The 51,331-nt window shown below is 41.6% G+C and overlaps 4 protein-coding genes across 4 annotated transcripts; 2 read left to right on the top strand and 2 right to left on the bottom strand.

Moving 5' to 3' along the window:
* Nucleotides 1–6,311: 6,311 nt before the first annotated feature.
* tlcd4b (TLC domain containing 4b) lies at nucleotides 6,312–19,095 on the top strand. The gene is made up of 7 exons (XM_048245748.1): nucleotides 6,312–6,663; nucleotides 9,363–9,521; nucleotides 10,708–10,797; nucleotides 14,588–14,646; nucleotides 14,747–14,841; nucleotides 15,082–15,155; nucleotides 15,398–19,095. The coding sequence occupies exons 2-7, from the start codon at nucleotides 9,376–9,378 to the stop codon at nucleotides 15,738–15,740; spliced, it is 807 nt and encodes a 268-aa protein (XP_048101705.1). The 5' UTR covers nucleotides 6,312–6,663; nucleotides 9,363–9,375; the 3' UTR covers nucleotides 15,741–19,095.
* Nucleotides 19,096–22,524: 3,429 nt separating this feature from the next.
* LOC125296856 (calponin-1-like) lies at nucleotides 22,525–27,600 on the top strand. Its single transcript, XM_048246967.1, has 7 exons — nucleotides 22,525–22,752; nucleotides 24,969–25,090; nucleotides 25,329–25,395; nucleotides 25,850–25,987; nucleotides 26,260–26,376; nucleotides 26,484–26,630; nucleotides 26,921–27,600. Exons 1-7 carry the CDS (start codon nucleotides 22,693–22,695, stop codon nucleotides 27,152–27,154), a joined length of 885 nt encoding a protein of 294 aa, XP_048102924.1. The 5' UTR covers nucleotides 22,525–22,692; the 3' UTR covers nucleotides 27,155–27,600.
* Nucleotides 27,601–28,414: 814 nt separating this feature from the next.
* Nucleotides 28,415–30,650, bottom strand: elof1 (elongation factor 1). The gene is made up of 4 exons (XM_048246968.1): nucleotides 30,391–30,650; nucleotides 29,706–29,841; nucleotides 29,536–29,606; nucleotides 28,415–29,050 (listed from the first exon to the last, which is right to left on the bottom strand). The coding sequence occupies exons 2-4, from the start codon at nucleotides 29,819–29,821 to the stop codon at nucleotides 28,986–28,988; spliced, it is 252 nt and encodes an 83-aa protein (XP_048102925.1). The 5' UTR covers nucleotides 29,822–29,841; nucleotides 30,391–30,650; the 3' UTR covers nucleotides 28,415–28,985.
* Nucleotides 30,651–33,890: 3,240 nt separating this feature from the next.
* Nucleotides 33,891–51,091, bottom strand: LOC125296855 (envoplakin-like). Its single transcript, XM_048246966.1, is given in 22 exon segments — nucleotides 33,891–34,724; nucleotides 34,727–37,685; nucleotides 37,801–37,893; nucleotides 37,979–38,077; nucleotides 38,324–38,407; nucleotides 38,546–38,696; nucleotides 38,799–38,992; nucleotides 39,083–39,221; nucleotides 39,342–39,520; nucleotides 39,607–39,862; nucleotides 40,192–40,346; nucleotides 40,484–40,630; nucleotides 40,854–40,964; nucleotides 41,049–41,144; nucleotides 41,918–42,025; nucleotides 42,197–42,358; nucleotides 42,615–42,650; nucleotides 42,739–42,849; nucleotides 43,449–43,572; nucleotides 44,087–44,241; nucleotides 44,411–44,510; nucleotides 50,965–51,091. Coding segments are annotated over 22 exon segments (6,015 nt in total). The 5' UTR covers nucleotides 51,009–51,091; the 3' UTR covers nucleotides 33,891–34,212.
* Between the last annotated feature and the right edge of the window lie 240 nt (nucleotides 51,092–51,331).

Genomic DNA, 51,331 nt, shown 5'->3' with positions numbered 1-51,331 from the left:
CACGTAATGTGCTGATAACTCTAATTTCCTCCTCCATGGGTCACTCCATGGTAATTACCTTGTAATGCTTTCTTCCCGATAAACACAGTGGATGTGTGGCGGGTGCCTTTGTGTGAGTGTTACTCTCTCTGTCTCTTTCTTTGTGTGTGTGTGTGTGTGTACGTCTGTACGTGTCTGTTTGTGTGTGTACATGCCTGTGTGTCTGTGTGTGTGTGTGTGTGTGTGTGTGTGTGTGTGTGTGTGTGTGTGTGTGTGTGTGCGTGTGTGTGTACGTGTCTGTTTGTCTGTGTACGTTCCTGTGTGTGTGTGTGTTTCTGTGTGTGCTTGTGTGGCTGGGGGGTAGGGCACAGGAAATCACTGTGTAATAACAGCGCTCCTCATTATCCGTTGGTCCTTATCTGGCCGGCCGTCTCGTATGAGACGTGGCAGAAGAGTAAGTGCGCTGAACAGAAGGGCCAGAGGAGCGCCATGGAGATCATGACTGTTATTGCAATGATTACGGCTATTTGTCACCGTGCCGAGCGAGAACGCGTCACATTTGCACCTTTTGCACGCGCTGCAAAATGTAGATATTCACTGCCTGCCTCCCATATGTGTGTGTCTCTGTGTGTATGTGTGTGTATGTGAGTGTGTCTGTATGTGTGTGTTGTGTGTGCAAATGCTTTCAGAATAAATAAATAGATAAAAGATATAAATAAATAAGTAAAGTAACGATCACATGCATAGCTCTGGGTGCTTGGCAACTGAATCCTGTGGTTGCCAGGGCAACAGTTGCTGCAGAATGTGAGGTGATTGGCAACTGTGACAACGAGGAGGGAATGACTTTTGACCCTTCTGCTGACGAGGGGAGGAGGGGTGGTACAAGCAAGGGGTGGTGTGGGGGTTTAGGGTGGATGAGAGAGGAGCAAGAGAAAGACAAATAGTGATTTAAATATTCATTTTCTAGCAACCTCCTCTCACCTTCTCTCACTCAGCTCTGCACTCTCTCTTTCTCTCTCTCTCTCTCACTCCCCCTTTCCTCTATCTTAAGCAAACAAAGAATCACATACATGCACATACTCACACTTGGCTCTCCTTGCAGTTCTCTCTACAGGCGCTCGCGCCGTGTCTCACTCAAACACACAGCTGAACACACACCCCACGGACCAGTGCATCGCCTCTGCTACACATCCCCCCTGAGCGGTAGGGGGGGGGAGTCATGCTGAGGTTGTCGAGTTCACTTCTTTAACAGACCTGTCCACTCCCTGTCTCCCCATCTCTGTCTGTCTCCATTTCTCTCTCCCTCCCTTTCTCTCTCTCTCTGTCCTCCTCTCTGCCTCTCTGCATGGCTAAACTAATAAGTATGTGATTAATGGGTCTCTAATTGCTCTCTAATCTCTGTTAATTAGCAGTGAGATTCCTTGGTGGCTGAAGGCAGCAACGATCCAGGGGTCCTCATTCAGAAAGTACTTGACAGGAGGAGATGGAGATGGACAGACAGAGAAAGAAAAATGAGAATGAGAGATGGAGGGATGGATGGAGAGATATAGATACTAAACCTGTTGGTGGAAGAGCGGGCTGCATGATGTATTTGTTTTTCATTCATATAGGGATGTCTAGAATGTATCTGTATGCACATTGTTCGGATATGTAGTTTCTTGTTTGGATAACCTGAAATTACATTACATTACATTACATTACATTTGGCTGACGCTTTTTAACCAAAGCGACTAACAACATGGTAAACAGTAAGTTTTTAGAACAATTCTCACAATTTTAGGACAGTTTAAAAAAAACATTAGAGTACAATGTAATGTTGATGAATGAAATGTAATAGTACTTAATGATCCCTATCAATATACTATGAGCACTGGAAACTTATTAGATATCAGATAACACTTTAAAATTGCTTATGCGATACAATAATCTTTAAGCCTTACTAATGTTAAAAATGCTTTTACCTTTAACATCATCCCTGTGTTAAATATAATGTAACAAAAAAAAGCCGGTCAGCAAAGAAACCTCTAGAACAAATGATAGGCATCAGCATTTGACTGTACGTGTGTGCATGTGTGTGTATGTTTTTCCTTTCTACTGAGGAGCTATAAGCCAGGCAGAATCAGTGCAGTCTCTGGGTAACCCTCTGTGACAGGTGAGCCCTGTCGGCCGTGGGACGCAGGCCGGCTTCCGTCACCGCCACAGATGCGACGGCAGCGACACGAGTCAAAACAAAGACGACCCGCATCACTCCACGGCCCACCTGTCACACGGTCACAGCCCTCAGCTCACTGAGCCAGGTGTTACTAAGGGGAGTGGACCTGATCACACCGTGGTCATATTATGATGTGTGTGTGTCACTCAGAAGCATGATATGAGGATTGTGTGTGTGTGTGTGTGTGTGTGTGTGTGTCACTCAGAACCATGATAAAACAATTGTGTGTGTGTGTGTGTGTGTCACTCAGAACCATGATATAACGATTGTGTGTGTGTGTGTGTGTGTGTATGGCCACATGTGTTCTTCTCATATTAATGTAAGTTCTTTTGACACAGGTGATGTCTGTATGTGTCTGTGAGATATTTTTTTTTAACAAATGTAAGGCAATAATGTGATAAATTAGAGTGAAAATAAATATATATAAGAGTGTGTATGTGTGTGTGTGTACACGAGCGTGTGTGGGCCTACGCTGGGACTACAAGCACATGTAGTTTCATTTTTCTCCCAAGCAGAGTAGGATTTATTGCACGTTGTGTAGGTGTTCATTTAGATTGTTTGTCAGGCTGTTTGTTTATGGCACCACACGATGCACACAGTTCTATCACACCCCCTCTCCCCTGTTCACACGCCTCCACAAGCACGAGCCCTGCAGAATTAAACAGCATTGACTCCTCATTTAAATACAGCACACCAAGTGTATGTAAAGCACTGCATCGCACTGCTGCACAATCAACCGTGTAAGATGATCAGCGTATAACAGATTGTGATGACAGTTGGACCTGCCTGATACAATTAAATTATAAAGCTACACTGTTGAATATGTGTGTGCATGTGTGTTTGTGCCTGTTTGTGTGTAATCTGTTTCCCACTTGTATGTATATCTATTTGTGTGACTGCTTAGTGGTGTGTGATGGGGAAGTTAGCTGCAGTCATAGATCACATAGGTACCAAATTTAAATACAGATGTCAGTTCATTTATTGCTGTGGAAACTTGTGATCAACACTGCCACCTTGTGGCCGTACATTGGAAAAATCCTGCTGTTTCACTCCGACGCCCATCAGCTGGCAGAATGACACTGGCAGATACAAGACTAAATGTATTTTGATTTCCTTTCAGTGCCAGGATACTCTGAACTGTAGTTTCAATTGTGCTGTTATAAATATGGACCATGTTATGTATTCCACATCCTCCTCCGCAAAGTGTTTTTTTTTCCAGCCAGCTGTGACTGACATTTCCGTTTCTGTTAAATGAGTGCAAGCAGTTTCTGTCAATGTTGATGTTAATTTTTGGCAAATTGACATTTGCAACAGTTGTGCCATTTCCACATTAGCATTCTATGCCTTTCTTTCAATTGACACCATCTATTCAGGCTACATTACTCATGCTAGCTACATTACTCAACCCACCAAAAATGAATGTACTGTACAGATTTTACTTGTCTGCACTAGTTATGGTGAGATTAGTTTCTGTCACTACATTTGCACAAAAAAAAAAGATTTTAGCACTATTTTTAACACTGACAATGTTATGTATGACCACAAGACATCGACTGTATCATCGATTTCTTATAGATTTACAACGCTGCAGAATGTCACATGCCTCAATTGGGTTGAGTCAACTCATTACAGGACAGATGATGGGGCTGGGTTGCTCCTCTATGCTCATCTTCCTCCTCAGTCTTCCACCAGACTTCTTTTGAATTGATTCTTGCTCAATTGGTTCACGTGCCTGTAGAGAAGATACTTACTGACTAATACATACACAGCATCTAAAAGTGTTCATGTTTTTATTGAATATTTGATGATGATAAATGTAGCATTAGACATCACAATTAGCCTAATAGTTTTACAAGAGTTAGGTTCAGCAACAAAATTGTGTACTAAGCTCCCATCTGAAAGTCATCTGTATGACAAATTTATTGGTCAACAACAGTCATGAATAATGAAAATGACTTGTGCAAATCCTCTCACAATCTGATTTCAGATAATTGATTATGATCAGCAGGTGCATGAGTTAAAATACAAAAATCTACTTCTTGGATGACCTTAATTTGTTCCACTCTCTGGAGCATTCCCACAGGACCAATCTTTATGGTCCTTGAATTGCACATCTACATGAAAAGTAGGCCACGAAAACAGAATCTAAATGCAAGACAGTAATTAAATGGCAATTAATTGTTAAATTGTGGATATAGCAAAAATCTACTGAGATGTTTACAGATGAGATGTCTTATGATAAGCTGTGCAGACTCAGCCACATCTTCCTGCTGCTGGGTCTCAGCTGAAGCTGCCATTAGAGCGCTCTCCTGTCTGTGCCGGAGCCCCTGAGGAGGGAATATACTCTTAAAATGACTGCTATCAGTGTTACCTGGATGGATATAAGATGTGGGAATAAGGTAATGTCTTCTGGATGAGACTGAAAGTTGTAGCCTGAAAGCCAGCCTGATAAAAATTTGAGGCTATAAAAGTTTGACTGTATTCACTAAATCAGAAAATTTTGAAATTACAAATTTGACAAAGTATAATAAAATCACGTTTGTCACTAATAAAATCACGTGTACATTTGATTGTCACTGTACATTTTAAGCCGTAACTCACATTATGGGCCCTAATTCAAATGATGGGCAAAATGCAAAGTCAGTATATGAGCAAAGTTCCTGTGCATGAATTAACAGCATCATGAGACGTGACAACTTTTAGCTGACCCACCTATGTTTGTGCTTAGGATCTTTCCTAAGTTTTTATTCGACTTTAGGCTTTGCACTTAGCCCAGCATTTAAATTAGGACCCTATAAGTGTGCTGACTTCTAATGACATTTCTGAAATGCTTTTACATGTTCATACATTGTCATGTTCATATATGTATTACAAGATGAGAAGGAAAAAAACTTTTTCTTTTGATCTCATGTTTCTGTCCCAATCACTTAAGCTTTGACATTTTCAAAGAAATAAAAGAATTACAAAATGTCAGAGAGAGAGAGGCGTAAATTGCAGTGATGTCATAACAAATTAATTGATTCCATGTATTTGTTATGTTGTGGATGGAAAGTAATCATGAAGGCATTAGTGAAATATGGTTGACTACAATAACCATATTTGTAGGCTAGGTGCACCTTTGATTAGATCAAAACATTTGTTTTATTTTAAAGTATGTCCCCTCCTCAATACAGCAAAATTAGGAAATTACAGCTAGGCCTACATCAGTTGTTTTCACCTGTAGTTTTTTACAACTGTTTTGATAGGATATAGGCCTACCACTCAGTTCATAATGGTGTTCATCTGCCTATAGCCAAGGCCTCTAAATAAAATGTAAAAAAAAAACACTGGCTTAATGTAACAGCCATTGACACACATAGGCCTTAGGTATGAGCTACACCAGGCGCGTAACTGAAGCGTTCCGTTCGCGACGCGTAAATCCATTTTAGATGAATGGTCTATTTTTTTCGAACGTACCTGTACGCCCCACTGTCACGTCTGGTGTAGCTACTTCCATTGATTATAATGGAAGCTAATTGTTGCAGCAGACGCAACGCGAACGGAACGCTTCAGTTACGCGCCTGGTGTAGCTCTAAGGTAGCATGATTTAAGGATCAAGTGAAGTGGACTTTCATCTTTATTTAAATGCTGCCTTTAAAAGGCTTTTGAGAATCAATGCAGCATTGTTCTCAGAACTGCGTTATGTCTTAAGGATAAGTTTCTTAGCCTAGCCTACTTCAGGTCTCAGAGTGCTCTTCCTTCAGATCATATGAGTGCTCTTCCTGATTCACATTGTAATTTATATGGCTTTTTTCATTCTGTCGCCTAAACCTAACCTCGTTATTTAACAAACCGCGATTTCAGGTCTGACTAGTTGCACAACATAATGGAATGTAGACGAGCCTGGATCATCTCATTCACTTAAGAAGTCAGCATGATCTCCACACAGTCGAAGAGAGTGGTCCAATTATCTTTACAACAACAATTCGAGATTATTTTGAACAAAATTATCAAGTGTTTATAGATTGCTCATTGTGGGCCTCAGCTCTGTTCCTATTCTTTTGCTTGCTTGCCCATACATAACGGACTGTTCCACTTCACACTTCGGCCTTTTTGTTGGAAGAAGGTGTGGCTTAAAGGAGGGGTGTGCGTCTGAGGCGTGGCGATTAGCCTGGTTGTTAGCGTCACTGGTTAGTGGAAGCTGTCAATACCCAAATAAAACGGGTTAGAAATTTCATACAGTATGGTTTTCGAACTGATTTAAAGCTGCTAACTCGGAGTAAGTCACCATCATTTTACTGGAAGTCAATTAACAACCTCCTTATGGTTTTTTCAACGTAACAGAGCCAAACAGTGTAGTCCCTGTAAAGTCTGCTAGTGGGTTGCTGCTTGTTAGCATACTTGCTAGCGAAGTTCATAAAGTAACTGAAGAAGAAGACGGCAGCAGAACAGAGGCAAGAGCTGCTCACAGTGACTTATGCGACTGCTATTAGGTAAGCAACAATCATCTGCCTCTCCAGTACAATGTTTTGCGGTATTCGAATGGAAGCAAGTAACGTTAACCGCTAGCCTTTGTGATTCCCATAACCACTGTTATGAATCTTGTGACCGCAATATGACTGTGTGGCTGTATATTGAGAAGTAGCGTTGGCACTTTGTGAGGTTAGTTTGGTCGCTGACGTCCTCACAATAGGCACGGAATCCTATCTCTTACACAGTCTTCTGCGACTCGTATAGTGAGCATACATTATTGTAACCATGAGCCCTAGAGCAAAAAGACTTGGATTTCATCAAACTGGCTGTCGAAAACCGTCTGCATTATCACGCGCTCCCGAAAACAAGGGAGGCCAACCAGTCTATGTGCAGTAGGCTACTAACGTTGCCATTGGTCTGGTCCCTGCCCTCGTATTGTTGTAAGACTTGGATCCTGACCTCCCTGTTGTGACTACGTTTTCTACATTTATATAAGGGTCTTAACGTTACAAGTGTCTCAAAATGATAACAGTCTGTGCTTTGCAGGAAAGCAGGAATAATGCTAGTTCTAATACCCAAAGGACTGTCATTATGGGGAATGAGTAAGCAACTTTAAATTAGAGAAACCGTCAGCCTTCAACTGTTATGTACATTTTGGAACGGGGTCTAACTTATGCGTGTCATAGCTAGCTGACTGCACACGAAGAACAGCCCGTCTTGAGGAAGCACTCTGAAACTTTCGAAATTGCCGTCTTCAGCAAATAAAAACCAGCACGAGTTACATGTTTTTTTCATTGTGTAGGCTATGCTATGTTTATAGTGTCATTTTAAGAGATTATGCCAGTGAAGTGGAATTATATGGTTTTAATACTGCAGCCTGCCTACAAGTAGGTCAATGGAACTGTCAAGATGCGTCCAATTCCTGAAATTCGTCCAGCGCGGAACTGCCTATCTAAATTTGGGGGGAATTAGAAATGGATAGTGTCAGAATGGAGGCGTTGTATCACTCTCTGGAGATAACAATTTGGCTACAAAGATGACTTTGAATAATCGGCTAATGTTACATAGCCATATGACCTGGTGAAGGAGACAAGTTTGCTGAGATTTTGTACTTATGGTAATGGTAGATTTGGTACTTCTCTAATGGTAGCTTGGAAGCAGTATGTAGTCATGACAGAGGGGTTTAAGGGGTATAAATAGCTGTACTGTATAGTTGTTACTCTGGGACAAAGGTTACACTGAAATGATTAAGGGAAGAATGACGTTGCTTTGTCTCCACTGCCAGTCATTTAATCGGTGATCCCCTCTTTAATCAATTGTGCCATTGTTTCACACAGTTAGTCCTTAGCTAAATAATGATTTTGAAATCCAGTGTAAGGAGAACAGGCTGTTGCTCCATAGGTATGCTAAGCCAGTATTGCGCAGCCTGAGTCGACGTAGACCCCTAGTCAGGACCCCAAGACAAGTCTGAAAGTGGACACAAGTCTCCATGGCCAGTGTTTTGAAATGTGACACAGGAAGCATACCCCAGCAGGGGTGACTCAGAATCCCTCCTGAACCTGAGTCATGTACAACAACATGGAAGATGGCAGCTTCTTGGTCAGTGAGGTATGGAAGCTGATTTTGCTGACATGACAGAATGCAGCCACAGTTGGTTTTGATGTCTCAAACATCACCTCTTATATTCAGCAGTCATTTTCACTCTGGTGGTAGGAATGCTGTTGTTGTTATTTTTGTTGTGGTGGTAGACACATGGGGGTATAACACAGCTCAGGCCTGCGTGTCATTGCCACACCAGGGGAGAGCATGTGGTCGAGCATTTACCCCTTTGTCATGAGGTGGCAAAAATACACACTATACTGTTGCACACGCACTCTTCAGACAAACAACAGCACATCCCGAACACTTCCCATATATCTGTCCATAACTAATTATTTCTCCCTCTCGCTCTCTCTCACACCCACTCACAAACTGGCCTCGAGTCCCTCTCGCCTTTTCTTCCATCCTTCTCTCTTTCTACTGCTGCTGTATTGCACAGCCTCTCACTCACTAAATCCCCATAATTACAGACCTTTTTTTGATTTAGGCAAGAAATACTGTGTAATCCTCTTTCCAACTATTTTCTGTGAATGCTTCTCTTCCTTTCATGGCTTTTCTACACCCAAGTCCCTAAGCCCAGAAAAACAACACTGGCTTTTTTTTCCCGTTGCTCTGAGCATTGTATCATAATACAATATTCCTTTACCTGAGGTGAAGAACTACACACGTTTTTAAAGAGTCTAACACAGTAGCTTAGTTTTGGGTTGCGCTGGAGAAAGACTGTAGAGCGGACATATCCAGGCTCACCACAGTGTTACAGTAAGGAATACAGAAGGTCTGTGGGACCTCTCCTGTCCATGGAGAAGCCTTAGGTGTTGCTAAGATTCTGTGTTTCTTGTAGTACCCTGTCTGTAGTGTAGGTAATCTGTATACACACTAAATATTGCTCCATGTGCACTGTAATGAATCCGAGATCTCGACCATGCCCTGTGTTTGCTTTGTATGTCGTGCCACCGCCACAATGATAACTCACGCCCCTCTCCCTCTCTCTCTCTCTCTGTCTATCCTTCTTTCTCTCTCTCTCTCTCTCTCTCTCTCTCTCTCTCTCTCTCTCTCTCTCTCTCCCTTGCTCATACACTTGCCGTGGCTGTCACTCTTGCTCTCTCTTTCTGTCCCCTAGTGTCGGGTGAGAGATGGAGATGAGAGAGTTAACGGTGATGGCTGGGAGCTTTGTGGGCTTCCAGCTGCTGTACTCCGTGGTGAGTCCTCTCCTCTCATCGGTGCTCACCAAAGGCTACGGACGACTCCCACCCACCAAACTCAACGAGTGGAACTCCAGGTAAAAAACTGCACTGGTCCAGCTCCTAACAAAACAACACACACACACACACATACCAACACAGGGTATGTAATCCATCCAGTCCATCCATATGAAATCCACATTTAACTCCAACCCTCCAGATTAATCCACAACTATTTTGGGTCTTGCACTGCGTACTCTGTAGGCCCTCCAGAGTTGTCGAATAATTTTGATGAGCTTTGGCTCAAGGGTCATTGCTCTGGTGTTGCGAAACGACCCCCACTAGTACAGTCCATCCCATATCTGCCCAGTGACATCAGTGCTCTTGACTTCTAGTAACCCTCTCCACCTCACTCTCCTGCACAGCTATTTGCACAGATAATCAGGGTCTATCTTCAAAGTGGGTGAAAGTGGCCTTCAATGGTAAGTGATGGACTGTGACTGAAGTCTGTGTGTGCAAACCTGCCATGCACCTGTTATGTAACAGCTATATGAACCGCTACTGCTAAGTTGGAAATGGCTTCTGCAGATGTTGGCCGATTCAAAACTCTAATCTGATATAGCTGGCAAGTTGCCAGCTAGATTAAGTGTTGACTTTTGGCAGTTTGATCAGGTTGATGTCATCAACACCTGGTTTGTTTATTTTATGTTAAGTAAAGCTACTGTAACCTTGTCTCTCCAAATAGTACAGCAATAATCATAAGCTACATAAATAATATGGGCATTGCTGATGCCTACCCATACCCTGATACACGTGTATAATGTGGTGGAAACTGTAAAGTTAGCAGAAGGTAGTGTTGCTGTTAGGTGCTAGGCTGTCTGCCAAGTAAGAGATTGTGGCGTATGTGTGAGTGTGTGTCTGACAGACACAGATCATTTGAGGCCATACTTCTGCTTCTGATGATAAAGTGTTTGAAAGGTTCAACTTCCTTAGACAGACTACCATGACTCAAATTCATATGCAGCAAGACATGCCCTCCCTAGTTAATCCTTTGCATTTACTTAAGCAGAGTAGCAATGTGGAATTCTGTGATTTGATAACAATGAACACCAATGCAAATACATCAGTTCCTGTTGTTTACTAATGTCAGACAATTCACTACCCCCTTCTCTCTCTCTCACTCACTCACACACACACACACACACACACACACACACACACACAGACACAGATGGCAAGCACAGGCACAGGAATTGATGGACCTCTTTCTGTTTTTGTCCTCAGGACGGTGTCCACAGTCCATGCCCTTATTGTGGGTCTGTTCTGCCTCTATATCCTGCGCTATGATGATGCTGTTAATGCAGACCCCGTTTGGTAAGAACCCTGCATCCCACATCTCAAATCTCTTTTTCCAAGAGAAGTCATCTTCCCTGTGCAAGTCATCATGATGTCTACACATCCTTCAGCCTGAAATGTCTTGTCTCATTGGGAACATTTTGAAGATTTCCCTTTTCAATGTTTCTTGTCTGTCTTTTTTTCTCTCTCTTTTTTTTGACTGCTGCCTTTCCAATCTGCATCTCTGATTCCTGCACAAAAAGACTGGTAACTCCCTCCCTCATGTCTTTTTCCCTGTTCTTTCTCCCTCCCTCCCTCCCTCCATTCTCCTCATCCTTTCATTTTTCCAGAGCTCTTGACTAGCATGTGCTTAGTGAGAAGCCAGTCAATATATCTTTTTATATCCCCTACTCTCCAGTCTCATTGGCCTTCTTTAGTGGTCAAGGCTGCTCTGTCATCTTCTTACTTTTGTCTGTCTTTGTATCTGTCCCTTTCTCTTTCTCTCTTTCTTTCTTTCTTTCTTTCTTTCTCTCTCTCCCTCTCCCTGTCTGTCGGTATATTAGACTCCCTGTCTCCCTATGTTTCTTTTCCTCTCTCACCCTCTGATCAGATAGGGCTTGGTTCTGCCAACAAGGCCGCTTTTCATTGGAAACAGTCACCCAGTCTCTAGGGAAACACACACACACACTCACTCTATCTCTCACTTGCACACACATTCTATCTCTTTCCTCACACACGCACACACACAAATGTGCACACACAGGCACATTCTCACTGGCACACTCACACTCCCAGCTCCCCACATCTGATCAGTTCCTCAGAGCCATTGTCCCTCTGTCTCCCTGGGCCAGTGTTGCTGATGAAGCGAGAAGGGGACTGAAAGAAGGAAAGATGGAGGCAGCGTCAGGGGGTGGAGGGATTGGGGGCACCGGTGCTGGTGGGGGGGGACTACTCCCTTTCTCTTTTAAATTCTCCCCCCTCCTCCTCCATGTCCACCAGGCTTGTCTAGCAGCAGCCTTTGTCAGCTGCCCTTACTTGCCTTTTCTCTTTTCTGTCTCTGAGTCTCTAGTCCCCCCTCTCGTTCACTCCTCACAGGCTGTTCTCACTGTCTGTCTGTTGTATTGTCTGTTTGTCTGTGCTTGTCCGTCTGTCTCCCATTGCCATACGTGTTACTCATTCTCATTCAGCCACAATTAGGGCGAAACAAACTAGAAATGTGCAACATGAAATAATTCGGTGGACAGAACAAATTATATCCTATGCAAATAATTTATAAAAGTAATTTGTTTTGTATTTATAACTTTCTCACATGCTGTCATTCAACTTAATGGACTGCTCAAAATTACCACACAGTCACACATTCTGTCTCTCAATCTTTGTGCTGTGTTTTCTGTGCTATTTCTTTCACATGGTTTGTCCCACCTCCTTTTTCTCTTTCTGTTCCCTTCATTAGCAGAACTGCTACTCTTCCGTGTTTCTTCAGGAGCAGCTAGCTTAGAGGTTTTTTTTTTTCCCTGCTATAGTTTTCTACTCTGAAACTAGGGCTGCACAATTATCGCATCGCCAATCACAATATGAGCCAACGCAATTATCTAATCGCAAAAGCTAATTTAATTTAAAGCTCCGTTAATTTTGTCACATTTAGGACTTTAATAAAAAAAAAATGTCATCATCCTTTATTAGTGCCCCTGAGTGGTGAGCTTCACAGTCAATCAGGAGTGCTGATTACCACGCATAGGGCACGCTCACCAATCAGGAGCGGCACAACTTGGAGACATTTGGAATATTGAACTCAATTCATCGACATTCAGAAATCATATCGTATCAAATCACAATCGCAAGTAAATCAGTAAAACAAATCACAATTAGATCATTGCCCCAAATCATACAGCCCTAACTAAAATACTAATATTTTGGGGTTTTTTTTCCCCAATCTGACAGCAATGCCATATCAAAAATACTGTAGCCACTCATACTACTAGATCACTCATCGGTGCATGTTTTTCCAGTGGTCCTTTGCCCTCCTGTAATCTCACATGTTTCAACCGATTCATGATGGTTCAACTGCAGTCTGAAGTAACCAGATAAGTTTATCTTGAGCAGGCCATATGAGGTTTTAACAAAATTAAAAGACACTCATGCATCACTCTGAGATTTTGTAAAGGTCTTATCTCAGTTGGGTGTGTCAAACTTCAGTGTGTGCATGTGTTCTAGAAAGTATTTGGTAATAGTGATCTCTGCACCCACAGCCAATGTGAAATAGATTTACGGTCATCGTTTCTATTTTTTAGTATTCGGGTGGAATTCAGGGTGTTGACGGCAGGGCGTAGGGCCCTAATAATATCAGGATCTGAGATTTCCTCCCCCATTTGGAACTGAGCTGCACAAATGCCGATTATATCCGGGTAGCTATTTCCCTACACTAATAAAAGCCATGTCCGCAGTCCTAATAATATGATCTGCATGGGTGCTAATTTGATTCAGTTCTGGCTCCCCAAAGGCTTCAAGTTTCAGCACTAACAGAAACCGTTCTACTGACTGAACTGGTAGATAGGTAAGCAGATGGGTGTTGGTACAGTATGTCCATCAGGTCAGCTGAGTTTCTCAGTAGACAAAGTTCATGTTGGAAAGGTTGCGAAATGTCAACACTGTATCATGCGATGAATGGACATTGATTTAGCAGTGTGTGTGTGTGTGTGTGTGTGTGTGTTTTGTTTTTGTGTGTGTATGAGGACAACACATTTTATCTGAAGCAGGCGTGTGCTTGTGTGCACACTTGTGCATTACAACGACCCCAGCTGTAGAGCAGCTTGTGTTTTTGTTTGAAGGTGTATCGTGCCTATGAGGGATGCTGAGGGTGCACGTCAGAGTGCAAGAGTGCATTGAGGTGCAGCGTTTCACTTGGCCCTGGCTCAGACACACTCCCCCGATGCAGCGCCACTGGACACCTGCGACCGGGTCGCTATCCGTTACAGGATCACTTTACCACATCGAAAAGGGTCACACGTGCACGAGGACACTGTCCCATACACACCTGTACACACACACAGACACATCTACACAAAACATGCTAAAGGAGACAGTGGCTCGTGCTGCACGTGTTCAGGTGGTTTGTAATTGATACAGTGCACCTTGAGGTCTATAGGGGAACAATTCGATTTGATTAGTTCCCTTGCCATTCCTGTCCCATCTGTAGTATATAGTTCCATACATCAGAATCCCTTGTATGGTCTGTTAGACTTAAACAGACATCCTTTCCCCCTACATCCGCTTGTATAGTAAGCCTCCTTCTGCTCTGTTTATCATGGCATGTTATAGCTAGAGAATCAAGCTCATGGTTTACTTGATTTCCATTTGAACGGTCTGCTTTGGGGTAAAATACCAGTTTTAACCATTGCAGATAATCTAGTTCAGCAGTCAGCCTACAGCCTGAAAACAGGATTAGCCTGTGCTGCATCCTGGTCACAGTAGCTAATGGCAAACAAGGAGAGCAGCTACCTCACTTGGTAGAAAGGAACAATACCCTCAAACCAAACACGCTCTCTACACCCTGCCCACACAAAGGCGTTTTCAAAAAACTGTGTCATTCAAACAATGTGTCTGGATAGCTGGTAAGTAGTAGGGTGCATTGTAGACATGGTATGAAAAATGTCAGACGGTGGCATCCCTGCTGAGACAATACCTTGACTATAGTGAACTTTGTTTATTCTTAAGTATAAAATGCCTCATTAGCTATATGGGGCTAGGTTCCCGTGCAGGCATGTAATGTCACAAATTATATTTCATGAACGTAATGGGTTTTGTTGGTTTGTTTTTAATCACCTTGTAGGGGAGACCCCAATCTGGTCAAACTTAATGTGGCCATAACATGTGGCTACCTACTCTACGGTGAGACTGAACCCTTCTCTGTGCCTGTCTTTAATCATTTTAAAATGTTAAAGACACGGGGCTGATGTTTTGTGTACTCCTGCTTTCGCTCCTCCTCCAGACCTTGTGCTGCTGGCCTGTAACTGGAGCACTATGGGAGACAGCTTTTTCGTCTGCCACCACTTGGCGGCACTCTATGCATATGGCTTTGTCCTGGTAAGTCCTGTTCATGTAGAGAACTGTAATGTTGTTGAATGCTCTTTCATTTGGAGTAAATGGATTTTCAGTGGATATGGTTATGCAATGATATTAATGAATTGTATGTTTTGCAAGAAATATTCGTTTTTTGTTATGTCAGCTTAATCTATTATTGCAACAACTCTGTGTGTAGGAGGATGTGGTTTCTGTTTGTTCCTTTATCTATTTTACCGATGCTTCTTTCTCTTCCTTTTGCAGTCTCGTGGTGTGCTGCCATATTTTGCCAACTTCCGTCTCATTTCAGAGCTGTCCACCCCATTTGTTAATCAGAGGTATGCATCACACAAGTTGTATTAACCATTATCTGAAGTATTAGATTAATGTTAACATAGATTAATCTCAAGCAGTTTGATGTCTAGATTATACCAATGCATACATGAGGGAAATAACATTTCTCTGTTGCATAATAGATAGACAATTCTTTATCTTAACACCTAGCTTTCTTATTTGTTCCTTTTCTTTTCTGTGTGTGTGTGTGTGTGTGTGTGTGTGTGTGCGCGTTACCTCCATGCAGATGGTTCTACGAGATTCTCCACTACCCACGCTCCGACAGGCTGGTGGTGGCCAACGGTGTGGCGATGACTGTGGTGTTCTTCCTGGTGCGCATCGCCGTCATGCCCTCCTACTGGGAGAGCGTCTTCGCCACGTTCGGCACACCGGCCTTCGAACGGCTGGGCCTGGCTGCCCAGGTGGCCTGGATCACCTCCTGCATCTGCCTGGACGTGCTCAACACCGTCTGGATGTACAAGATCACCCGCGGCTGCTACCGCGTGCTGACCGGCGCTCGGAAGAGCAAGGCCAAGGCCAGCAATGGGGATGGGGGCAAGCAGGCCCACATGAACAACCACACAGACTAAAAAACCTGACTAATAGGGGGGTGAGCGAGTGCTTTGGGCGGACCAGGTCGAACTGGTCCAGAGGAGAGAGAGGTGATGAAGAGGACCTGCACAAAGTTTTTCTTTGCATCAAACAGTTCCAGTGATTATCAGAGATTATCACAGCTGCCCCATGGAAGCACATCTCGGACTTCTTGTCGTTGAGTAGTGTTTGACTAGCATCGAGGTGTCAACGCCAACACCAGCTGGTGTTGAGGGTAGAAATACACACCAACAGATGATATTTCCTATGATCCAGTAGAGGTTTATTTTGAATCTTGTTAGAAAGTACATGTCATTTTAAAAAAGCACAAATGTCTTTGTCCCCTTTGAAGCCTGAACTAAAGCCCAGTTCACCAACCCAAGTGCCTGCACTGCACGCAAGACAGAATTCCCAGCCTTAATCATGGTGATCACCACCACCACCACACATCTTCCTTCAACACCTGCTCCTCCCTCCACCCGTTCCTTTATCTAACCGTCATAACATCTTTCTGTTTACTCTACCATCTAAACCATACTGCAGTTTGGGGACGTCCGTCCACATAGACAGTCACTCACATACATAAACTTACACACACAAACACACACCACTGTGCCTCTTGATCTGGTAGTCTCCAAACGAACCAGTGCCTGCTGCTGGGTCAGCAGTCAGAGTCAAGCCAAGGAAGATCACCAGCTCTCCTGAAGCCTTCTAAGGTTCCACCTTTTCCACCTGTCTTTACCTACTTAAATCCTGAACACACCAGGCGGGTGCGGCCTGACATGGATGTTCAGCCTCTCCGTGATGTGGCTGAAGGCTGGAATAGGTTCCACAGAGTTGGTCTCGATCTCTAGAATTCTCCCCTCAGTTTCCCTAAACACCCAATCAAAATCCCAGTTCTTTTTATTCACACTCAGCAGACATGATGAAGTGATCAAAACAGTGACTCGTCTTAACCCATGTAACACACTCACCACCATCCGCGCAAAAGGTTGAATCCATCCATTTCTGATGCCAACACCGCACTACCTCTGACTCCATCCCATCTTACAAAACCAACCAACCAGAACACAAACCTCCGTCACAGTATTCCAAGCATTCTCCCAGAGTCCTGTGGTCCTGAGCTCCGATGCTTTGACTGGCCTCAGAGCAGTCTCATCTGGACCTCCCTTCCTGCTCTGAAAAGCACAAGCAAGACCAGCTCACCACATTCTCAGGCTCCTCTGGCCCATGGTCTCTAGGTGCATGTACAGTTTCCCTCCGCTGCAGAGGTTCTGCTTCTCAGCGGTATTTTAAGAGTATGTGTATGTGTACTCACGTTTTTTTCGGCGCTTTTGGGCTGTGTGTGTGTGTGTGTGAGAGGGAGTGTGTGTGTGTGTGAGAGGGAGTGTGTGAGAACGAGAGAGAGAGTGTGTTTGTGTGTGTGTGATTGATTGTGTGTTTGGAGTCTGTGCCTTTTTTCAGCCACATGGTGCTTTTCACTTCCAAACTGAGGGGGTGTCCTCCTTACTCTGGTACAAAATGATGTCATGGATTCCAGGTTGAGCGTGCAACAGGGGGACGCAAGGACCCTGAGGGAGGGAGTGCCGTGTGGTGCCAGCAACTGACTCATTGGACTCAGCTGGACTCTGAGCTGGCCTTTGCTAAACCTTCACAATCTAAATCCAGTCACAAACTACAGTATGTTTCAGAAAGCACTGATTTTTTGTTTTTGTTTTGTTTGTTTGTTTATCCATGCAGATGGGTGTGAGTCGAGCAGGGCGTTAGAGGATGCCTGCTGTGGGAGGGGGCACCTCTATAGTCCTCTCAGAGGTCCGAATGTGGCATTTGAGGTATGCTGCTGCTCAAGGTTGACATGTCTCCATATGTATCTCTCTTGTCGTGCACTATTTGGTTCTCTACTCCAGCCAAGTATTATACTGTATCGATGCCCCTCACCTGTCATTTTTGAGCCAGTATTTTGTTTTCTGTTTCATAACACATCAGGTCTAGCTCCAGTGAGTGTTGTAGTTGTTGATGTAGGGCATATGTCTGGTTGTGGGTGGCTATTAAGATGACAAAGGTTTGGAAGATTTTGTTCTTGTTTTCTTTTTGAAGAACAGCTATATTGCTGCACCTCTTCTCCCAAGCATGGTAGTGATTAAAGCTGTGAACTGATATGAGATGACTATAATTTGTAAACATCTCAGTGATGGGATGAGAGATTTGTAATTTGTGACTTTCTATATTGACAAAGATTGTTTGTGGTGGTTGTGGTGAGCTGCATGATTTTGGAGCTTGCTGTTAAGTCCTGAGCATTTGGTCTTTGTCTGCGGTACATTCTCTAAACTGGATTTGCACAAATGAGATGGTTCATGGTATGAGCTCCAACATGGTGTTTTGGAGCTGGTTAGAGAGTATCTGTCATGTTAATAAGGTTGCATCTTCCCATTTATTCTGAGTGAATAGAGACCTTTTTACAGTTACATGGAGAAAAAAAAAAACACTAATTCTCAAACATTTTACTGGGATATTCGGCACTGTAACGATCGAAGCCCTCCATTTTATGTCACCTTGGATTTTATTGAGAAAAAAAAGGTTTTGAGGTGAATGAAATGGTTGAGGACCTTATAATATATCTGTACTCTGTGATGCGAAGTGTTGAGCAATGAACGAAGACCATAACAAATTTAAGAGCACACATTGCTCAGACGATCAGATGAAATTCAGGTAGGCAAAGTGCTAATAAGTTTAGCATTATGATATTTTTGTGTAAAACTGCTCCTTAGCTTTAACACAGGAGTGGTGTATCAACAATACAATTATTTGTAGATTTTCTGCAAGCAGAGAACGTCATTGTATGTCATGCAGTCTTAGATTGCACTGTGCTGTATCAGTGTTAAAAATATAATGTAAGTCAAATGAACGGCCCACTTTTTTCAACCGATCTGTCAGGCCGTCCTATCATTCAGACATCAGTAGAGACTATTGTAAAGGGCCAGAAGAGTAACTTGCTGTAGTGACTAGGCCTTAAAAGGAGAATACCAGCAATAATAATAATAATTAATGATTAGAATGGTGAAGACAATGTTGATGAAGTTGACAACAGAGATAAACCAAATGTTGGAAATCTGTAGCTGAAATGACCTAGAAGTGCGGAATCTTCATTTGTTTTAATGCAATGCGGATGTTCTTTTTTTTTTCTGGCCGTTTTTAATGTGAAATGTATACTCTACACCAGTTTGTTGGTGTCCACTCTCACCACTCTGTGAAATAGACGTTTGTCTATGACCACTACTAATGATGTAAAGGTAGCGATCAGAGTTGGAGATCTACTTGAAAGTGTTGCTGTTCAATAAATTGGAGAACAGAGAAGTGTTCGATTAATTTGTCACGTGTAGCACTTACAGTCGATCTGGGTGTTAAAGGTCCCTTGTTATGAATAGGCTATTTACATTTACATCTCAGCATCTTTTTTGAAATTTCAATGATTTTATCAATTCAACTCATACATTTATCCTTCACAAAGAACCAGAACTTTCTTCTACATTCGAAAGGTCCAGGACATTCCATTGATAATAGAACACGGCACCAAACTCCAGACCTTTCGGCCCTTGGCTCTGAGGAGGAAATTTACACAACAGGTGTCTGTATTACATCACATACAACAACAGACCCAAACGTAATGCTGACCATGGCTCTCATCAAAATATGGGTCTTGACCCTGCATTGCTACCTGATGCCAACTTACCCCCGGGTCTTAATAAAGGGAAGAGTGAATCTGAGCCACTGTGTGGACTCCGATTGAAACCAGCTACCCTCCACACTCCGGTCAACGGGCTGGGTCGGCACAGCCTGGAGAGCTTTTACCAAACATGGTCACATAGTCTAGCAGAGACTCAATGAAATCTGCCCTTCTACACAGACTTTAGCAAACACCCCTACTCTCCAGGGCCTATGATGTCCCTGAACAAGTGCGGTAAATCAGGGATGTCTGCGTCATCGTGTACATGGCCGTATATTAACTGTCCATACTTTACAGTCCATACAGTCTCTAATAACATGAAGGCATTTGTTTATATTCCTCTTCGAGAAGAATCTAGACTACTGTATTTACACTAGGCTATGTCTTGAAAAATTCTAGAACTGAGAAACTTTCATTTAATCTTTGTCCAGTTGAACTGGGTAACACATTGTAAGAAATAACATTACCCTAAACCCAATGAAGGTAGGCTACATTTTTTAAGTTGAATGTTTTCCCAGGCACTGGGAAAAATCAGCATTCCTGACTGCAAACAGCCATTTTAAAACTGTTAGTTTGAATGGTTTCCAAACCCTTTGAATTCTAGAGGGTTCTCTCTCAGACCATGTTCCTGCTTTGGAAACAGTTTAATATGTTGTAGTTTAGCATGAAGCTCTACTTATCATTGTCAAAGGAACACCATGCACCATCCGGTGTGTGAATGTGCTGGATTTGTTTACACTTGTATTCAAAGTGAACTGCCGGTACTTGCACTTACACACATACACAGACAGACAGACCAATCATGACTCCCAGGGGCCAGCCTCCTGAATACTTCAAGGCAGGCTAGTACCATAAATAGCCAGGCAGACTGGACTGGTCTAAGGAGAGAAGAGGAGAGGACTGAAGGAAGCAGAGAGGAGGGGGCCAAGGTGAGGGTGGAGGGGGAAGGGGTTACTGTAGAAATGCCCTTGTGTTATGCTCCTGATGTCATCTGCCTACCCCTTTTTTTTCTTGCCACACGGGAACACACACAGTCATGATACTGAGGCAACCACATGTGCTCTCAATTCTACTGAACAACATTCAAAAGAAGAGGTCAAAATAGCAACCTTTTAAACCCTTTAAGCTAATGTGTAGGCTATTTCTTTAAAACTATGCTTTGTGCAGCCATTGTGGTCCTATATGTCCCATTGCGGTCCATGATCTATAAATATTATTTCAAAAATGACTTGTCAATATTTTAACAAGTCAGTGTTCATTCATTACCTGTGTAGGCTACTATGCAGTCAATTAAAAAAAATGAACGATGTTACGACCCGAAACCGATGCACAATCCTGTCCATGTTCGCTAAAAAATATTGAACCTAGGCTATGGTTCATGGAGAGTATGACTATCTGGGCTGAAACCCAGAAATAAATCGCTGCTTTCATCAATACCTTTACTTCACTGCCAAACAGACTTCCTGAGCGTCAAAATCCAACTCCTCGGTCTGCTTCCATCATGCCCAAATAAAGTGACAAAATTCCTCTCAGTGTGTAACCCTTCTCTTGTTATGTTTACAAGAACTTAGAAGCAGACTCAGCGGCCGTGCGCTTCTGTCCTTCGCTGTCTGGCACTCAAAAGAAACGGCGTAGGCTAATCCAGTAGGCTACCATGCCACTGTTGTCTGTACACTGTACATGCCATTGCGCTATCGGATTCAATGATTCCTGAAAAGATGCTTTTTTCTAGGCATCGAAAAAAGCTCTTCATTCCATTAGAGAGCTTAATTTCATGTTCTATTTTCATCAGCTTGGATGCCACTTTAAATACATTTTAGTCTAAAATGAAAGATCTGTGGTCTGTGAATTTCATATTCTGAATATGCAGCCTATTAGGCCTATTTTCTTCTGATGAGTTGGGGCCGAGCACATTATCATCAAGTAGGCCAAATAATGTAGTCAAAATTAGGTTATAACTTTGTTAAGTTATGAACAACATGTGTTATAAACTAAACAACTCCAATTGTTATCATAATACCCTTTATATTTCACTCCTACATGGTTCAGTCTTATAGACTACTTTGTTATTCTAGCTATAAATTAGTTGAATATAACAACCTGTGTAAGTTTTATTTAGGCCTATAGACTGTAGCCTATTGCAGTATGCTATAATGTATAAACACAGTTCATCAGAAGAAGAATATTATTTCTCAAAAAATTCGGGGTGGACATTTATAGGAGCTCAAAATTATTTTATTTCATAGGGCCCATCTAGCAGCGCCTCCTAGGCCTATTAGGCCTTTAGCCTACAGCATCCATAAGTCCTATCACGTGTGTTTGATAAGGGGTGAAACATTCATTATTCACTTCAAGAACCCATTAGGCTAACTGTCCCTACCAAATTCAGCCACACAAGCAATCTCTGCCTTTCATTTCCTCAACATCTGTGAGCAGGGAATCATCGCATCCGTGTGCAAAAGGAAAACCATCTGATTAATGCAATCATCCCAGGATGACGGCATAGAGGTAACTTCATGTGACCCATGGACCCACGCCAGAAACTGCTGTGAGATTCAGCTGCTCTGTGTCAACTGTCTGACAACAGTATAGGCCTACTTTAATTTAATTTAAGATACAGATCCAGATACAGTGCATTGAGCGGTTTGTGCCAGGTTATGATGTTGATGTGATCTGTGCTGATAACCTATAGCATATATGCTACTGATAATATAGCCACCCTGATTTTCTTCATTATCAATCACTGATGGCAATATCAATTTGTCATCAATATGACGTTTGTAGCATAAGATGGCATTTCTATTTTGGTCTACAGTAAATTATGGGCTTCCACTCAATCTGACCATTAAATGGCCAAACTGGACCTGATAAGCTGGAACATAAATAGAAGGCAGGCATCCTTACAATAGTTGCAAGGTGGAAAAAATGACACCGAAAGAGTTTAATGCCATCTGGGTGACATCATTGCAAAAATGGGATAGCGTCGCGATTGGATGGTAGCCCTAGCCAATCACTGTGTACTCCCGACACGCACAGCTGGGAAGAGTTTAAAAAAGATTGAGAAAACTAGTGTGGAATGATCCAAGCCTATCGGAGAGGTAAAACGCGTAGCGGACAACACTTCCTAGCATCACTGCCAGATTGTTTTGGGTCAGGTTTTAAAGGCAGTGCCTTTTCCTGGCAAAGTTATCGTTATTGTCTTCTTCTGTCTGATCTGCGCAAACACCATGACAACACGTTTCAGAAGTGGACCAGCTTTTGGTTTCTCTGCTGAGGTCAAAAATAAGGTAAGTTAAGAAGACATTATTCCGGGCGTTTCATGAGGTAGCATTTGCTATGCCCTGTGGCATGCAATGAAATGACACTTTCAGGTTCATGTAACATCCATCACCATTTTGCATGTTTATGATGGGCGCATCAGATAAAATTATGATCACACACCCCTCTGTGTTGTCACAGGTCATAGACCATAGCCTAAACTACAATTCATGATGTGCAGGTTAATATGAGACTAGATAAACGGTTAGGCCAAAATGAAGGCCTAAGTTTTATTGAGCAGTTGTCTGGAGACTTTCTGGTAATTAGCAATTGTACACATTTTCTCAGTGTCACTGTTTTGAGAACAACATGACATTTGTCACCCTTCAGCTGATGACCCAGGATGGTTGTTGAGATCGTCTTTAGATATGTCAAAGAAGTGGTAAGATCTAGAAATAAGACCACCTCAGTGCTGTCAAAATGACACCACCAGCCAACATCTCCACTTGCTCTTGCCTGCCTTCACTCTTGTGACTGACAGGCCTGTGACAGATTGTTTAGTTATGTGTGATGGGATATGTCTATCAGTACTAAATCACCCCACTGCTGTGAGTGAGAGTGATGGGAAAGCTCTACGACATTATGTCTGTCAATTATATGCATTAGTCTGAAGGAGTTTCCATTGCTGAAAGGTCTTTTTTATTTTTTCTCCAGTCTCTCAAGTGGAACGAGGAGATTATCATGAATTAAAATTCCCACAGATTATTATCATTGATCAATATAATTTCCTCACAAAGTTATATGTACAAGCATTTTAAAGGGATTTGTGTAAATCCAGCACCAATCCAAGTTTACTTTTCTGTCAAAGGTAGACAAACACATGACTACAGATGTTGGTCACTGTATGTGAATTTCTAATACAAGCTGTGTTGAATAAACTACCCAGCGACCGAATAAATCTTACAACTTTTGTTCCCATATAAGGAATAGCTGGGCTGTCTTTAGAAAGGCCTGGAAGCACTCTTTTGTAAACAATGTGAAATTAAATGGACCATGGTGATGCATGTATTCTGGTCACAGAGATGATGAGACCATTGAGATTAAAAGAACATAAGGAAATGTAAGGTTAAAAGGAATTTAGTTTTGCTTGTCATCATTTGTTTGACAAGCTAAAATGAATTGATGATCGCGTAATTACTTCAAATACCACAAGGTCATTCTCTATGTTTATTTATAACTGACCTTTCTCACTTTAAACTAGTTTTCAAACATTTCAAAAGTCTTGTCAATATCGTTGCACATTGTAATGGTAGAACTGAGTTATTGATGTCATTCACTTTGGGTCTGTCTTCCAAAAAATCACAATAATTCACAGATACTGTCCAATATTCTTTTTTTTTTTTTTTTGAAAAAACAAATTCCTGGTAGTTCACAGAAAATCAGAACAACGACAACTGCAGCAAATTAAAGCCAAGATTCTTTGGCAAGATGGAGTTCTTGTCCATCTTAGCCTCTCATTATCAGGCCTGCTTTGGGGTTGCAGCCCTGTAAGCGACCAGTTTCTGCATGGCTCCGGAGAGCAGTGTGGAACTGACAACAGTGCGGCAGGAGAGCAGAGGGCTGTTTTTTCCCCAAGTTTGGTGTGCTGGACTGAGAGCCATGCAAGTCCCACGCTGCTTTTTGAAAGACCTGTTTTTGTTGGCATCTTCCACCCTGACTCCAGGCCTGTTGGCAGTAGCATGGATTAAAAAGCAGAAACATTTTCAGAAAAATGAGGCGAGAGAGAGAGGCGAGTTGGAAAGGGAGATTGTGTGATTGTGTGTGTGTATATGTGGGGGTGGGTTTGGGGGGGGGGGGGGTAGAGTCCCCCACCACCACCACATCCGAAACTCTCAAGTGCTGAAAAGGAGTCCAGCCAGCAAGGAAACACGAGGAAAGGAGAGAAGCAGTGTTTTTCTTTCAGAGGAATGTCCGACCCATTTGTTTCACTATTAATCCACCCTCTGTTCTTTTTCTTTAGTCATTCTCATTCCTCTTTTGTTATACTGATCAGGCACTCAAAGGAAACTTTTGAAGAATGCACATATGCCGAGGAATGTCTTAGAGGCAAAATCTGATTCTTATTGATTGGCCATACCACTTTCAGTTGGTTCTGGAGCAGTCTTTGTTGCAATAATCCAGTATGCTTAATGCTCTCACTGACATCACCAACTCAAAACTGTGGTGTGTGACTTTTGACCTGCAGCTGGCCCTGAAGTATGATCACCAGAAGGAGGAGGAGCTTAGGCTGTGGATTCATGAGGTGACTGGCCACCAACTTCCTGAAAAGTTCATGGATGGTTTGAAGGATGGTGTGCTCCTATGCAAGTGAGTACCTGTGCTCAATGACTGTAAGGGACAGTAGGAAAGTGGGATGATCGCTAGGACATAAAACCAGATGTTGAATACCGGATCTAAACTTTAATATAAGTTATTCTATCAACCAGTATGTTGTGGGTGGTCTGATCATATGTATATAAAAAGGTTATGGTACAGGACATGCAGCTGTCTGTTTTACGCTCGGCTGGGGCGGTGAACAGTTGTAGTTTCAACTTTCTCTCTCCAGGCTTATCAACATCCTGCAACCAGGCTCTGTGAAAAAGATCAACAGCCCAATGCAGAATTGGCACCAGGTGAGCTGTCTTTTGTTTGTGACCGATAGCATTGCTGTGGTGCTAATGGACAGTGACGCATATATGCTCACAATAAGCCATTTCTATTTTACAAATGTTCCAATTGGTCTAATGAAACCCAGTTGCTATGTGTTATTCATTCATTCATACACATTTGTCTACATTAATAGATTAAATATTTCCCAGATGTCTAAAATGACTAATTTCAAGATTAGTCTGTTTGCATGCTAATGATAATACACTTGAAAGTCTCTCATATATCACACATTATATGTATCCAGTGTATCCATATATTATAGAGCCAATACAATTTAAAAAATACCCTTGAATGTAGATCTGTGTTTCTAACAAGAATACCCTTTATCTGTACTTGTAAGGGTGTCCAATTGAAGAAGAACATAAATCGAGCCAAGAACTTTTAACTTAATGTACCTCATTTCTTTATCCATTATAGCTGGAAAACATTGGTCACTTCATCCGTGCAATCACAGAGTATGGCCTCAAACCAGTTGACCTCTTTGAGGCCAATGACTTGTTTGAAAATGTTAATCATACTCAAGTCCAGAGCACACTCATCGCATTGGCTGGCATGGTGAGAAGTACTCCTTACATAAAGAACTCCTTTATGCCAAAATGTCTTACACAAAATAAAAAGTGATAGTGGGCACTGTCTTAATGTGTGGCCTTGAATATTTCTTATACATTTGTTCAATGATTCTGCTTTTTTGCAATTCCCCATAAACAAAAGATCAGTTGTTAACAAGTCTGAAATTGCAGACAAGACATGCACTTTTTTCCTATTTACTACTTTCCTTTGCACTACTTTTCTTATTTATTGAACTGTCACTGTGCCTCTTTACAAAGGCCCAGTCAAAAGGCTTCCACACCAAGTATGACGTTGGGGTGAAGTATTCAGAGAAACAGCAGCGGCACTTTGCACCCAACAAACTGAAGGAAGGACGCAATGTTATCGGACTGCAGGTCAGAGGAGACGGCCATTTTTGTTATCTACAGTAGACATTTGAGATTGTGTAGACATTTGTATTTCTGAGAGCAAAGAACATATTTTATGTTCACTGTTACACCAGATGGGCACCAACAAATTTGCTAGCCAGAAAGGCATGACTGCATATGGTACAAAGCGCCACCTGTATGACCCCAAGACTGGCATGGAACACCCAATGGACCAGTCTACCATCAGTCTCCAGATGGGAACCAACAAAGGTGCCAACCAGGTACCCACACTGATTATCTTTTAGCACAGCATGATCAGTGGTACTAGACCTGTGTAAATTTCTAGCACTATGTATGGACCCTTTCAAGAGAGTTCCATTATCAGCATCATCATAGTTGGCCCCACAAGACTTCCTTTTTAACATTCCATATGTTATCTTAATGCAGAGGAAGTAGATTGGGGCCCAAATAGAACATTCAAGCATTGTTTTTATTGTTGAAAGGGTCTATAAAAAAAACTTTGATGTTGTATAACATGAAGGGTGTCTCTCCCTTTTTTTTCTCTCCCAAGTCTGGTATGTCAGCTCCAGGAACCCCGAGACAGATTTTCGATAAGAAGCTGGATGTGGAGATGTGCGACACCTCCACTGTGTCACTGCAAATGGGCTCCAACAAAGGAGCTTCACAGACAGGCATGACCGTGTATGGGCTTCCCCGTCAAGTCTACGACAGCAAGTACTGCAACAACCCCGAGGAGTACATCAACAATGGAGAGGACATCGATGGCTACCAGTATTCTGACTAAAAGAGATGCCTTGTTGCAACTCATAATCCCCTACGTGCTTATTTTTCCCAGCCTCAACATAAACTAGTGAGGCCAGAGGACTTAATTTTCCTTGTCCACATATATACCAAGATACATTTGGATGTTTCTTCCCTCAAAAATCACAAGATGAAAAGCAGGAGCTGCACTTCAAAAGATTGCCATGCCCCAATTTAGAATGCTGAAAAGATGTTTACCATAAATTATGTTTTCTAGAGTATTTATCCTATATTTAATGTAATTAAAGTCACTTTTAAATATTGTTTCGGTTACCATCCTAGCTCCTAAAAGGTCTGCAAAGGGTTTGGCTCTTCAACATAACTATGATTAGATCCTCACTGAAGCACATTGCTATAGGAGCTTTTAAATTGTTATAGAAGTATGGTGATGATGGATGGACTTATAAGCAGATAAAATCTCAAATGACATTGGATGCATTTGTGTAAATTTCTCATTTTGAGTGTGACAATCTCAGCAATCAGAAATAGATCAATTTTCAAGCCAAATATTTCTGAACTCTCCAGGCATCAACTGAGATTTCCATTTCCTTTGAATTAGTGCTTCTATTGGTAGGCACAAAGTGTATGTATTTTTACCCTGTAGTTTTAAATAACTTTTTAAATACCATGTGAATCTCCCAGCTGAGCAAGGATGGTGTGAGTCAAGACTATTTTCTGAGTAAAATCTTTACCTGAGTAGGCCTAGTAAATTTGCTGTAATCATCTTTGTCCATATTTTTGAGGAATATTACACTTAGTCTGCCACCTAGTGTTTAGCTATGGAAGTGCATCATTTCCATAAGTATGTACATAATGTACTTGAAACACCCATGTTCTTTATTTTAACATGGGTAGATTGTGGCTTTTAGAATGTGAGTAAGCTACAGACATTATTACAAAACTGTACACAAAGTCTGTAGTGCTTTGGTGTTCAGCCAATCGGAGCTAACTTTCCTGGCCTCTTGCCTATGCACTGACAAAGTAGAGCTCACAAGGATTGAACAAGTGAAGGCTATCGTACTGCAACAGATTATTTCAAGTGCCATCAAAAAGATGACCCCAACCTAAAACTGATACACTGAGATGAACTTGGAAGGACTACAGAGATATTTGTAAATGTTCACTCCTTTGTTTATTTAAAACAAATACTGTAATAAAATGTGTTGAATCACTTCCCTGAACCCCCCTCCCTCCCTCCCCAAGTCATCAATAAAAAACAAGCCTGCCAGTCCCACCACAGCAATGTTGGTCAAGTACTGTTTAATAACACTGAGTTTATACATAACTGTAATAACAAACTGTGTGCAATATTGACAACCACAGCATTTTTATTCAGTGCTCTAGTAAGGTGTTTCATTAATACCTAACTTGTGAGGGATCATCTAATATCCTCAATCATGACTCTCCCAGGACGGGCAACATCATGTTCAGCTGTCTGTCTTGTCTATATAACTTTATTTAACATGATTTAAGATTGTGTTTTTAGAATTACAAAAAATTATGAAACCAAAAAGTAAATTTCTTGAGGACATTTATTGATCAAAAGTCCTCTTATAAAATGGTTTTAAAAAATCTAAGAAAGTAAAAGGTAGTTTAACAAACAGCAGTGACAGAAAAAGAAAAGGTAATAGGTACACTCAAATTACAGGTCTATAAATCAGGTACAAAAGAAACGGATCAATATCCAACGTAATTTACAGTCTACTAAAACAGAACTACTTTGGTCACTTCAACTAATATTATAAGTAGTGGTTCAATTGACTCTGTAGACCTTGTTTGGCCTGTAATAATAATGGAAAAATAACCAAAAAATGCTACTGGTTGGCAGCTTCACAAGCATCTATCCAGTCACTGTAAACATCCACTGGTTCAGAGAGATCTGAGCCAAGAGAGTGAAGGGAAAATAGGATGTCAGATGTTTTACATTCTACTGTAACTGAGAATAGAGAACAACATATATTTAAAGGCATCTACCCAAGCGTTACTTGATAGATTTTACTGCTGTTAATGTCTTGATCCATACTACTGTATAAGCTTAGCTAGGGCTACCTTCCACACACCCATGCACAATGGAATCTTGCGTTATGATGTAAATCACCTGCATCTGTGGTAAGATGCAAAGGGACCTTGAGATAATGTTCTCCGTTACTGCTACAGTGACTATTGTGAATATTGTGGGTGCCATGGAAAGGTTTCTGGTTAAAACGGTAGTATAGTGCTACCTTAACCTCAGTAGTATAGTGCTACCTTAACCTCAGTAAAACTTTTAGAACATCTATGCACAAGGTTCACGCTACCTCTTGGGTTCGTGCAGACAAATATCGACAAGCGATAATTGTTCTCACTTACAACTCAAAAGGATACAGGTTATAGGCGTTTGAAATTCCTCCAAACAAACGCTACAGGATATTATCCCTGTGTTTCGGCTGCGTTCCCTGCGAAAATAAATGATCGTTTAGGCTAACCAACATGCACAACAGATCAGCCAACTCATAACGTGGAACATATCACAGCGAGAACTCCAGAACACTCACATTTTGACATCACATGATTTCTCGTGGTTACAAAACGGACAGGTAAACTGAGTGTCCAGGTTTCCAGTAAGCTTCTTCTTTGGCGGCGGTTTGCGTTTAGATTTTCGGCGCCCCATGTTTGCCCCAGAGCTTCCGGCTACAAGGTAACGATTAGAGCACATTTATACCCAAGAAACAGTGCAAAACATTTTAAGCCATATATTAGGCCTAATTTAAACTTGAGCTAGCCATCTTAGCTGGCTAAAGGATGAATTAAGTTACAGATGGCTTGCTGGAGTTCACAAATGATTCGATTCGCCAGCACGAGTCTGCTAGCATCACGTCGGCTGCAGCAGATGTGCAAGGATGTTTCGATAGCTAGCTACCAGACAGTACCACAACAACAGTGTTGATTTGCACAGTATCGTTAAACAACATCAGTTAAATTAACATCAAAACACTTGCTTATACAATTGTGTGAGCTAATGTTACGAAAGTTCTAAGACAAACCCGCTAGCTAGTTTGATGGCTAGCACTAACGTTAACTGAATTCATAAAGCTTGGCCAGCCGACATTGCTGCAAACTAATATGGCTGTTTGGTCAAAAAAGAAAAGTAATATCATAAATGCAGAAGAACAAAGTCATAATATTAGACACACTGTACGTTTTTGGATAAAAAAAAAAATGTTGAGCTCTTCTACCCACCTTAACTGAAAGGAGCCTAATAATACAGCTCAATATCGTCAGTTTCTCTCTTCCTTTCCTAAGTCGAATGTATGGATGGAACACGATGCGTCAGTAAAAGTCCTACCTTTGTGCTGTCCACTCCATAAACAATAGATATGTGTCAAAATAAAAGTGGTTTAATGCAAGAGTAGCCTAGACTAGTTTTAGTTACGTTAACGTAATCAGCTTGAAACATGGTGCATAAAAATACTTAAACACACGGTGAACAATGCTTAAGCCTTTCTTGTTCAATGTGTTGAATATAAGGTAGGCTACTACAGGTTAAAATAATGTGAAGACCGGATTTGAACAGAAATATTTTACAGGCCTTGGTTTTGGGATCCATTCTTGACTTAGACAAGGTTTAAACAAAATCTGACGGTGCAGCATCAACCTTATCTGATTTGACACGGAGTGACCCCCATGGCATCTCTCACTAGCACGTCTCTTGTAGTCCAGTCATTTTAAATAGGGTGACCAGATTTGAGTTTGTGAAAGAGGACACTTCAGCTGGGAATTGAAATTTCGTTTCTTACTTTCCCATGCAGACATAGACATCAACAGACATAGACATACTATAGACATGATGACTATGTAAACCCTATAGGCTATATTAGCTATATTTCCCCCCTCTGCTGGAGAAGTTGTGCAGTATGCTATTTCAAACTGTGGGGAAAAAGTAGGCCCAACGATAAAGCACACATTAGATTAGATTAGATTAGATTCAACTTTATTGTCATTGTACAAAGACAACGAAATGCAGTTTGCGTCTAACCATGCAAAAAGCAGAAAAGTGCAATGTGGCAGGTGGCGCATAGCCAGGACAATCAGTGCAGTGTAGACAGTACAGTTAATTTACAGGGGTGGTTTAGGGTAGTATAAATTAAAAAATGTGCAGTGTATTAGCAGTTACCTTAAAAGCAGAATAAATATGGCTATGTAATATGAACAATGTATGAACAACATGTACAGATATGTGCAATGTAGTAGCAGTAACTTTATAATAGTAGTAGTAATAGATATATGCAGCGTATTAACAGAATATAAAATAAGAAAACAGAATAAATGTGGATATTCAGTATGAAAAATAGACAGATACAGAAAGTACAGCTATGTGCCGTGTGGTAACAGTACCATTGTAGAGCAGAAACAGTAACATTGTAAGAGTAGTAAGAATAAGTGTATGTGCAGGATGAATAGTATGAAGAGCAGTAGAAAATGGCTATATGTAAGTGCAATTACAGTATGTACATTTGTAAATAAATAGATAGAACACTATGAATGGGATAGGGTTGTGCAAATGGGGTGGGTGGGTGGGGGGTTGAGTGTCCGCCTCCTTGTTGTCCCTGTCAAGGTTGCCAAGTCGTGGACACCTCAACAGGCACAGGCAAGGAGGCATCGGGCAGGGGCGCTGGGGGGCTTAGTTGGTTGGTTGTCACTGGGGTGCAGTGCTAGAGTTCAGTAAGGTGACAGCCGCAGGAAAGAAGCTTCCTCTGAACCTGCTGGTTCGGATGCGGAGAGACCTGTAACGACTCCTGGAGGGGAGTGGGGTGAGCAGTCTGTGGTTGGGGTGAGAACAGTCTTTGATGATGCGATGAACCGATGATGCGTTGGGCAGTTTTCACCACCCTCTGCAGTGCTTTTCGGTCGTAGGCAGAGCAGTTGCCATACCAAACTGTGACACAGTTGGTGAGGATGCTCTCGATGGTGCAGCGGTAGAAGTAGAATTGGAACACATGGGTCATTCCGTGTCAAATCAGATAAGGTTGTTGCTGCACCGTCACAGATTTTGTTCAAACCTAGTTTATATCAAGAATGGGTCCCAAAACCAAGGCCTGTAAAATATTTCTGCTCAAATCCTGTCTTCGTATTATTTTCAGCCCTTGACATATTTTTCCATTTTACAGCCTGAAAATCACATTGTCTGGTGAGCAATGTTTGGGCATTAACATAATGAAAAGTATTATTCATAGGCAGCCCAAACTTTGTAGGGTGGAAGACAAACATGTTCTCAGTATGACTGGACATTAAAAGTTTGTACGGCATTCTCATTGATTTTCTACAAATTATTAAAAAAAAAAAAAACATAATTTATGTTTGTTTGTTTTTTTTAAAGAAAATACAGTTTTTTGGGTCCCAGTTCTGTTTTTTTTTTTGTCTTGATTTTTCATTCCACTCGACTGATATTTCAATTCCCATCCCTAGTTGATGTAGTATTTATCATCTTACTTTTCACAATGTTCTGTGCATGTTTTAGGGTAGGATGTTCAACAACAAAGTCAGAACTGGACAATTATCATTACAGAGAACTTGTAATGTTTTTTTATATTAATGTAAGTAATCAACTGGGGAAGTTTCATGGTGATATCTGCTAGTTCATTTTTTTACTCTATTCACCTGTAGAGTCTCGCCTTATATTCAGCACATTGAACAAGAAAGGTTTAATAAAATTGCCCAAGGGATGTCACTGGGCACCCTCCTAAATCTTAGAGCTACCCCTTGGGGATCAATAAAGTATTTGTCTATTTATCTATCTATCTATCTATCTATCTGTCTAAGATTCTGCAAAAACAAAACTTTAAACGACAAAACCAGGTCTGACCCCATGGCTGCCGGACTAGAAGGCTAATGACAACAGGCGTCATTATATTTGTTAAGTATTATTATTTATATAAATATAATGTTGTCTTTGAATTATATGATAAAATTTAATAGTTTCACAGTTTGTCAAGCATAACATCATTTTGTAGGCCTATGTTCAGTTGATATGTGCAGTTGTTGAAATGAACTTTAAAATTAAACGAAATCTTGAAATCTAAGTAAACACTATCTGTAATTGTAGCCTTACATCACATTTAGAGGACAATTATATGCTTTGTGCTGTTTTCTAATATAATCTCATTAGAAATGAATCCTGAGTTATCAATTTGGCTTAGATATCTGAGGCCTAGACTTGAAAGCTCTCCAAGCAAAGTAACATCTAAATAAAAGGTTATGCATCATTCTGTAGTCTGTGTTTTGTAGACAAGAGCACAGTCATGCTCCTACACCAGACACATAGTCGCAACCTCGGACATGAGAGGCTGGCATGCTATCCAGCACCAGGAGGTTAAAATTCGTGGGTGGAAGTATTTGTTGCCACCAGCATGTCTCTTAATGGCCATAGTTACACATCCTCATAAACCTCACTCTCATCTGGGTCTCGACACTAGTGTAACCTGTATTATGTGGTAGTCAACCACAGTCCCACACTGGACTCGAATTTTGGATGTGGGAGGTGGGTGTGCTAAGGGGGCTAAAACACAATTGTTCTGGCATCTGTTGGGAGCACATAGGAGCTGATGAGTGAGTGTTACTCACTGACGAGCATTGTAGCCATCTGGCTACCATTTCACATCCTGGGCCAGGTTGAAATGTATGTATTAGATATGAAGTAAGCACACAAATAGCACACAGTGTAAATTGATCAGGCATTTTTCTTCAACTATTAGGAGTTGTTTTAATATGTCAAACAGTAACAACCAAAAATAACACTGAAATAAAATATCACACAGGTAAGACAGAAAATGTAAGACAAATCCAGATATATTTAATTTGGATAGATAATTGAAGACCCAGAAGCCCCAACCTATAGTTCCAAGTTCTATGAATAACATAGTAGTTTGTGTCTATTCCAACCAAAAGCTTAAAGGCTATTCTGACATAGATGTAAAAGATAATTGAGTAAGTGCTATGTTATAACCCCCTAAACTTGTTAAAATGGCTTGCTGCTGGCAAATCTACAAGGTGCCTCTGCATAGCCTACACACGAGAAAGAGAAGGGGAGAAATTATAGTTTGAATAAGAGGGAGCACTGTCTACACTATCACTCGAAGCAGCAGGTAGGAGTAGAAGTCCAGTGATTTGATCCTTCTTGCAACGAAGCAGAGCCTCCTTGAAGGTGAGCTTTTTCTTTGTTATGGGGTCCACCAAATGCTTTAGGTGTTTTCCTTCATCCTGAACCTCCTTTGCTGTATGCTTATCAATCATATCTGTTCGGATTGCTTCTTCAATAGTAATGCGCCCAGCTTTGTTTGGATTCACTAGCCCCCCTGTACTGTACTGTGTTTCCAAATACCACATGGCACTTTCCTCTGGGATCCAACCTTTCTGCGAGGCCTGTCCCACAGACAGACGGTCTTTTGTCACAGGATCTTCTACACCAGTGAAGGCCTTTTGGGCATTGAGCAGCTGATGCATCTGACTTTTATCTATGAGACCATACTGTGCTGCCTTGTGAACAGAGTACCGGTCCTTCTTGTTGAGGTCCACAATCCCCCAGTGGCTGCTTGAGCCTCAAGGAGCCTCAGAGCTGTGTTTGGGTCGATCAGCTTGCGAGTCAAGGCACTGCGCACTGACATGCGGCTGTTTGTGGTGACATCCACAACACCAGAGATGGGGAAGTTTTCGTCTCCACTAATGGTACCCACCAGTGTGTTGAGACTGCCATTGGATAATGACCTATCGTATAAGCTCGATGGGCTGGTGATGCTGTTAAGGGAACTCAAATTAGGTGTAGAAGTAGAGAAAGCACTGCTGAAGGGTTTAGGCTTCTTCTCTCCAGCTACTAAAAGTGCAAACTCGGATATGGTCATTTTGCCGTCCTTGTAGCACTGCAGATCATACTGGGTCAGTCTTCCATCCCTAAGAGCATCTTTAATGGAATACTGCTTGCCACTTTTGCGGTCCTGAAGAACAGAGGTATCTCCATCAGGCCCTTTGCTTGTGATCTCTTCCCAGCTACACTCAAGGTCTTGGAAATGCAGGTACTGGTTTTTATCAATTACTCCTGCCACATAGGCATCGTATGGTGACATGTCTTTTCCTGTCTCTGGGTCAAGGATGGAGATTCTGGTGGAAACATTGGTTTCCCTTGTATGAGTCTCAGAATGATCCTCATTCTTCAGGATACTCTTTAACTCCATGATGGTAATGTCCCTCTTGTGGATAGTGTCCTTTTCATCCAAGATTTCCCTCTCCAAGCGTTGTGTATCAGATTCCAGTTGAATGCTCTTATGCTTGTTCAGTTGGTTCCTCTCACTGAGTAATCTTGACTGATGCTGGAATGTAATGGAGATGGTCTCTCGCTCACTCTCCAATTTCCTCAGTTCCTCCAGGAGATGATCCTTCTCTCGCTGTAGAGCATCTCTACTTAGGGTCAGATTAGTCTCTTCTTGAGACGTAGTTGACTTTGTTGTGTGCAGTCGGGTCAGTCTGGTATCTAGACGCTGTATTTCATCCTCCAGATCACGTCTTGCATGCTTTGCCTGTGACACTTGCTCTCTGAGATGTTCTCTCTCAGACTCCACAGCATAGTCTTTCTCCACTCTTATCACTTCCTTGTATATAACCTTTTCCACTGATTTCTCCTTTTTCAAGATATTCAGTTTAATTTTTAGGTTTGTGATGTCTCTTTCCAGGCGGGAAATATTATTGTCTTCCTTGTCTATATCAACACGCAAGCTATCTATCAGCATGTCCAGTTTGGGTTCACGCTCCACTTTAAGAACCTCCTCTATTACGATTCTTTCTTCAACACGTGGTGGGGCACTTTCTAACTCCAGGATGCGAGACCTTATCTGTCTAAGCTCTGTCTCCACAATGATTTTCTGCTGTCTGTCTACCCCTGACAGGCTCCTCTCCTTTTCCCGAACCAAGGCTCTCAGGTCTCTCACCTCCATCTCCAGTTTCATGCGAGCGTTCACATCTAGATTCAGATTCTGTTTTAGCCTCTCATGTTCCACGATTTGTCTCGGGTCCCTCTCAAGACGTACTACCTCCCGAACCACAATCTTTTCTTCTGGCTTTTGCCTCTCAAGCAAGAGGTATTTATTCTGTAGGTCATATACAGCTTCTTCAACACTGCGCCGTTGTTGGACTTCTTCACGGACATCTCTCCTGAGCCTGTCAGCTTCCTTCTCGATGAGAGGGTCATTTTCATACCTGATTATTTCTTTGTTCACAACTTCAGTGTGCACTATTGATTTCTCAGCCTTCAGTTCATCTCTTTCTTTGACTAAGATAAAGACTTTATTATGGATACTTTCATACTTGCTCCTCAAGAGTGTGAGCTGGTCATTTAGCCGCTGTATCTCCCTGACCATCTCTGGGCTCCTCTCTTCTTTGATCACTTCCTGGGTCACCTCTTTGTACTCCACTTTGGGCTTCTGGGAGCGCAGTCTGTTCAGTTCTAAAGTGATTGTCTCCATCTGCATCTCATAATCAGTGCGAAGATGACTAGACTGCTGCAGCTCTCTCCTCAGACGCTTCAGCTCCGCTTCAGTGTCAGGGTGCACTCTGTAGATCTCATTGATTATCTCTTTGACCTCCACCTTAGGTCTTCGTTTTTCCACTTCAGTGTAGTGGAGCCTGAGATTTGCAAGCTCCTGCAGTAGGATGTTGGTTTCCTTCATTTGTTCATTGAGACTAGTGTGCAGCCTTTTCGACTCACTGAGAAGCTCAGGGTCCTGCTCCACCCTCTTGACTTCCTTGATTATTATTTTAGGCTGCACTGTGGGAATGATCCTCTCTAGCGTGTTGATCTTGCTCCTTGTCTGGAATATGTCATCAGTCAAGGCCTTGACTCTAAGTTGTTCATCAGCGATCTCATTCTGGAAAGTGTAAACAGCTTTCAGCATGACTGGATCTTTGTCCAGTTTGATAACCTCTTTCTTAACCACCTTCTCCCTTATGGTAGGTCTCTTCTGCTCCAAGGTCCTGATTTCGGTCTGCAGGTGCACTGTCTCGGACTTCCGAATGGTGATCTCCTCTCTCAGTCTACGTATTTCCTCTCTCATCCTTTCAGCCTCCTTGTCCAGCTGAGGGTCTCTTTCAAATTCTGTGAGAACCTTAGTCACCATTTTGGGTTCTATACTTGCCAGTTCACGTTCCAGACGAACAATCTTTTGTTTGAAGATGTCAATCTCTGTGTGGGTTGTTGAGCATTTCACAGACTCATCTCCAACCTTACTCTTGAGACTCTCCAAGTCCCTCTCCAGCTTGGGGTCACGGTAGTATTGCACAATCTCCTTCTCTTCCAGACGTTCCACCCCTCTTCTGTTCCTGAGGGATTGGAGTCTCTTTGTGTATATCTCCAGATCATTTTCAGCATGGATGCGTCTGCTGATCTCACCCTCAAGGTCTCTCTTGAGGCCATCCACCGCATCCAGGCTCCTCTGCTGGCTCTGCATCTGCATCTGCTGTTTCACTACAACCTGGCTCACAACCTCTTCATTCTGGGAGAGCAAGACAAGGGGAAGTTTAGAGGCACAGTGAAGCAATTGCTTGAATTGTTTTGTCCAGAGGTTATGTAATGATATAAATGTTTTCTTTTTTGTTATGTGATCATACCTTATTGATGATGTTTTTGGCCAGATACATTTGGTGAAGTAGCTGATCATTCTCTGCTGACACTTCAGAGTAAAGATTCAGAACATCCCTTTCCTAGAATGATAAATTGTGGTATAAATCATTGCATACTCACTCAAAATCTCACAGCACATGTAATTCCACTGGTTACCTACTGTACCTTTTGCTGCACAGAGTCAATTAAGTCACAGGACTCATCATAATGTAAGTCTGGGACATTTAAATTGTTGCGGTTCTTCAGAGTGATTTGATGATATTCCTGTGAACGAGATCATACAAATAAAATATGATGGCTTTAAATTACGCATCTTATGTTATGTTATGTTATACTGTATTGTCCTTAAACAGTCTTTAACAAGAATACAGCCCTAAACTTTTAAATAGCTAAACAAGTTTCCAAAGCAGTTAGTGTTATCAGTGACCAACCCACACAAAGGTGGAACCTTTCCATTGTGATTTTCTTTGTTACAGTAGTCTCCTGCATTTTGTTTATGTAACTACTCACATTCAGGAGTTTCTGCAGATCTTGTGACAGAACTACTACACGGTCCACATCATCTGATTTCCTCTTAATGTCCTCCACCACTCTCTAGAATATAACAAGCAGACAAAACTTAAAATTTAATTTCAAGTTATTGAGAAGAGAGTCACCAAGTCTTGTAAACAGTGTGACGATTGAGCAAGGTATTATTCAGCACAATGTTAGATAGAAAACACTACAACTGACCTTCTGAGAGTTTTGTTTGGCATTAATTTGAGCAAGGCTGTCATATGGATTAATCTTGTTATTAGGCATGTTTATCAAAAAGGCATTCAAAGATTTCACAGTGGTCTGAAAATCCTGGTTCTTATTGGCTATGTCCTGCAACAGGATGGACCTGAAAAGGAAAGCCGAAATAAGTCTAGCACCAATCACTGACTGTAATGGTAAAACTGTATGTTTTAAAGGAACATGTCAGAGAACTTTCTGCATTCCTTACCTCTCCAGCAGCTGATTGTTGACGTTGGCATAGCGGTTCTTTAGGCGTTTGACCTCAGACTCTTGGTGGCGAATATCTGGACAATATTCATGAAAGGTCTTCTGCAAGGAGCTACACAGCTGTCCTGTGGTCTCAAGGTCTCGGTCCAGCTTAAGCATATCATCCTTCTTGTTGGTAACATCTTTACGGAGAATCTACAGGGGAAAAGAATATACTGTTATGCCATGGCTAAGTCTGTTTAGCTTAGTAGTAGTGTTTGGTTTTAAGTTTTTAGTCTGGCGCACCTGAAGCTGTTGGGTGCGAGTCTGGATGGAATTTGGTTCATCAGAAATTACATCAGTCTTAACAAGATCTTTCTCGAATCCAGATACCATGGTGTCCACTTTTTTAATCTGATTCTCCAAGAACATGGCTGCGTTGGTCCTAAAATCAAATTTGATCACATTAACAGGGACTTCAAAGTTTCTGCACTTTTGATGGTTAAACAAATCAATCTTTGTGTTCACTAATAGTGTGGACAGTTTTTTTTTTTCTTTAACTTACTTCTTCTTGTAGTTGTCAGAAAGAGTGGATACGTTGTCCAACTTGTTGTTGACAGCACTCAGCTTTGTAGGTAGCGTTGATGTGACTGGACCCAGGGGAATCTGGGACAGGAGGGGTTGCATGTCCCTCTGAATAGATGCCTTCTCCGCCTCCAGGTGATTTAGCGCCAACTCAGTTTTCTGTATGACATACCAGTAGCATTCATAAACAACATAATAGCCAACAATAAGCTTTTCAGTCGATTTCAAATGTAATATCCTCTCACCTCATGTTCGCTGATTCGGTTGGACAGATCTCGCGTGGGATTTCTGCGGTCCAGTGGGGCTCTGAGGCGATTCTGGGTGTCCTTCTCTGCCTTCAAAAGGCCCTCCATAACCTTGTCTAAACGTGTTGAGAGATTGTTGGCCAATGGTTTGTCCTGAGGGCTACTCGTATTGACCGTCTGTGTGTAGGACTTGCGTGTCACTGGGACCAGCAGAGCAGCTCTTCTCCTCTTGAGGTCCTCAAGTTGGTCACCCAAACTGGATTAAAATGAAGATGCATTACAGATGTTTATAGATGTTGCCTTAAACAGTGAGTGCATACTGTCATAATTTAATTTCAGGAATGGTGTAAACGATAACAACATATGGCGCATAATAGTCTAAATGATGTCACCTTGGGTTTGATGAGTTTGGTTTACTAAATTCTGTGATCTCAGTATTTGTGACGCCATACTCATTCAGTCCAGTTCAAGACAATTTGGACAGTGTTCTGGGTTTAATCTCATGGAACAGTTCCTGACCTCAGTGAATGCAATGGACTGTTTAGTCAGGCTAGTCATAACAATGATGGACTTAGTGGTCCTCACCTCTCCACCCTCGCAATGGCATCCCTGTCTGGAGGCAAGATCAGCAAGCAGACGGATGGAACAGCCTTGGTCAGGCCACTGCTGGTTTGAACTTCCCAGGTCTCCTCATTATTATTGGACTTCAGGGTGAACCTGTCCCCTCTCTGCATTGAAGTCTGAAAAGGAAAGTATCATGCCATCATTACAAAATGCTGAGGGGTTGAGCCATAGATGTAATTTGTCATTGTTTGTCTTCCTCTGTATTCATACTTGTTGTATTTCGTTTTGTATTCACTCTTGCTATGTCTAATACCTTGTCTGTGGTCCAGTCGCACAGGGCAACCACATTGACTGGTTTGGTAGGGCGGAGGCGGCGAAGATGAAGTGGGGCAATGGTGGTGCTGAGTTCTTTCAGGTCAGCCAGACGCTGCTCATTCCTCTCAACCGCCCTCTCCTCTCCCTGGAGCAATCGATACAGAAATACATTTGTAAAATAAAATACTCTCAATGAGCAGATTAAAAGTTATCCCAGGGCTGTCTCACAGAGCTACATGATGTAACTCTGTAATAAATAAAACTTGTTATTTTTACCATAGTTGTCAGAGCTAGTTCAGTGAATATGCTGATAGACCTAGTGATGAATAATGTGATTTCTTGGTTTCTGAAATTGAATAAAGCCTAACCTCTATGTGCATCTGCTTCTCAAGGGTACTCATGTTGCCAAGCAATTTTGAGTCCAAGGTGGAGTTGATCCTTTTCAGAGACTCAGAAAAGGTTTCCATATCCAGTTGATACTAGAGAGAAGTAAAGATCATTATCATGAAGTTTCACATCAATATTATTCCATTGCTTGTGCATATTATATTGTTGATGATTACCCTCTTGTAATCCTCAACGTTGTCCAGATGGGTCTCTTGGCAAATGCAGAGGTTGAGGAAATCTTTCCACTTTCTTTGGACCTTATCGTTGAGAGGCTGAGAAAGAGAGAGATAAACATTAAACAGATAGACAGACAGATAGATATTTGAAGTCAATAACTAGGGCTGTCAATCGATTAAAAAAAATAATCTAATTAATTACATACTCTGTGATTAATTAATCTAAATTAATCGCATATATAATTTTTGCTGAGAAAGTATTTTAAATATTTAAATTCAAACGAATCATTGAATAATCAGCATTAGTGACATTAAAGTTCAAAAACTCTTATTATTTTCCCTGTAAAATAATGGCCATAATAATCTATGATATGCTGAGGAAATAAATTCAAAAGTGCTTCGGGAACAAGTTTTTTTCACATACAAGGCATTTCATTCCACAGATATAACCTAGGGGACACAATGAAAATAAACACTCCTCTCAATGTCAACACTATTTCTTTCCATAGATGTGTGACTTTAGAGTTGACAAACTCCGGTGATAAGCAAATTCCTTGCTGCAGACATTGCAGAGGACTTTATTTTAATCAACACTTTATTTTTGTCAACACCATCAGGCCGTTTTTTAAAAGTAAATGTTCCAATCAATGATCTAGGCAGCACATTTTCTTCTCTCTCCTTCATTTTACAGTAATGGTTACTAACTAGAACGGCTCGGGGTCAAAGGTCATACAGAATTGATTAATCTGCGTTATTTTTTTTAATCAGTTATTTTTTCTCAAATTAATTAATCGAAATGAATCAGTTATTTTGACAGCCCTATCAACAACATGTTCAGATGTTAAGTGTTGTGCTGTTGCTGCAGATACCTTGATTATTGTGCTAGCTGGGTGGTCAGTGGCAACAAGGTGGTCTCTCTCTTCCTGGAGTTGGTTGACTTCACTTTCATGTGTTAACAAACCACTGTTTTTGAATCTCTACAAAAGAACCATGCACATCATACAATCTTGGGATCACTTGGGACATATACCTCAGGACTTCATAAGAACATTATCAAAACTCAAAACATCTTGCATTCCCCTCACTGTTTATCTATCTAGAAGTATTGATATATAACAACACCTCCACAAAACTTCTCCTCTGCTCACCTCATACTCCATGCGCACGCTGGGGGCATCCACCATGCGGTCGCTCCAGTCCCTGGTGGCAATCTTGTCATTCTGGTCATCCAGGAATGCCAACTCCTTGTTGCAGCTACTCATGTAATCATACAGGCTGGCCAGGTTGTTACGGCGGTCTAGGGAGCTCTCCTATATTGTACATAAACATACACATAAGGTCATTAACATAAGGTCAGCGTGTGATATGCAATATTGGTCGACTGAAAATCAGCCAGAAAACTGATATACTAAAGACTTATTGTATGTAGCAATGTCTGTGTATTGAGGTGTTCCATAGCTAACAACTATGCTAAGTTAAGCTGTGCTTAAACCTTTTCTAGAAAACTGAACGTCATGGATTATGAAGATGCCTGGAGCTTTTGAATTAAAGGACATCAAAACTCACCAGCAGGTTTAAATACTTCTTCTGATTAGCTGCATCCTGTTGGACCAAAGTGGATTGACGTGAACATGTCATTAGATGTGAACATGTCATATTGCCATGCACTAGAGGTCAATGACATGCAAACCTTCTGCTGGGATTTGTAGCTCTCGATCTCCTTGTGCAGGATGTTGTGGGCAGCGATCTGCTTCTCCACGTCAGACAGGTTAGGACCATATTTATCTGAATCCACTTGTCTCTGTAACATAACAGATACGTTGTAAGGAAATTATTATTATCATTGTATAACCATTTGTGTAAGCAGAAATATTGTTGTGCTGAGTTCTAAGAACAGAGAGTTCAAGTTAAATGTTGTTGTGCTGAGTTCTAAGAACAGAGAGTTCAAGTTAAGTGTGCACCCAGACAGACAGGAACTGCACCCTGTCTGTGTGTGTGTGTGTGTGTGTGTGTGTGGGTGAGATAAGAAGTATGTCACAATGAAGTCGCTATGTCTTGCTTCCTATTTTCTGTGTGCATATGTACAATAAAAGAAACAGCTTTGGGCTGCAGAGTCAGAGACTGAAGGTGAAAGGAATCCTTCCTTACACTAGCACGCTTTCCTCGTGGTACCAGAGTCTGTGGGCAAAGCCATACTACGTGTTGTGGTTATCTATATGTTGGGGTTAAATTCCCTGACATAAGTGCATATTCAATGTAGGAATTACTTTTGTGTACTTGCAAGATTTATATCGTGGTGATCATTAATTACAATGTTAAAGATGTAGGGAGTGGTTTGTTGAAAATACTATGAAAAACAGTGGGAGGGAGTAAATGAATGCATCCGAAGCACAGGTATACCTGTTTCTCAGTAAACACCTGGCCCCAGTCAACCCTTGGCCTTAGGTTCACATCTTCCACCTGCTCATACAGATCCCGATAGTTGCCACAGTCCTTAAACCAGCGGTCATGGAGATTGCTGACGCTGGGGTCAAAAACAAAACAAGTCATTAGAAAAAGTCACTTGCTATTTCGTGATCAACTTATCAGAACCCTCTAGGACAGTGTTTCCCAAACTTTTTTTCTGGGGACCCACTTTTTTAAAATGACAGACTATCGCGACCCAACTCGTGACTGTGGTAGTTAACAAACTAGATCCTAACGGAAAGCTGTTAGCTTTCCTAAGATATATAAGGTATAAGATAGGGGTATTACACAACATAAATTGTCACTAGGCTATGCTGGCAACCCAAATAAAATCTCCTACGATCCATCATAGGTCGCGACCCAGTCTTTGGGAACCAATGCTCTAGGAGCCTTTGGTGTGTTCACTCTGATACATTAGGATGTGTTGCATTAGCTCAGATGATGTAACACTGCACAGTGCAAACCCAATGCACTATTTAGTAGTAGCCAGTTGTTTTGAGTCACTTGTTTGAGTGCTCATTGTTGTCTTTCTCATTCATTGCAAAAATCAATATGGCTGACATTGCACTCACTCGCTCTCGATCTCATGAGCCTGCGGGTGATGCAGCTTCTTGGCCTTGTCAACGTCAAGGAACAGGTCCTTCAGTAGGCCCTCTGCCTCGGCCAGGTTTTCTGCATTCTCCTTCTGATGCCGGAGGGGCAGGTTCTTCAGCTCATTCTGCGTGTCCTGAGAATGGAACAGCCAGAGGGCAATATTACAGGCTTTGACAGATATGGTCCTGTAAGACATGTTCTTAGACCTGTGCCTCAGCATATGAATGTGTGTGAGGTGTGTGTTCGTTTGAACATTTTGTTGTTGTTGTTGTTGTTGTGTGAGAGGGGGCAATAGGTCTTACTGCGGCCAGGAGATCTTCAGCACGCAAGATGTTTTTTTCCACCGTGTCAGAATTCCTCTGCATGCGTGCTATCAGAAAAGTCAGCTCACCGACCTGGTCCCTGATTTAAGGGGAAGGAGAAAATGTGTAAAGTACGACAGCCGTGCACACAAACATTCTGATACTTTCCCTATCAGCAACATAGGAATAAAATGCTCTACATAGTTAAATAATAATTAATATGATAATTAAAATGTACCAACTTAATTTGTTTTAAACTCCTGATGATTAAAGGCTTACTGTACTGCATTGTACTTTATAAAGAATTGACCAATATTGATGAAACAATAAACTAATACAGAATCTGTAATCTCAGTTGTTTTATCAATGAGAAAAAATAGCATGTCTGACATGACCAAAATCTCTTTATGTACATGATTCATTGGGGGCCAAGCAGCGAAGCTGCAGGGCAACCCTTAGTGATTCTATCTTTTCTTCCCTATTATTATTACGCTTCCGCCATTGAAGTCTATGGCAGCCTATAGAACCGACTGGTGAAAAGTTGTGAAATTTGGTACACTGATTGGGGACAGGCCAATAATTAATTGCACCAAGTTTCATGCCGGCACCTCCAGCGCTCTAGCGCCACCAACAGGCCAAAGTTGGACGTGCGTTCACGCATGTAACTTTTGACTCGTATGCCCAATTGCCAAAAATGAGGTATCTTTGGAATCCTTGGACCAAGTCGAGTTCAACGCACCCTATAACGTCAATTTCCGCCATGATGGATTTTCCGCCATTTTGGATTTTGTCAAAAACCTTTAAAAAGTTTCACGCCTCACATAGTTTGTCCGATTTTCACGAAACTTAGCACATAACCCCTTCAGACCAAGCCGCACAAAAGTTATCGATTTTCATCTTCAGAACTATAACTGTTCACCCGTAATATCCAATCGAAATTTGCGGCGAAGCCGCCAAACAGGAAGTGAGCTCATATCTCAGCAACCCATTCATCTATCATAACTAAACTCAGTATATGGACTTATGACCCCATCAGGGGGGAGCTCAAGAAATTTGGTGACCTTTGACCTCTAGGGGGTGCTGTAATTAAGAAACATGCTTTTTAGCCTGTAGCTGCAGTTGTGCTTAGAATTAAAACGCACTAGTGGTGTCTGGTAATACTGTTGGAGGTCCTTAGGCAGACCCAAGCCAACTTGTGATGTCATCGTAATTGATTCGGCCGCCATATTGGATTTAATCAAAAACACGTACAAGTTTTCGCAGGTCACAAATTTCATCTGTTCTTCACCAAAATTGGCAGAAACCATCTTCAGACCATGCCTGATGAGTGCATTGCTTTCTGGAACAATTGACAGAAGCATTGACCTGTACCAATAATCGAAATTTCTTGTGGCCGCCAAACAGGATGTGATTTCATATCTCAGCAACGCTTTCATGTATCAAAACCAAATTTAGTACATGTACCTCAGACCCCATCGGGAGGACGCTCAAGAAATTTGGTGACATTTGACCTCTACGGGGCACCGTAATTGACAAAAATGCATTTTGGCCAGTAGTTGCTGATGCGCATTATTTTGCAATGGAAGTCAATGGTAGCCCATAGAACCGTCTGGTATAAAGTTATACAATTTTGCACACTAATTGGGGACAGTCCAATAATTAATTTCACCAAGTTTCATGCCGGCACGTCAAGCGCTCTAGCGCCACCAACAGGCCAAAGTTGGACTTGTGTTTACGGACGTAACTTTTGACCTGTTGACCCGAATGGCAAAATGAGGTATCATTGGAATCCTTGGGCCAAGCCGAGTTCAACACACCCTATGATGTCAATTGTTGACCTCTATGTTTAAATCACAGCAAGTGTGATCATATCTCAGTCAATCTTTTATTTTTGATGTGAAACTGATGACAGCAAGTTCCATCTAGTTCATTCTAATGTGTGCCTGCAAGGGTGGGATGGGCAGAGGCGGTTGCGGCGGTGGGCTGGCTGGGGGAGGGGGCGGCGACACTCAGCCCTGGTTCAGCCCCACAAAATCAGTTATGTTTTGATGTGAAACTTGACCTTGTAACTCAGCCAATCTTGGGTTGTATGGCATGGAACTTGCTGTGACTGCTTAACCCTTAAAAACGTACCGTTAACTATCCGTAAAAGCGTACCGTCACACTTTTGTGTTTGGAATGTTGCTACATAAGTATTCTAATTGCTGCTTAACAATGGGCTACCACTGGTTGGCTAACATGGGCTGACATTGTACATTCTCAAAGTCAAAGATGGTCTCTCGCAAATCACTTTGCCACTACCATTTTGTTATGTCCACATTTTGCAGATCTAGTTTATATTATGATTGTGTGGTTGGGCTATACATGACAAAATCCACGGAAGTGGCAAGTATTGGGAAGACGTTTATTTACAGGAGGCTACAAATGTTGCTAACTTCACTGTCATTTATTGCCATATTTCTGAATGTCAGTCATTACACCAAGCACAATAAAACAAGCAAAATTAATTATTTTTCTAAATTAAATGATGATGTTATTCAGTGTTTAGTCAAATCTCATGGCCACTGATAAGATGAAAATCAAAATGACCGCGAAATGTACGGAATGCTGGAAACAAACATCGTTCATTCACGAGCTATGTAGCTCAGGAAACATAGTTTGCTACATTCATGACATTAAAACTCGCACAAGAAATGCGCATACATCTTTACCTTGTCCCATTATAATCACAGCTTTATTTGCGCAATAGCAGTGCATCCATCTAGTCCGTCAATGCAAAACATTACAGCAACCGGCATCTCGAAGTTCCTTCATCGTTCATCGCTCATTTCATTTACAGACGCTTATACAATTTCATCGATAATATTAGTCATGGCACATTTGAAAAGCGCCAGCTTACTGATGAAGAGATCAGGGTTATTTTTTACATCTAATGACGACTCTGATGTGGACATTGAACATCCGTCTGAGGTAAGAGCAGAGATATTCGCAGTGTCCTGTTATCCTCGCGGGACAATTGTAACACATTGTCAGCTGACTTAATTGCGTAATCAGGTGCATGCATGCAACACATGTGATCACATGATGAAAGCATGTGTGTGTGTGGTACTTTGCAATATTCACGTGAAATAAAACAGACCAGGGGCCTCATGTACAAAGCTTGCATACGCGACAAAATGCTGCGACGTCACTTCTCACGCCAAGTCTGGATGTGTAAAAGGCTGACTTGAACGTGAGAATGTGAGGTCCTCCACGCGAAACTTCATGTCTGGCGAGGCTCACGACATTTCAATGTGTATCATCAGTTGGCGACACTTAGAGGCAATGCAGCGCAACAACATTAGTTGATCGCGAAGTCTAGGCCTTTATTTGCACAGTATATTGTGAAACGTGGGTTATTAAAATGATAACACTTCGAAAAGTAGGCCTTTGTGTCTATATTTAAATGGACATACAACATGCTAAAATTCTACTAAGTTATGCAACAACCTATCTAATGACAACTGTAGACTTATTAGAGGATCAGAATTAAAAGGGAATGTGAAACCTATAGCCTACACAGAGGCGATATTTGGTTACACGATTGTTGATGACTGGCTTATCAAACATTTCAGATTTTGAAGAGCTTTCCACAAAACAAATGGGGTCGGCTTCACGCATTTGCCCATGCCGTAAAATGTGCCGAGTGTTTTCCCTTCATATATCCGATAGTTTTCACTTGAAAGAAATACATATGGGACAGGATCATGCATGTGAATATATAGGCTGACAATAATAAGCGTGAATATAAGCTATTTCCCTTAGTGTGATTGACTGCATAGGATACTTTGACTTTCCTCGAGTAAGCATTCGTGATTATTGTTGTCACACTTGTGTGCAAATATAGGGATATGATCCAGAAATCGTAATGTTGTGGCGATGTGGCCTGGATCGACTTCGTTTATTCCACCTCGAGTGCGCGATGCGTGGTAGCCTACTTGGACACGATTCATTTAATGTTTTTTTTTAATTAATGCAGTTGTGTTGTAATGGTTCAAATGCATCAAACCCAGTTATGCGAACCCTGTCACCTACTTGCAGACAGACCAATAATTCTGCCACAGTCTCTGACCCTATAGCTGCCACTGCTAGTGCTACGCTCTGCCACTACTGTTTTTTGTTTGTTATTAATTACAGATGATAAAGACGTAAGATTCTTGCCATTTCGTCGGATAAACACTTCTATCTCGCATCCGCACTTTTTTTTTTTATTATTAATTTGATGATTTTAATTATTAAACTTTGGAGCAGGTTCGAGTATGGATCCACAAACTAGTTTTCATTGTTATTAATATTGCGGGATAGGCCATTTTGTCTTTGCGGAGGTCTGCGCTCTCGAGTGGCCTTCTAGTTAGCATATTAAAATGAGTGTGATTGAGGGAGGAGAGAGGGTGGAGTGTAATGCTCGTGCATGCACGGCTTAATTTCCGTTAATTGGGATGTATAAAGAAAAAGCTGCGTGGAATGCAGCGTACGCACAGTTTCATACATCAGGATTTTGTTGTGCGTACGCTACTTTTCAGGTTTGCACGTACGCAATGTTTTAGTATGAAATCCACACAAGTCTTTGTACATTTGGCCCCAGGCCATGCTAACACTGCATAGATTGTAGGCCACCTAATAATGACTATAAAATGTCAGTGTAGAACGCTAGTGACGCAGCCCAAAACACTCACCCAGTGGAGTACGTTGGTTTAAATAAAACCTACGTTCTTAAGGGTTAAGGCTATATGTCTGATGCAACGGCATTGACTTACATGGCAAATCTGGCCTGCTGAACCTTCTGCTTGGCCCCCTCATTGCTGCTTGCAGCTATATTTCAAATTGTTTTTACATTGTTTAATTTAGTATGTTGTACTTAAGATTGCACAAAGCAGATGACATTTCTATGAGAAAACAAAAGAAAGTGGAGGGTGTGGTACTGTTCCATCTGGACAACAAAGCAAATTCCTTAACTTTAAATTCCAGAAATGGCTATCGCTCAACAAAGAAACTATAATCTCTACATGCAGGTTTATTATTTTGTGCATTGTTCTCTGACACCCCCTGTATTACGCTGGTGATCCAGAAAGGCAAAACTCTTTGCTTCAGTTAAGTGGCCCATACAAAAATCACAGTGAATATGCATATTCATATGATGGTAATATGCACTGTGGTGCTTTTCTAACAGAAAGTATAAGAAAAACCTCAAAGAGGTTCTGAAGTTGTTTTTTGGCAGCTTATCACTAAGAATCCTGAGTAAGTATACAGAGTCTACATACTTTTCGAGTTCCAATTCAACTGTGTAATCAGCGTGTGATAAGACTGTGTCATGCTAAGGTGACCCTAAAGCTAACTGCAAAGACCCAATATGCCAGAGCAGACAACAGCATGTGGGAAATGATGAGATTCCTCTAGGTAAATCATAAACCATAATCCATTCAATCAGAGCATTGGATACAAATTGTTATTGCACAAAACCAGACCTGAGCTGGCTTTTTATCTTCTTTTGTTTTAAAGGTAAATTTGTCCTTTGTCCTGTTGCAGTGGTAACCCTCTGTCTTAAGATTCTCCTCAGATACTCTTGAGTGAAACCATTGATAGGTAGGGCTTTGCCCCTGCCACCCCTCAAGTCCTTGAGAACATGAATGATCAGTGACCAAGTTTATGTAAGCACACACCCTTTAAAGGAATGAGCTAATTGAAAGAGTAGGGGTTAACTACAAAATATGACAAAGAACCCTGTCAAGACTTTCCAGATACCATGCCAAACAACAGTACACGTTATTCAAGAAGTGTCATGCAAAAGGTAAATCATGGCCATATGTGACTGGTCACCATTGATAACAAGCCGCGTAACTCATAACAACATGGTGTTGTGCTGGATTCTATTGACTAGGTAAATACTAGAATAGGCTGAGACCCTCTTGGATCATTATTACCCCCGCGTCATATAGTGTTACCAGTCCTCTTAGTCATCACACTAATCACTTCACTGGTCTTCCAACAGAATGAAACTAAATCAATATGTCACACCCTTCAAAGAAAACCGGATCTTAAAGCAATACAGCACTTACATTTGTCACAATCATCTCAATGTAAATGGACAAAACGAGAGAATATTCAAACTAGAAATCACCACAAGGTACTGTCCACATGACTTCATTATGAAAAATGAGATGATACAGTTGTATATTAATTAATTTTCATCTAATTTTATCTTGTCTTTCAAGGGTATTATCTGTCCATGGTGGTCTAATGGTCCACCACAGTCATTGGAGATTTAATTTAATGTTTCTCATTTACACAAATGTGGTTGCTCTCAGGCAGGCATATGTGGACCAACGCATTCACTTTGTACACCCAAAAACACCATGTAACACAGGCAGCATGCAGGAACACTAGCACCCTCCCATGGAAATTAATTCCCATAAAAAGAAAAGAGAGAAAGGTATAAACAAGAGAGGAAACTCTCTCAAAACACACACACACACACAGGCACAGTGACTTGAGAACTTCTCCTGGTTTGTACTCACTGGCTGATCTTCGCCGGGCTGTACGACTCCTTTTTCTTGAACATCTTGTGACTTTGTGTATCTAAATCCCAGTGTGTTGAACAATCCTCCCTCTTTAGCTGGACCCCCTGTCTCTCTCGCTCTGTCTCTCTCTGCCTACAACACACCTCTCCTTGCCTGTTAAAGGGAGTCTACTTCTCCTGACCCCACCCCTTGGAACAGGTGTTCTGACACACCGCCAGACAAAAAGACCGGGAGGACCTGTTACATAGTTTAACTCCCTCCTTTTCTCGTTTTCATTGTCCTTTCTTCCTCCTTCTCTACCCCTTCTTTCTTTCTTTCTCTCTATCTCTTACTCTCCCTCCTTTGCTGTCTGTCTGTCAAAGTC

Source organism: Alosa alosa, chromosome 6 (assembly GCF_017589495.1).
Source record: "Alosa alosa isolate M-15738 ecotype Scorff River chromosome 6, AALO_Geno_1.1, whole genome shotgun sequence".
NCBI lineage: Eukaryota > Metazoa > Chordata > Actinopteri > Clupeiformes > Clupeidae > Alosa > Alosa alosa.
Note: the sequence above shows the minus strand (reverse complement) of the source record. Positions and strands in the feature narration are given on the sequence as shown.

Excerpts from the sequence above, each read along its gene's own strand:
- tlcd4b (XM_048245748.1), top strand. The coding sequence starts at position 9,376 with ATGGAGATGAGAGAGTTAACGGTGATGGCTGGGAGCTTTGTGGGCTTC. Across the intron at positions 9,522-10,707 it reads CTCAACGAGTGGAACTCCAG|GACGGTGTCCACAGTCCATG; the intron begins GTAAAAAACTGC and ends TTTTGTCCTCAG. Across the intron at positions 10,798-14,587 it reads GTTAATGCAGACCCCGTTTG|GGGAGACCCCAATCTGGTCA; the intron begins GTAAGAACCCTG and ends ATCACCTTGTAG.
- LOC125296856 (XM_048246967.1), top strand. The coding sequence starts at position 22,693 with ATGACAACACGTTTCAGAAGTGGACCAGCTTTTGGTTTCTCTGCTGAG. Across the intron at positions 22,753-24,968 it reads CTGCTGAGGTCAAAAATAAG|CTGGCCCTGAAGTATGATCA; the intron begins GTAAGTTAAGAA and ends TTTGACCTGCAG. Across the intron at positions 25,988-26,259 it reads TCATCGCATTGGCTGGCATG|GCCCAGTCAAAAGGCTTCCA; the intron begins GTGAGAAGTACT and ends CTCTTTACAAAG.
- elof1 (XM_048246968.1), bottom strand. The coding sequence starts at position 29,821 with ATGGGGCGCCGAAAATCTAAACGCAAACCGCCGCCAAAGAAGAAGCTT. Across the intron at positions 29,607-29,705 it reads AAATCATGTGATGTCAAAAT|GGAACGCAGCCGAAACACAG; the intron begins GTGAGTGTTCTG and ends TTATTTTCGCAG. Across the intron at positions 29,051-29,535 it reads ATTTCAAACGCCTATAACCT|ATCTCTCTGAACCAGTGGAT; the intron begins GTATCCTTTTGA and ends CTCTTGGCTCAG.